The sequence below is a fragment of the Lygodium microphyllum genome, chromosome 24 (assembly GCF_053477565.2).
Source record: "Lygodium microphyllum isolate KBCC chromosome 24, Lygodium_microphyllum_v1.1.10, whole genome shotgun sequence".
Taxonomy (NCBI): domain Eukaryota; kingdom Viridiplantae; phylum Streptophyta; class Polypodiopsida; order Schizaeales; family Lygodiaceae; genus Lygodium; species Lygodium microphyllum.
The window spans coordinates 79,234,856-79,306,944 of NC_141158.1; the positions used below are offsets into that span (position 1 = coordinate 79,234,856).

The 72,089-nt window shown below is 43.2% G+C and overlaps 1 protein-coding gene across 2 annotated transcripts; it reads right to left on the reverse strand.

The window, feature by feature from the left end:
• Positions 1-4,495: 4,495 nt before the first annotated feature.
• Positions 4,496-58,308, reverse strand: LOC148015275 (uncharacterized). Of its 2 annotated transcripts, none has more exons than XM_087664930.1 (12): positions 56,598-58,308; positions 37,350-37,487; positions 37,079-37,256; positions 36,277-36,446; positions 36,004-36,178; positions 35,630-35,691; positions 35,446-35,530; positions 6,263-6,320; positions 5,926-6,044; positions 5,762-5,842; positions 5,560-5,630; positions 4,496-5,486 (listed from the first exon to the last, which is right to left on the reverse strand). In XM_087664930.1, exons 1-12 carry the CDS (start codon positions 57,191-57,193, stop codon positions 5,369-5,371), a joined length of 1,851 nt encoding a protein of 616 aa, XP_087521056.1. In that variant the 5' UTR covers positions 57,194-58,308; the 3' UTR covers positions 4,496-5,368. The 2 variants fall into 2 exon arrangements, with proteins under 2 accessions (XP_087521056.1, XP_087521057.1); XM_087664931.1 differs by having other exon boundaries at positions 5,941-6,044; positions 56,598-58,307.
• Positions 58,309-72,089: the final 13,781 nt, after the last annotated feature.

A 72,089-nucleotide genomic window follows, 5' to 3' on the forward strand; every position in this document is an offset into this window, starting at 1 on the left:
CTTTGTGCCTTTCATTGCGCAATTCATGACACTATGGCCTTATGTGGCCTTTCTTCCCACAATGATAACAAGTCATATTTGCATTTCTCCCACAAGACTTAGTGTGAGTTGCCGCGCAACTTGGACCGAGATTTCTACGAATCCCATCCATGGCCATGACCACAGTAATTCTTTGCATTTCCATCATGTCGGCCTCTAACTGTTAAAGCATGAGACACACGAGGGGCATCCAAATTCTTACTATTTATCTCTTCCTGCAAAAGAGAGCTCTCAATATTAGATAGCTTCAAAGTAGTGGTAGAAACACATAAGGAAATGCGAAATACATCCCAAGACTCATTAAAAGTTTCAAGCAAGAACAACGGAGTGACATCCCCTTTGAAATCAATGCCCTGTGAAACCAAGTTCTTAAGAATAGCATGAAACTGGCTCAGATGAGCTGACATGGTCACATTCTCTTTCATGTGGAGATCCATACGTTGTTTCAACCAATACATTTGACTTGCAGAACTTTGCTTGTCATCGAGGTTCTTAATCTTATCCCAAAGCTGCCAAGCACTCTATGCTTCCTCAACCACATTGTAATGCACATTTTCAGTGAGAGACAAGATGAGGATGGACTTGCATAACTCATCATGCTCCATTCATTCGTCATTAGTCATAGTTTCAAGCTACTCTCCACTCAACCTTAGTGTCTTTATCTGCGATTTCTGTACCAATACCTACCAAACTTGGCTCTCCCAATAGGCATAATTCGTACCATCAAGCTTAGTGATGTTGAAGATAGCACTGTCAATGGAAAAAGATGCCATACTGCAAACTGAAACAGTGTAGACAGTTTAAAACTGCTTGCTGTAAACTACATAAAATGACCAAAAAACCATGAAAATCAAGGCAAAATGAAGAGAAACGAGTATTTAATTATGTTTTCTACCAAGTACCATCAAAAGTACATCAAATCAGGATGACTCGGCATGAAAAATACATCACAGTCCGGAGATATATGATTGCTATAATAATTTGCAACAATGTACAATGAGAGCTAACAGTAGGCAAAAAACAATATTCCAAGTCAACCACTGATTGTCAATGAAAAACCAGCATCAAGTGGGCATAAACAAGCATAACAGTCAAACTGACATGAGCCAACACCCAAGCATGTTAGACAAAGTCCATCAGTAAAGTTGATACACCCCCCAATCAATAAAGCAAAATGTACATACCACTGCCAAGACCTGACACAAGTCGATGTCTGCTCAATGAATACAAAGCCAAATCAACCCAAGTACATCTACACGGACCAAGGTATATCAATCATACATCATCCACCAAGAGATCCCGGTCTCAAATATCCAAAAGCTCAATATGCATAACCCGCACTACTCAATGTCTAATAAGCGTACAAAGATGCTCCCACTGGCACAAAAGCCGTAAGTGTCAAGCAAATAAGCTCAAACAAAGCATGTAAAAGCACCAGTGATGGAGTATCCAAGATCATACATCAGTAAGACATCCAAAGCATATGAGCGGTCAAGTATCCAATGATAGCATCCAATGTCATAAAGACAATCCCAATCAATCTGTGACGAGCTGAAGCAAGACCAAAGTAAGCTCCAAAATATCCAAAGTCAAGCCCAAACGAAGCTCCACTAGCATTCAAGTCTAAACAATGTAACTAGCATGTGTAGGTGACATAAGCATCAAGCATGCACCAATGGGTCATACATAGACCGTAGGTATAACCTCTGTCACAAAGCATGCCAGTGTAGACCAATGTCAAGTAAATGCCAACCAATACAGAGCTCAAACAAGGCTCAAAATACATTCTGAAACCATCCAAAGCATTTTCCAATCTTCATTTGCACCCTAATAGTCATATGAAACACCCGAGAAGCACCCGTGACCAATAGACAAAGCATAAAATGACTAAATAAGCTTTAGCCATGGAGTGTACATCAATGATTTACTGTATAAAACTGAGTATTTCACGCCACTAAATCAACTCCAAATGATGAACAATCAATAGGCATACATTCCCCTAACATCCGAGGACCCTAACCGAGCATCAAATGTCAATGCCAACCAAGCTATAGCATCAAATGTCAATGTAAGACTGTTTATAACAGCCTGTGGAGTGTTTTATGATAATCCCAAAACAGTGCTAAATCAAACCCAAATAAATACCAATGCTCAATGCTTCAATGCCAAGGTCCAAGTATGCTTCTAGGCATCAAATGAGACCTATCCAAGTGTCCAATGGTTGGAGTAGCTAGAAAATATCAATGTCAAGCTGAGAAAGATACTCCTGCAAGTTACGCGATGGCACAAACTGATATGGGGCCTGTGGAAGGGCTGGGCAAGGTCAAGGCAAGGTTGGGGGGGTAGTCAAGGACCCCCAAAAGCTCTCTCTTGAAGGGCAAAGTCACCGATAGAGTATATGCATCACAAGCAAGAGGACATGGTTGCCCTACTTCACAAAACCTATGGACTGAAGTAAAATAACAAAAGAGAGATCCAATATCTCTGAAGGAATACCCTGAGGGTGCCCAAATGGGCTGGGTAGATGCTCGAGAAGCCAAGTGATTAGAGCTCGAAGGAGTCAAATATGGCTCCCAAAAGTGAGAACCAATGGTATAAGGATTCAAATGAATGCTGATGGAGTCACAAACCACGCTTGAGTACTCAAGCAACCATGCTTTGATACCAATTGAAAGGTGAGAAGGATCGAAGCTTGCATGAGAGAGCTATGGCAAGAAAGCAAGAGTTAGCGAGAGAGAGACTCACAATGTGGAAACTCCAACAATCGCAATGTGTAACCGACCTTCCCTTTACTCATCTGTCAATAAAAGAATAAAGAATAAAGTAACCATGACGAGCACCTGCCGTCTGTAGTGTGTAGACACGGATTTTGTCAATGTAGTAATACATTGGCAGCTAGACGAAGGTGCCTTTACCCCCAACGTCTTGTGCATAATCTCATGAGCACGTAACTATATGTCATTCATTAAGCAAAGATAGTTACAAAGTTCAAAGATAACTATCAAAAGTGGAAAGCAACTACATATTATTCTCAACATTTGACGAAAATGTCCATGATATCATCTAGAGTATCCATATCAAAGTCACAAAATCTAGCTCCCAATTTGTCATCTTCTAGTTGATCTAGTTAGAATCAACTCGAATACCTACACAAACTAATAGCACATATACAACCACATATGTCAATTCCATAGTATCACCACCACACACTGGTTGAAATGGAAGGAGGCTCTTTTTTCTTGTGCATGCTTATTGTCAAAAAGACTCTTATTTCCCTTAAGCCTCTTGCACATCAATTGACAAATTCCAACCCAAATCGATTTGGAACAACTGGTCCCACAAGGATCATTATATTGCAATGACCACTAAATGCTAATGGAGCATTAGAAGGGTACACTGTAAAAGACATATTTCAAAATGAGCACAACCATCCAATAGAGACTACTCTCTATCACAAGGGATTACCACCTCCAAAGTGCAAACTCTTGTGCGTTGTAAAAAAGGTATTAGAACATCATGAGATCATTATTCTCACATTAACTCATCATTCATTCATTCAATTAGATTAACAATTCATGCAACTTCCCTAAGACCAAGGACAAAAGTGAACCCTTCCAAGGTCAAGATATCCTCGTAGCAACCCCCACTACCACCTCAATTGACCATCACTCTTACAAGAGTCAAGACCACAAACAAACAAATATACATGAGTTGATTTCTTTAGCTCTTTCAAATATAAGTCGTCTTCAAACACATGCTTCGCCAATCTAGAGTGGTACTTGTACACATCAACGAGTTTATATGGTGTTCCTACATTCTTGAATCACATCTTCCCAAAGGCATGTTTATCCAATCTAGGATGATACTAGGAGCAGTGTCTCCATGTTTGAATGTCTCATTCATTTTTCCTCAAAGTGATGGACATGCCTGCCTTCCAAAGGCCCCTTGTGAGGATCCTCTTCTTCACAACCTTCAGTGTGTCAAGTTTTAAGTAATAAACTGCATTCATACATCACAACTTCCCAAGCACGGGAAATACATGCATCCTCTTTCTTCTATAGTAACCAATTCCATCCTTGGAGTGTGACTTTCTCACCCACATCCAGAATCTCTCTCCTGTTACTAGAAATTATGTCGATTGCTAATAAGTATTTCTATGCTCCATATTTCTAGTGTAAATTAGGTGCAAGTTCCAATACATTGCCAGCTGAAACCCTCTCACAAAATGACATGTAGAAGACCAACAAACGGCTATAGCTCACAATTTTGCGAGAAGATACACGCCTCTCCTAACCACGGACATGGTACTTTTCAATGAGCCCCGAAAAAGGTGTCAAAACATGATGAAGTGTAAATGCAGTAACAGGTTCAAAGGAATGATGATTCACTACATTGTATCCATTAAGCAAGAGGGAAATGTTATTTGAAACTTGAGAAATCTCAATCAGAACTCGTGTAAAAAGCCACTGATGTATTGCAGAAACCTTGTTGTATACAGTATGACACAGCAATCATCCACTAGTACTATGTTTACTGGGTAATAGAAACAGCTTGATTAGCTGCAAGTTGGCCCAGATAGCTTGCAAGCATAGACAAGAGCATGTGGGGTATAAAAATTGCTCATAGAATGTTGGGGATATAAAAATTGCTCTGAACTATGTGGAACTAGAGCACATCCCCATGCCCATGAGCATATAGAGGGCACAATGAGACATGATGTTGCATCCATGTCCACATTTTAATTGGAGCTTCCAAGTCTTTCGGTGCCCATGATAGTACCGGAGAGTAAAAAGGCTGTCAATGGGCATTTTTACAAGTGATGTCTGTAGGATTGCAGACATGCTTACTTATAGTGCACACATGTCTCTCCACTAGTACAGCCTCATTACAAGAAAAGAACCTGAATAGGTCACAGACAAAATTAGGAGCACATCTCCAAGAGCTCCAGAAGAAAACTCAACTGTTGGCATGAGTGGTACCATCAGCCAGAGAGGCTTGCACAGTTCATTGTGTCCAGCAGGTTCAAATCCTTACATCTGTGTAACATCCCATACAATTTTTGTAAAGCATTGATGCAGTGATGTGTGAGGGACAAGGATTAAATGTTAGGCTCAAGGAATCAAGCAGGGCCCTTGCTTAGACCAAGTTTGGACCAGTTGAATCCATAATGATTTGATGCTGTAAAAGCACCACAGATATTATGAATTCCTCATTACAGCTCTCAATCACTACCATGATTCAAGCAACTTGTTGCAAGTCAACCCCCACCAGTGCCCGCTTGCCACTAGGCCTTATGAGAAACCTTCTTGTGCAAGTGAGGTTCAACTAGTCATTGACCAGAGCTTTGGTGTTTCATGTGATCTTCTTTATGATCTGACAAGCATTTTTGTAAGGAGCGATACTGCAAACGAACACTCTCGCCATTATCCAGTGTCCTCAGCAAGTACCTGAGGCAGAAACACAGCAGTTAGATTGTACGATCATCTCTTTGAAGCTAAGGCTAAAGAAAGCATTGCTCACCAGCCATTAAGACACTTGGATGTAACAACTGCTTCCCTTCCTACAAACTTTTCAGGTGTTCGCTTGTTTCCCTGCAAGGACCAGACAAAGTATGAACAGCCATTAAGAAGCCATTTATAGTCAAAATTTGCACATGAATCTGGCCATATAACTATCTGTGGATAGGAAGCCTGAATATGAACAAGTTGATCGAGTGCTCTACCTTGATAAGAACCTTCTCACTGACATTGAATGGATATTGTACACCTCTCGGATGTCGACTGCCATTATAATTAGTAACGACCTGATTAATTTGGAAAATTCCATCAGCTCAATAATCCACATCCCCAATGTTCATTACATGCTGATGCCGAATGTTTAACATACTTTTAATCTCTTTACCCTGTCATTCTGATCCGTCATTTCTTTCCGACGCTTTCGAGATGCTATTTGCAACTGCCTCCTACAATCTTCACGATTAAATGCAGCTGCTGCTGCCCTTAATGCTGATGACAGAAAGTTTTCCAAACAGCATTCATCAGCTTCAAAGAAGATTTGCCACAACCTGGAGACTTCTTCACAAGCAATACATAATTCTTCATGGAATGAAAACCAGATTTTCCTAAAATAAACCAGACTACAAGAAACTACAACTATACAGCTTTATTCGGATCTCCTGACTTCCACTTTTATTCTCTTTTAAATGAAAGGAAAACAGACGTACAATAGTTAGGAACCATGCGGCCAATGTCGACTGGTGCACCACATGTGGTACATGTATGCTGCATGAACAATCCATAGTTACTCTCCCTGACACCCTCTCTATCTTCCTCCCTGCCTCTCTCTCTTTCCCCCCCCCCCTTCCCCCAAACCAAGATATAGAACCAAAAAATAAGACAAGACAATCTAAATCTTTCATCTAGGTGACTCCTATTTATTAGAGTTCTTATAGAAGCTAGAAATATGATGATGTTATACATTGACATGCCACTATCATCATTGATCCAACATAGCTAGGACTTGTCTTTTATCCCATATCTAGTTCGACCAAAAATAAATTGCCCAACAAATAATGTTTAGACAATAGTTTCAATCATAAACATCATACATTCTGAGCAATGGTTTTCAAAAAACATGCCCTTATTTTATTTTCGAGTATTGTGCCAGTGCATTCTCTACAAAAGCATTTGCTTCTACACACAATCTATTTTAAAATAATGAGCCTGCTCTCAGAATTAGAAAGGTTGCCTCTTCAACACCTATCCATCCCCTAAAAAGAGATTTTCTTATTTGTGAGGTCATAAGATGTGAGTGCAGATCAGCAGTGATATAAATGCTGATAGACAAGGTATAGCAGTTTTACTCTTGTACTTCAAAAAAGTCAATGAAAAGGTCAAGCAGGGCTTTTTTAGAGGGATTGTGGCCCCTCTAGACTTCTCAGTCATCACTTTATTGATCAGCCAGTAGCAACGGAAGACAAGGGAGGACTTCTGTCTGTGGAGATTGGTTGGACAATGCTGTCCCCTTGCCCTGCAGTATGTTGGGAATAAAGGCCCTTGTGCCTTTTAATGTGCTCGGGTGTGAACACACCCTTAGCACTTGTACTTTCATATATATATATATATGTATATATATATATATATAAACCTAAAGTGGTACACTCCTCATTGTACCTAAACAAATCGTGCACACCCTCTGCTCTGCTCTCTCTCACTCTCTGTCTCTCTCTACTGCTAACAGCCACTGACTGTCTCAATCTTCGCACTCTCCGTCACTACAAACTGGTATCAGAGCGGGTACAAAGTGCACGCTTCCCGATGTAAAAGGCAGCTCGCGTACAGCTGCTGGGCGTTTTGTCCGTCGGCAAACACGAGAGTGGAAACAGTCACTTCAAACTGGCCAGCAAGTGACAGGTCAAGCCAGGCAGGCAGGATCACGGCAAGATCATGGCAGGTCCAGCAGGTGACAGGTCCAGCGTGGACTACTGGGAAGCAACAGGCAGCACCAGGCGCGACGGCCAGCAGCAGGGCTCACAGACGGGACCAGCCAACGAGATGGTGGGACCAGCGGGCAACTAGCGGGCGAGCAGGCTGCACTGACAAACAACCAAGCGGCGACCACGCAACTGTCAACATGCAACAGGACGGGCAGGCAACCAGGCGCAACCTACACGATGGGTCAATGGACCCGTCCTCCAACATTTTTTTTCCTCTTCAAAATCTTTTTTTTAAACTCCCCTACCGAGGATTCACGCCTGGAGGCACAGCTTCAAATTTTCGTACAATCTAAGCCCAAAAATTTGGGGCTTTTACTATATTGGTGAAATTCTATTCAACTAAGTCAGATTGGCTGACATTGGTGTACATTTGGACCCGAGAAATTTGGGCCTTTTGCAGAATCTTTGGAATTTTGCTAATTTTGCCCGCTTTATGCTTTCAGGAACATGTATTAATGCAATTGGGACAAATTGGTCAGTGAAATTTGGGGGTTTTGCTGAAATTGCTCTATTTTGGCAAAATTGGCCTATTCTATGCATGTCAAAGACAGTGCAGATGTATGGTTAATGCTTTGAGCACAAAAATTTTGTGGCTTTTGACCGTGCGTGTCAAATTTTATGCCCGTGGATGTACAACAGAAATTGCAGCTAAAATTTGGGATTTCTCATGTAATGTGATGTATTTGCCCTTGGAACAGCTGTAATCAGTTGTGGAATGTTGTAGCACATGGTTTGATGCTTCTGAAAATTTACTTACAGATCTGAAATTTCTGCTTCTACGTGGTCATTTATTGCTGGTTGGTACTTGTTTGTAACTTGGTCACTTGTGTGACAGTTTGGGCCTGCATTTGCTAAATTTTTTGGCCACATTTGGGCTGAAAATCATGGCTGGCAACAGTGACAGCAGTAATCTCATGCACATAAAGAAGCTTGAAGGAGCACATAAATTTGCAGTTTGGCAAAAACAGTGCTACAATATTGTGTTGCAAAAGAAACAGGCAAAGCCGATTAAGACAAAAGGGGCAAAACCCGCAAATATGGAACAGGACGATTGGGATGAGTTAAATGAGCTTGCACACTCAACCATTGAGCTATCGATTTCTGATGCCTTGTTGTTTAACATTGAAGGTTTGGATTCTGCATATGCTATTTGGACTCCACTGAAAGAATTGTATGCACAAAAGAGTGCTACAAGCAAAGTGTAATGGCTGAAAAAGCTTATGGATTTGCATATGAAAGAGGGTACAGCAATCTCTACTCAGTTGAGTGAGTTTAACTCCATTTTCAGCCAGCTGGTTGCCTTGAAGTTCTTGATTGATGAAGAATTTAAGGCTACGTTCTTGCTTTGCACTCTTCCAGAGAGTTGGAATACATTCAGGACTGCTATGAGCAATTCTAATGCCATTATTTTGTATGCTAATGTAGAGAGTACTCTACTCATGAAAGAAATGAATCGGCAAAACAATGCATCTAGTAAGTCTTTTAGTGCTTTGCATACTAGGGGAAAATCACAACAGAAAGGCAAATTTGATAGCAAGGGACGTAGTATCACACGGCAAAGACGTTGAATGCCATCATTGTGGCAAGAAGGGTCACTTTAAATGTGACTGTTACAAGTGGAAGAAAGAGAAAGGAAAGGGCAAGAAGACAAATGATAGTAAGGAAGAGAAAAAAGAGGGTCGACCTAAGAAGGGCAGTGTTAAAATTGAAGAGGTGAATGTAATCACTCATGACAGTGACAGTGGAAATGACGTACTCTTTGTCTCTTCACACTTTGGTGCACATGCTTTACTTGCAGATATAGATAATGACATGCATACTTGGATTCTCAATTCAGGTGCTTCCTTTCATGTTACCCCTCATCGTGAGTGGTTCTTCACCTATACAGAGGGTAGACATGGTGTTGTCCATCTTGGGGTCAACTATACATGTGACATTGCAAGTATTGGCAATGTGTAGTTGCAGTTTCAACATGGCTCTGTCTTCACACTTCAACATGTACGGCATGTACCTCAGCTCAAGAAAATCTTGATTAGCACAAGGCAACTAGATAATGATGGATTTCATACCACCTTTAGTGATAGGAAATGGAAGATCTGTAAGGGATCTAGAGTGATTGCCATCCTCTCCATGTATCTAGTGTGAGTGATCATGTTGTTGCCGTGACCGAGCAACCAAGTGTTTCTTTGTGGCATGGCCAGTTGGGACCCACCCTAGAATGGAGTTGCAGAGTATATGAATCAGACCATACAGCATAAGGTCCATACGATGCTGTCTCATGCTACATTACCCCATGGTTTTTGGACAGAGGCTGTTATGATAGTCGTACACTTAATTAATCGGTCACCAAACAGGTCTTGGGAGGGGAGAGGGGGACCTAGCATGGTTGGGAAAGCCACCTTCATATGCTCACCTGAAAGTGTTTGGCTGCGAGGCTTTTGTGCACATTCGTAAAGAAAAATGCAGCAGACTTGAGCCAAAGTCTTGTAAATGCATTTTCCTAGGATATGGTGACAAGGATGAAATGGAGTATAGATTATGGGATCTCGAGAAAAGGAAAGTAGTATGCAGCAATGATGTTATCTTCTGGGAAGATCACATGCACAAATAGCCCAAAAGAACGGAGGAAATCCATAGGGTTGTATTCTGGGAAGAAATACCTTTTGGACAACAAAATATGCCCGCTGTACAGCAACAAATACCTGCTATAAATGAGCCTGTAAATGTAGAAAATAATGCTGAAAATGATCGGACAGCTATTGCCCATGATATTGAGTCACTACATGTGTAGGAACAGCCAGGACAACAACCTGTTAATGTTGATTTGCAAGCTGAAATACCAAGACAGCATGCTGAAAATGAAAATTTATACGAACAACCAGCAAACAATCATCATTGGGTTAGGAGATCGTCTAGGGCTACTAGACAACCCGATAGATTCATTCCTGATGCAAATAATGTGGCTGATTATGTCATGTTGACAGACTGTGGCAAGCCGTCTTGCTTCAAGGATGCAATGGACAGATAGGACAGCAAGAAATGGTATAAAGCCATCTTGTCGGAAATGGAATCTCTTGAGAAAAATGGCACTTGGGACTTGGTGCAATTGCCTAAAGAGTAGGAAACCCTTCCATGCAAATGGGTCCGTGCTAGCATGACAACACTCTGACTATCACAATGGACAACAGGTAACTCTGAGATGCCAAGCTCTCCCACAAGACGTGAAAGCCATAAAGTCTCCTTGCATGCCTTAGTGGCAGCCACATACTCTGCCTCTGTAGTAGACAATGCAACACACTTTTGTAGCCTGGAGATCCAAGAGACTGCTCCTCTTGTGAAAGTAAACACATACCCAGAAGTGGACTTCGTGAAGTCCGCATGACCAGCACAGTCTGCATCCGTAAAGCCAACAACAGATGCCTTCTGCTTTCCAAAGCAGATGCACAACTCCTTTGTGCCTTTGAGGTATCTCATAATACCTTTCATTGCATCCCAATGCTTCTTGCCAAGGGTTGCCATGTATCCGCTAACCACTCCCACTGCAAAGGCAATGTCACGACGTGTAGCAACCATAGCATACATCAAACTGCCAACAGCTGAAGCATATAGTATCTTGGCCATTTCAACCTTCTCATCATCAAATGTAGGGTTGTCCTCTGCACTCAGTTTCACATATGGAGACAATGAAACCCCAATTGTTTTCCCCCCTCCATATTGGAACGCTGCAAAACTTTGGAGATATACTCTTGCTGAGATAGATAGAGTAAGCCTTTCGATCTATCTCTGAGTATTCGCATACCAAGAATGTGATTTGTATCACTAAGATCCTTCATGTCAAAGCTGCCATGAAGACTTTGCTTCAATGAATCCAAGGCATGAGTATCCCTGCCAGCAATCAGCGTGTCATCAACATACAAAACCAAGATAATCACGCTGCCATTTGCTGCCTTCGTGGTGTACAAACAGTGATCCACTTGACTTCTATGAACACCTTAAGACTGCATAATGTATCAAACTTATGATATCATTCTCTTGGTGCTTGTTTCAGCCCATACAGACTCCTTTTGAGTTTATATATCATCTTTTCTTTCCCTTTTTCCACAAACCCTTCAGGCTACTACATATATATGTCTTTATGCAGATCACCATGTAAGAATGCAGTCTTTACATCCATCTGTATGAGCTCCATATCCTCAACTGCAATCAAGCCCAAAATGGTTCTCAATATAGTCATCTTGACTATATGAGAGAAAATCTCATAAAAGTCAATTCCATACTCTTGCTTGTACCACTTTGCAACCAATCTTGCTTTGTACTTTGGGGAGGAACCTGAAGTGACCTTCATCTTATAAACCCATTTGCATGGAAGTATTTTCTACCCCTTAGGCAACTACACCAAGTCCCAAGTGCCATTTTTCTCAAGAGATTCCATCTCTAACAACATGGCTTTATACAATTTCTTGTTGTCCTATCTGTCCATTGCTTCCTTGAAGCAAGACAATTCACCACAGTCTATCAACATGACATAATCAGCCACATTGTTTGCACCAGGAACAAATCTGTCAAGTTTTCTAGTAGCCCTAGATGATCTCCTAACCCAATGGTCATTGTTTGCTGACTGTTTCTGCAAATTTCCATTTTCAGCATGCTGTCCTGGCATTTCAGCCTGCAAATCAACATTAACAGCTTGTTGTCCTGGCTGTTCCTGCACATGTAGTGGCTCATTATTGTGGGCAATAGCTAGCTGATCATTTCCAGCATCATTTTCTGCATTTACAGGTTAATTTACAGCAGGTATTTGCTGTTGTACAGTGGGCACATTTTGCTGCCCAAAAGGTATTTCTTCCCGGAATACAACCCTACGGACCTCCTCAGTCTTTTCAGGTTGTTTGTGCATGCAATCTTCCCAGAAGATAACGTCATTGCTGCGTACTACTTTTCTTTTCTCGGGATCCCATAATCTATACCCCATTTCACCCTCGTCGCCATATCCTAGGAAAATGCATTTACAAGACTTTGGCTTAAGTTTGCTGCGTTTTTCTTTACGAATGTGCACAAAAGCCTCGCATCCAAACACTTTTAGATGGGCATATGAAGGTGGCTTGCCCGACCATGCTTCTTGCGGAACTCCCCCGCCCAAAGACCTGTTTGGTGACCGATTAATTAAGTGAACGGTTGTCATAACAGCCTCTGCCCAAAAACCATGGGGTAATGCAGCACGAGACAACATCGTACAGACCTTGTCCTATATGGTCCGATTTATACACTCTGCAATTCTGTTTTGGGACGGATTATGAGGGGCAATGAGCTCCCTCTTTATCCCTTTGCTGTCACAAAATGCCTTAAAGGCCTTGGACATATATTCCCCACCATTATCAGAGCGAAGATACTTAAGTGTCTTATCTATCTGATTTTCAGCCAATGCCAAGGAATTTTTTAACTTGTCAAGCACTTCATCCTTGCTACGAATAGGGTAAACCCATACCTTCCATGTAGCATCATTGACAAAGGTGACAAAATATTTCATTCCCCCTAAAGATAATCCTGGCATTTGACATACATCCGAATGTACTAACTCTAGAGAAGAAAATTTCAAAGAAAGAGACTTTTTATGACACGTCTGTGCATGTTTGCTATAAATACAATGATCACAATGCTCAAAATCAATATAACGAAGACAAGGCAAGTAACCCAAACGAGAAAGCACTTTCATTCCTGTTTGACTCATGTGTCCCAACCGGCCATGCCACAAAGAAACGCTTGGCTGCTCGGCCACAGCAACAACATGGTTACGCACACTAGATACATGAAGTGGATACAAAGTATCACTCTTGCAAGTTTTGGCAATAACCCTAGATCCCTTACAGATCTTCCATTTTCCATCACCAAAGGTGATATAAAAACCATCATCATCTAGCTACCATGTGCTAATCAAGCTCTTCTTGAGCTGAGGTACATGCCGTACATGTTGAAGTGTAAAGATAGAGCCATGTTGAGACTGTAACTGCACACTGCCAATACTTAAAATGTCACATGCATAGTTGTCCCCAAGATGGACAACACCATGTCGACCTCCTGTATAGGCAGAGAACCACTCACGATGAGGGGTGACATGAAAGGAAGCACCTGAATCGAGAATCCAAGTATGCATGTCATCATCCGTATCTACAAGTAAAGCATGTGCATCAAAGTGTGAAGAGACAAAGAGTACATCACTCCCACTATCACTGTCATGAGTGACTACATTCACCTCTTCAATTTTTACACTGCTCTTCCTAGGCTAACTGTCATTCTTCTCTTCCTTGCTATCATATGTCTTCTTGCCTTTTCCTTTCTTTTTCTTCCATTTGTAGCAATCACGTTTAAAGCGACCCTTCTTGCCACAATGATCACATTCAACATCTTTGCCACCTGATTTATTGCATCCCTTGCTATCACATTTGCCCTTTTGTTGTGATCTGCCACTAGTATGCAAAGCACTTGAAGACTTGCTAGATGCATTGTTCTGCCAATTCATCTCTTCCATAAGTAGAGCACTCTCTACATCAACATACAAAAGGATCACATTAGAATTGATCATAGCAGTCTTGAATGTATCCCAACTCTCTGGAAGAGTGCAAAGCAAGAAAGTAGCCTTGAATTCCTCATTAATCATGAACTTCAAGGCAACCAACTGGCTGAAAATGGAGTTAAACTCACTCAAGTGAGTAGACATTGCTGTACTCTCTTTCATAAGCAAATCCATAAGCTTTTTCAGACAATACACTTTGCTTGCAGCACTCTTTTGTGCATACAGTTCTTCAAGTCTAGTCCATATAGCATATACAGAATCCAAACCTTCAATGTTGAACAGCAAGGCATCAGAAATCGATAGCTCTATGGTTGAGCATGCAAGCTCATTTAACTCATCCCAATCGTCTTGTTCCATGTCCGCGGGCTTTGCCCCTTTGATTTTGATCGGCTTTGCCTGCTTCTTTTACAACAGGATATTGTAGCACTGCTTTTGCCAAACTGCAAAGTTATGTGCACCTTCAAGCTTCTTTATGTGCATCAGATTACTACTGTCATTGCTGTCAGCCATGATTTTCAGCACAAATGTGACCAAAAAACAGCAAATGCAGGCCCAAAACTGTCACCCAAGTGACCAAGATACAAACAAGTACCAATCACCAATAAATGACCATGCAAAAGCACATATTTCAGATCTGCAATTAAATATTCAGAAGCACCAAACCATGTGCTACAGCATTCCACAACTGATTACAGCTGTTCCAAGGGCATATACATCACATTACATGAGAAATCCCAAATTTTAGCTGCAATTTCTGTTGTACATGTATCCATGGGCATGAAATTTGACACAAACGGTCAAAAGCCCCAAAATTTTTGTGCTCAAAGCATCAAACACACATCTGCAATTTCGTTGTCATGCATACAACAGGCCAGTTTTGCCAAAATAGAGCAATTTCAGCAAAACCCCCAAATTTTACCAAGTGTTGATGTCCAAATTGTGTGGAATTCAACCTGCATGTACATAAAATGCCCAAATGCTGCACAAATTTTGCCCAAACTGCAAAAGCCCCAAATTGCACAGGGTCCAATGCGCATCAATGTCGAGAAATTGGGTAAATTTCAGCCCAATTTGTGCATGTACATAAAAAGCCCTAAATGTCAAGGACAAAATGTCACAAATTCCTGCAATTTCTAAGACAATTTTGCTTGTCATGCATCAAATTCCCCAAATCTAAGAAAAGCCCCAAATTTCTGGGCCAAGATTGCACAAAAATTGGAAGCTGTGCCTCCACGCATGAATGCCTGTTAGTGGGCAAAAGGAATTTCAAGAAGAAATTGATTTTGTAAGAAAATTATGACGGGTCCGTTGACCCGCCAGGCGGGTCGCGTGACTAACAGCCCATTGGCGACCGTCCCTTGGTCGCCCGTCACGCATCGTGTCATCCGCTACCAATCACAGGTCATCGCTAGTCGCCCGCCAATCGCGCAGTCCTCATTTGCAGGCAGCATGCTATCCGCTGCCCGTTGCACGCCCGGTGCCCCACTGGTCCTATCGCACACTCTCCTTGCTAGAACCTGGCCCTGTCACCTGTGACAAAACGCTGCCTGCTCGCGAACTGGAACTATCACCTTGGCAGTTGCCTCCTCACCCAGCTCACGCTTGACATCTTGAGAAGCGAGCAAAACCTCGCTCTGATACCAGTTTGTAGTGACGGGTTGGGCACGGAGATCGAGACTGAAGATCGTTACGTGTAGTGAGAGACAGAGAGAGTGAGATAGAGCAGAGTCGAGAGTGAGCCCGTTTTTAGGTACAATGACGAGAGAGTACCTTTAGGTTTTTAGATAGATATATATGTGTAAGTACAAATGCTAAAGGTGTGTTCACACCCGAGCACATTTAAAGGCATGAGGCCTTTATTCCCAACATTCAAATGTGCACCAATGTCAATAAATTTAGCTCAACTGAGCAAAAATTCACTGATACATGAAAAGCCCCAAATTTTCAGAACCAATGTGCACTACGTTTCAAATCTCAATGTTATGCATAAACTACATCGAAACTAGGAAAAGCCCCAGATTTCAGCCATGAAATTTCTGAAAAAACTTGACTATGCTTCCACACATGAACTAGCCTTGTGTAGATGTGCCAAGTCACCCAAAAAAAATGTCAAACAGACTGTCAACTGGCAGTCAAGCACTGTCAGGATCTGCCGCCAGCTGTTATGAGCTGTCGCCTGATCCACGCTGGTCAAAACTGACTCCCACCAGCTGTCATGAACTATTGCCTGCAACCTCGGAATTCTCGTCTGCAACCTGGGAACTGTCACCTGCACACACCTGATCAAAACGGGCTGAAAAGATTGTCACCTACACAAATTTAGGGTTTCTGACCTGTCATCTGTCTATCTAACACACGCACATGCCTGAAGCTGACGTTTCTTCACACGGACAGGTTGAATCTGACACACACAGACTTCAGGAAGTGCGACCGCGGCTCTGATACCCATTTGAAGGGATAAGTGTGCAATGGGAGTAGGAGTTAGCAGTGGAGTAGCAATGTTGGGTGTGAGAGAGTGAATCCCAAGATGAGTGTACCAAATGTTACGGTACACAAAGAATAAAATGTACTTACATATTAGGGTACAACTAAGGGTGTGTTCACACCCATATAACTTTACACGGAGACGAAAGGACTTTACACCCAACATAGAAAATGATGACAGCACTAAAGACGGTGCTGGAGCCTGCAGCCAGCAGTCCTTGCAATCGATGGAGAAGAATGGCCAAGTTAGAGTGTGCACCTGCAAGAGGAATAAGAGAATGATCTTCCCAAGTAGAGGACTGGCTATATATAGCCAATAGGCCCTAAAACTGGCCAACCAGCAGCCTAGAGGCTCTAAAATTGGCTGACCGAAAGGTAAAAACTGGCCAACCAGTCCCCTCTGAAGCACAAAATGTTGCCGCCCTATGAAAGATAGACTGCCCTACTCGGATCGCACACATACTGACTACTCACCACTGCGAAGACTCAGAACTTGCTGCATGCACAATATGAACACACTTAAACCAACTAAAAACGAAATGTATGCTCTAAATAGAGCTGCCTCCTCCATCAAAGCACATGACATACATCTGAGAGCTCCTAATGTCCCCCTCCAGCTCAAACTGAGGCTCACAAGCAAGAGATGATAGTGCATGACAAACATGACCACTAACAGATTTATCTCAAATCCTAGACGTGACTGAAGTCCAAACAAGATGCAAATCCAAGGGTGACAAGAAGAGTGCCAATGCTGATGAAGTCCGTCTATGTAGACCACTGATGAAGAAGCTCCTCATGTTCCTAGGAATCCCCTTTGAAACACTAGGGGCCAAGGAATCCACAACCACATTACCACTATCGTCCCCCTATAAAAGGGATGGGGGGGTATGAGGGAACCACCAAAGGAGATGATGGAGGATGGGAAGGACCCTATGGAATAGAGAGTGCACAATACAAAACGGGTGCAGCAATAGACAACTACCTCGGAGGACTTTGCATAAGAGAAGGGGAATGGAGCCTATAAAGCCCTCTCTCCCACCATCCTTTAGCTAAAATAGCTTCTGAAGAAGAATGCTCAATAAAGACAGCCTGGTCACTAAAGACAATTTGAGTACCAAGACTAGTAAGGTCGTAAATTGAGAGGAGTGAAAAGCCCCCGTCTCAAACATGTAGGACTTCCAAAATGAAGCCTGATAAACGAGCTAGAGATAACAACAAAGTGCCAACACCACTAATAGGCACCACACAAATGTCACCAAAATTAATAAGACCCTCAAATTGACGATCCAATAGCAAATCTCCTCGTGGAATCATATAACTCGAAGCACCGTTAATAAGCCAAGGTCTCTCGAAAGATGAAGTATCCACTGAAGAAGACAACTCCAACACATGGATATGAAGAAACATAGACTCATCGGTAATAGTTGGTATAGAGGTAGAGGAAGGCTCAAATGATTTAGCTCTATCCTTTGCTCCTGAACGAAGGTGACGATACGTCTACCAACATTTCTCCTTGGGATGTGTCCCCTTCCCACAGTGTGAGGATCTTAGCTTCTCTAAATTTGTGTCAAAGCCTAAAGAACTCTCCTATTTCTCCTTCTTGGGCTTGACCTTTGATTTCTCCTTCTTCTTCCCCCCTCTCCTACCTACTCATAATCTCCTCCTATTGGACTGCATTGACTCTATAGGGTGGCTAATTAGGTGGGCTACTTCCAAGGATAAGATCTTTGCCATAATCTTTTGGCCTTTCAAGTGGTAGCTGCCCTAGAAGTAACTAAGAGAAGCAATCAACGTACATTTTTAAAAATGACATGAGATCCTTCTCTAACTTAGACATGTTTTCAACATTCTCACTATCATCTTTATCCTTAGTAAAAAACCAAGTACGTTAAAAGATGATTTTTCATTACTTAAGAAATTGCAACTACAAATACGACAGGGACAGGTTCACCTTTCAACTTTACATCAAGTGTGAGTATCTTTCCCTTGTGCTAAATAGCCACTTGTGATTTGTGCACACTTTAAACAATGTTAACAAAATGCGAAAAGAGGTGCAAACCTTTGCAGCTTGTCATGTGTCATCTAACATGCAAGAGTGTTCTATCTCTTCTATTCAGTGAATATTTTGCTTATTTTGCTGTTTTATTTCATGTGTGCACAAGTTATTTTATAATCACCACTCTTTAGATTGTTTCCAAAGGCCACTTTCAAGATAAGTAACGACATATCTCTACACTTGTAGTATACAGAACCACAAACCATTGGAGATATTGTGCCTAAAAAGTGCAAAAGCAAGAGAAAAACCATCCACCAACATTCATCAAATAAATACTTTGTAGTTGAAGGGAGTTTTGTTGAGCTAATCGACCATCACCGTTGATTTCCACCATTTCATACTTTTACAAAAACTCCAAATGGGACTACCCTTGTGTGTCAATCAATCTTGATACCTAATAAGCAAATGATGAACTAAATTAACCAACGTATGCTCCAGGTGCAACCGTCCCTTAATTCTTCAATCTTGGCAAGGACTATCCAAAAGAAGTCTAGGAAATGACTAACAATCATGCAAAGATGATGAAATAGTTTCCCATACAACATGATAACCTTTGGAAAAATGTAATATTCTTCAGACCAACCAAAAATACATCAAAGTTTGTTGTGTAGACAAAATGACATTAGTAATAAAAATCAATCCAAGTCATGCCATTCGATTTAGCTTAGGTCTAGCTTGTCACTTCCCGTCCCATGAAATAACTACAGACAACTAGCAAATCAGCCTGCATAGAGTTGGCTTACAAATGATCATCACTTGGATGCCAATCAAATTTCTAAAGCACCATTTTCCATGAGTGAATCAAGTGATCAACTAAAACAAAAGATTTGACATTGACAGGCTTGTCGATATTGAGTACATGCCACTAGGAGCTCTATATTTTGGTATTTCTATGTGTGATGGCCCTATGTTCAAGAAAGAATCACGCAATGGACATTGGAGACCCAAGACTACTGACACATAGCTTCAAACACTAACCATTTGAGTGACACCATGTCAGTTTCCACATCCAAGATTGCACCATGCCCCATTCTTTTTGGTGTACAAATATGACTTTGACCAAGGTAACAATGGCAAATATTATGAAATCATGGGCCGTACCATTGTCTAAGCCACTTTAAGATGCTCATGAAAAGGCCACACTTTCAACTTTCAATTAAAAATTTGTTAGCCATACATGTAGAGATCCAATCCAGGAATTGCTTAGACAATGCATTCACACACAAAGGACAGCCAAGTGCCTTGTAATACTTCCTTTAGTTACTACCTCTTGTTACCACCCCAAAGCTTGCAAGTCTCGTTCCATACAACTGATGAGGGTAGATTTGGTGATATTAATATGCAGCCCCAAAGCTTGTACAAACAAATCCCATATGTCTAAAGCTTTGCAAAGGTTATCCCAATCAGCCTTCAAGATCATAAAGGTATCATCAGCCAAGACTTTGACCAACAAAATGTTGGTGTGAAGGAAGGGATAAGCCTACCAGCTCCCCATTCACAGCCAAGTGCAATAACATTGTCAAGATAGTGTGCATTGCAAGAGCCAAAAACAAAGGGCTCAAAGGGCAGCCCTATCTAACAAATCAAGGAAAAACAAACAGCTTTGTAACACCACCATTAGGCATGATTCTCTCTTCATTGAAGACAAATTGTGCAATCAACAGTATTGTATTCAGTATTCACATCAGGTACTTGGTGTTGTCATTTATTTGAGAAAGACTACAGCCTTCAACCACTTAATTCAATCTTCGTTTGTCTCTTATAATGTCGGGTAAAATATATTCATTTGTATGTTAAATTCTAGCACATCTTCTCCTCTTCATTTCTTCAAATCAGCAAGAACGACATGTTCAATTCTTCAAACTAGCATTCCAAGTAGGCAGCAAGCTATTATCTTTGTTATTGAGCACTTCTCTATTTCAGGATTATATACTCTCTCTCTCTCTCTTTTTTTCGTAAATATACTCTCTCTTTTTTTCGTAAAAGGTAATTGTATTAATTACGAAAAAAATACAAGATTACTTGATTACAAGATACATGATGACACTAAGCCATCATGTGAAGAGGTTCTCTCACTCTTTCTCTCTCTCTTTTTCTGATTACAAGAGACACGAGGGCCCTAGGCCAACGTGTGGGGAATCCCCGTAGTAATGCACTAAAAAGGTTACACCAATCATGGCAACGACCCAGAGGCAATTGCCATATGCCAAGGATGCAAATCCTCCCGAGGGAGCAAGTCGGAGTGTCGGATGAGATCTAGCTGCCAATGCAAGAGCCCTTTAAGCCTAGCAATGTGTCGCGGTACATTAGAGGCCGAATCAAAGAGGAAAGCATTGCGCGTGGTCCAAATGTGCCAGCATCCCCAGTATCTGAAAAAGTGAAATAAGATCTTCACATGCAACTGTAACGGTGTGGGATACTTCGGGCGCACAAAAACCCAGTCGAAAGGAGTTAGTGAGGACCCCACCACCGCGCGCCAAATGTGCGACAAGAGTGACCAGATATTCTTGGCGAGCGGGCAAGAAAGAAAACGATGTCGGGCCGATTCCGCCGGTGTGGTACAGAAGAAACAATTGCCATTCGAGATGCGACGCTTGGCAAGGGCCGAGGCAAGAGGAAGACCACCAATCATCACCCACCAAAGAAAGACCTTGCATTTGAAAGGTGTCTTATTCAGCCAGCCCTCCATCAGCGTTGTCTGCCACCATGACAGCGATTTCCGCAGTCCCCAAACAGTATTAGCTTTCTCACCCAACCATTGGTGATCTTGAATGAGAAGATGATACACCTGATTAGTAGAGGCCTTTTCCAAACTCAACCGGCCTGCAAGGTCCCAGTCCTGCCAAGGGCGATCCACAGCCAGGGCAGGAAAGGGTTGCCTACCCTGAAGCTCCGACGAAAGCTTTTGCCATAAATCACGGTATCCGCGCGGGATCTTGAAGAGTCGCCTAGCAGTCCGAAACGATACGAGGACATTGCGAGTGGCAAGGGTAGCATCCGCAACCGACGTCACACCTAAACGGGCCATGTGGTTAAATCTTGGTCTGAGCTGATGTTTATCTTCCCATGAAAGAAGTCTCGATATTGCTAACAATTCCAGCTGAAAGGAGTTAGTCTGCAAGCGGTCCCCTACTGGGTGCCAACGGGCCTTTTGTAGCACCACTTTCCAAGAGCCGACCAAGTGCAGTAACAAAGAGGAAGAGGGACTGGAAAAACAAGAGTCAGCATTAAGGACATGCCACCAGGAGGCCCGAAGCCGTGTGTTACCATGGCGGAGCCCGCTGTCCTCAAGAAAATAACGGGCTATGATGGTCCACGGGTGATGATCCACACACATGGCACGAAAAAGGGACCAACGGAGAGCTAGCATATGAGTTTCTGCATCCAAAATAGCTCCACCATCCATGCGCTTAGGGGTACATGTATGTGACCATGAAATCCACGAAATGCTTGCCTGCAGTGAATCCTTCTTCCATAGCATGAAACGGATGGGATGAGAGCCTTCAAAGTAGTAGGCGTCCATGGCAACAAAGGCAGGAAATACGTTAGCATTGGTAGCATGATTGTCAAGGCCACTTTGAGGCAAACATGGAATGGCCACGCTTGCGACTTCCAATACATAAACTTCGCCGCCAGTTTTTGTGAAATCCACTCCAGCAGGTCTTTTGGCCGTACATCCACCCCCAATGGGTATCCAAGATGCCTGACAATGGAGCCACGGGAAACCACCTGGCCTTGCCAGCCTAATGACTGTAAATCAGGCTCCGTACAACTGAGAATGGCTGACTTAAAGGCATTGATGCGAAGCCCAGAGGCCTGACCAAAGAGTGTCCAAACATCTAAGGCCCTTCGAATGTTGTCCCTGTCCGCCTGCAAAATCATAAAGGTGTCATCAGCCAAAGATTGGCTAACGAAGTGCTGACCCAAAGGGAGAGAGAGGCCTGCCAGCTGAGCAGAGGCTGCCATGGAGGATAACATTGAAAGGACTGGGTGAGTCGCCAGGGCAAAGAAGAGAGGGCTCAAAGGACAACCCTGTCTGACCGAGCGTGCAAGGACAAATGGCTCTGTAACCCCACCATTGAGCATAACTCTGGAGGAAGCCGCAGCACTAATGGTGTAGATCAATCGGGACATCCGGGTACCAAAGCCCATAGCAGACATGAGATCTGCAATGAAAGACCAATCCACATAATCAAACGCCTTTTCCAAGTCCAATTGAATCAATACCAATTCCTGACCGGAGTGCCGCGCATAGTCAATAGCCATTTGCACATTTAAGATATTATGCAGAATGTTGCGGCCCTTAATGAAGCCATATTGGAGAGGATGCACAATAGCTGGAAGGTGCTTGTGTAGCCGATTCCCCAGCACTTTGGAGTAGATTTTATACATGGAGCCCATCAAAGAGATTGGTCTCCAGTGTTGCAGCTTTGACGGCGAAGGGACCTTTGGAATTAGTTTGATAAGGCCTTCTTTCCATGAGGAGGGCATGGCCCCTGTTTCCCAAACCTGCTGAAACATGACCACCAATGGCTTCACCAACTGCGTGGCCGAGGTCTGAAAGAATTCATTAGTGAGACCATCCCAGCCAGGACTTTTATCCTTCGGCAGGTGCAACAAAACATCCATAACCTCCTCCTCGCAAATATCGGCCTCCAAAGTGGCTTGCATATCAACTGGAACCTGCTGGCGGACCAGATGATAGAAGACCGAGGGGCATGCGTAACCTCGCTAGAAGGCGAGGGAGAAGAACCAAGAAGTTCCATAAAATAATTTCTGCACATAGTGACAATGGTCTGCGGATCAGTGACCATGCGACCTTCCGAATCCTGGAGTCTGGTCATATTTTCGCGAGCCGGAGACACATGCAAGGCGCGAAAGAACTTATGAGACTGGCAGACACTATCTTGCAATGTGTCAGTCAAGTTATGCAGCTTGGCCTGCTGATAAGATTTCAACTGAAACACTTGAATAAGATGGGCCAAACGCCTCTCCAGTAACAGCAGAAAATCATCATCTCGGGAATCCAGGAGCAAGGAACGGACCAAAGCCAGTAAGTCCTCTGCTGCATGTCGACGTCGGCGACAAAGCGAGGCATGATGGATCCCGTACTGCCGAGCAACCCGCTGCACATTAGAGAGCAGCCGTGCAAATGAAGGCAAGCCCTCAGAGGCGAAGTCCAATAAGAACCTCTCAATCAACTGCTGCATGTAGCCCTGGAAAATTGAATGCTTCAAATAAGAGGAGTTGAAACGTAAAGGGAGCCTATCCAGCAATTGCACAAAAGGTGCAATAGATTGTGCCCGCATCTCAAGCTGGAGGGGGAAATGGTCCGACAACGCATATTGCTGCAAGACCTTCATTTCCAGCATCTCGGGAAGAAAATCATCCCCCTGCATGATATACATTCTGTCCAGCCGCGACCAGGTAGTTGCATATTGTGCGGAATGAAAAGTAAACCCCGAAAAAGAAGGGTGAAGCCACGACCAAAGATCTTGCTTGAGTACGTGCAAAGCAAAGGAACTCCACACCCGGCTTTCCGGCGTATCCATTACCGAATGCCCTGAAGTGGACTGAGAAGAGTCAACACAAATATTGAAATCACCCATCAAAAACCCCCTTCGGCCGAGTGACATGGAGCCCTGCAAAGTGGACCAAAGATCCCGTCGGGATGCGGGATCATTCAGAGCATAGAGGCCCAACAACCATAAAATCTCTCCTTCAAATAAGACTTTGATTACCAGAAAGCGGCCCTGCACATCATTTTTAACAAGGACAGGCTGATATTTCTCATGGACAATCATCAACACGCCCGAATAGTGCGTAGCATGGGTCCCTGCATAAAACAGACGGAATCCATGACAATCCACAACTTTTCCTGCTTCACCGTGACTTTTGTGCTCAACTGCACACAATACATCCCATTGGTTCTCATGCAAGACGGTCCACATGGCATGTTGCTTATGGCGAGAGCAAATGCCTCGCACATTCCACGTGGATATCTTCATGTATCCTCAAAGAAGAAAGTCAGGAACGAGGCGCCTGCTGCCTCGATTTCACCTTTTCCGCGAGAGCATCCAGGACACCCTCATCCAGAAAATCAGCCAATACTGCAAACGAATTCTGGCGACCTGCTTTAGAGGTAGAAGGGAAATCCACTGCCTTGGGAGAGGGGCGGGGATAACGCCGATCCTAGGGTGTAATAACATTACCTTTGGCATCAAACGCCAGCTTAGCAGGTGGGCCTTTGGGGCCGTCGGTATAGACTCTCCTTGGAGACTGATTACGGGGGCAGACGGGACCGTAGGACGCGCAGCCTGCTGTGAAGTGACCAGTTCTTTCCTGCACGTATACGTGCGCATTGAATCCTGGGAAGCAGTAGGCCCAGGATCCGCCAGGCCTGCATCCAACTTTTTACCTTTTTTGGGACGTGCCTCAATCCAGTCAGTGCGACGGGCATCCATACTCAGGACCTATTGTTTGCCTTTATCCATGACATGAGGAGACTGAAGGGCTTCCTGAGGCGTGGCATCAAGCACCATGTCATCCTTGGGCAGCACAACCTGCGCATCCTCTGAAGACGGTTGCCTTTCAGGGCATTCGGCCATGAAATGCCGCAAAGGATGCATGCCTGAACAATTGAGGCGAAGCCACACGGGCCTTTTCCTGGCCGTGTCCCATAGCATGCATAAACGGTTTCGGTTCATCGCCCTGAGGCTTGGGGGAACCAGCACTGTTCCCACAACCGCCATCGCATCCTTCAACATGGGCCAATAGACCGCCGGACAATTTTCCACCTCCACCCACACCGGGCATTCTCGTTGAAGCAGACGCTGGAAGTCGGCCATGGGGCGCCATGGCACAACATGGACCAAGCAACGATCAAAGAATAGTGGCAACTTGGACACGAGCTCAGCTCGATGCGTTTCCGATTTCAACAGCACCTCATAAAAGCCGCGAGGTCCAAGGAAGATCTCCTCAACACACTCCCCTTGCAATAAATGGTGTATCCACTGGCGAATATGCGAAAGCACTGGGATCCTACCAGTGAAGAAAAGTATAACTGCACGGTCATAAAACACCGAGAAGGATCGCAAGACTGATTTGGGGTCCACTGTGGCTTCCAGCACATCATCCGTTGCCGCATCAAAAAAAGATTCATTATTATGCTGGACATAATCGCCAAGTAGAGTATTGGCAAAGTCCAGCAAATGCTCCCAGTCAATTTCCTGCGAATCCACAGAATCAGAGGCCACTTGCGCATAGGAACGTTCCGGAGGACCCATTGGCTCATCAGAAGTATGCTTGGAGCGTTTGCTGGCAGGCGGCAGTTCAGAACCCGGAGGCAACTCCTCCGTGCATGGCACCATATCCTCCGGCTCCTCTGCATCTGAATCAGGGCCAAGGGCTGCCACCGTCCGGTCGAGCAAATCCATATCCAGGCCAGCCATACTACTGTCTTCGCGTTCGCGCCCGCTCTCTCTCTCTCTCTCTCTCTCTCTCTCTCTCTCTCTCTCTCTCTCTCTCTCTCTCTCTCTCTGTGCAAGTCCCGCAGACTTGGCGGCCTCAGCCGTGGCCTATCCCGAGGGAGCTCTCTCTCTGTGTACAGAGCAACGAGCACACTGGACGGGACACTGCCTCTCTGACGTCTGTGGGGCTTAGGGTTGACCGCAACTAGGCGCCTCTGCAAAAGGGAGCAAAACGACCAGGCGCACCCACGAACAGAAGAGAGGTTGAAGGCAGAGGGGCGTCTTCTATAGGCTGTTGTGCTTCAGGTTCTCTGCGCAAATCCAGAATCCGAAAGAAGAATAGGACACCACGAACAGACCCTGCGCAGGTCGGATGGGGAGCCACGATCCACAAGTCAGACGACCTTCGAAGCCTGCCAACAGTGGCAAGGACACAGGCGGGCTCCCTGTGCAGAAGACGCAGGTACCCTTCTATGCTATGATGGTGCTGAGAACGACCGCTGCAAGGGTAGAGAGCCTACGCCCAACAGGCAGCGCAGCGTAGGCAGAAGACGAAGCAAGGCGCACGCTGACAATGGGCTGAGGGCCAAGGACGAACAATCCGAAAGAGGTAGGGCACAAAAACCCTACGACAGGTCCCGTCTCGCCATCGCTGGTCTCGTTCCTCTCAGCAACTCTCCTCTCTCTCTCTCTCTCTCTCTCTCTCTCTCTCTCTCTCTCTCTCTCTCTCTCTCTCTCTCTCTCTCTCTCTCTCTCTCTCTCTCTCTCTCTCTCTCTCTCTCTCTCTCTCTCTCTCTCTCTCCATTTATTGGCTATTATTATTGGCTGATCAATCACAATGACACATAACAATAATGATCTCTTTTAATGCTTGGGGCAGACAATAAGCTCAATGGCACAAATTATCCCATATGAGCCTATAAGATGAGGCATCTCCTCATCACCAAGGATCTATAGAATATTGTATGTTGCATTAAGTAATGGATTGTGTCTGACACTCTACCCCTACCCTCTGACTCTACATCAAGAAGTGGCACTCATGATGTCTTCTACTTCAATAACTCCACTTGGAAAATGAGTTCATTCTCTTTGAGCTCACATGTTCTTTTGTTCAATTCTTTGTGTTTACAACAGCTCCATATGTTTGCTTCCATTGCTCCACACCATTCTGACATGATTGATATCAAAGTCCAAGCATCTTGGTTCTAGTGTTGGTAGTTGTTTCTAACTATTGTTTCAGGTCTAATCCCTCTTTCTGACTGCTCCAAACCTTACCTTTTGTTGCTATCCTGATCCAGCTGGTCTGGACACCTGATTTGACAACTGGGGCTGGAGTATACAGCTATTGGGCAACCTGTTTTCTTCATGTTTTTGGTGCTGGACCCTGCATTTTAACTACTCCAGCCTGCATTTTATTCACCCCAACCTTTGTTTTTCATCTACAACTTGTTAGAGTGCAGCGATGCGGAAGCGTAGGACAAAGACTAAGAGAGAGTAAACACAGAGAGAAGAGAGAGAGAGTGAGAAGGAGACAGTGTAAACGCAGAAAATCTGCAGTGTAATATGCTGTATAAGAGTGCAGAAATACACAAGGGGGCAGAGGAAAAATCTGCGTATGTCTCCGACTTGATGACCTCAATATCCGTCAGCCCGAGCACAGATTGTCTCAGCCAACAGATCTCAAGATCAGAATCTGAATAAAGAATGCTGGAGTGTGCCACGAACTGGCTATAAATAGCCAAAAATAGGAAATCCCCAGCACCAAGTCGGCTGCATTAAATGCAGTCGACTGCAGTAAATCTGGCCGACTGTACCAGTGCCACGTGGCATCCTGCCGTACTGCTGACGTGGAACCTGTTGTACTCTGCTGTCCACCAACTGTCCAGGGAATGACTGTCTAACACCCCCTCTCAAATCCTGGATGGGTCAAAAGACTGAGGAATCTGGAATGCTGCCGAAGAAGAGCGTGGGGAAGCGCCTTCATAAACAAATCTGCAGGATTATCCTCTGTTTTGCAGTACACCACATCAATGGTCCCATCCAGAAGCTTCTTCCGAATGAAGTGATACTGGATCTCAATGTGCTTCGTCCGGGCATGGAATACTGGATTCCGTACCAAGGCAATGCAACTCTCATTGTCGCACCGCAGAAGAGTAGGACGAGTCTGGGGACAACCAAGCTCCTCCAACAATCTCCGACGCCACACTACCTCACATGTGGTGGAAGACGCAGCCCAATGCTCCACCTTAGTAGAAGAAAGGGCTACCGTGGGCTGCTTCTTGCTACTCCAAGAGATAACACCTGTACCCAAGATAAAACAGTAGCCTGTAGTAGACCATCGGTGGTTCACATCTCCAACCCAATCCGAGTCACTCCAACCTGCAAGAACCAAATCGGAAGCATCTATACCTGCGGGATAAGAAATCCCTAAGTCAGAGGTCCCCCTCAAATACCGAAGAATCCTCAGGGCAGCCAGCCAATGAACCTATTTGGGTTCGGTCATGAACCCTGCCAAAAGACCCACAGCAAAACAAAGATCAACACGAGTGTTGAGAAGCCAAATCAAGGATCCAATAAACTGACAGTAGCGTGAAGCATCCATCACAGGAGAATCTAAGTCTGAAGTGGCCTTCCAATGCTCTGTAAGGGGTAACATGACAAGAGGCTAAAGAATCCAACAGTCAATCAAAGACATAGGCATGATAATTGAGCACATAAGATGTCGGAAAACTAGATGATAGGAGGACATGCTCAACTATATCATCATGGGTAACTGCATGTACCTCACCACTAGAAAGAGTAGTAACACTTGCTGCATCGCTGACTCTCTACTCATGTCAAGTCCGTCTCTATCTCTATTGCTCTCTAATCCAGATTAGTAATGGGCCAACAAGTCTCCATCTCAAAAGTCACCAAGAGCTCCTGAATGTACCTCTGCTGAGAGATGAAAATCCCCCTCTGAGACTGATAAATCTCGTGACCCAAGAAGAAATGAAGAAGCCCCAAATCCGTCATCTCGAATGCCTGATGTAAAGCTGCCTTGGTCTCTCAGACCTTCTGTACATAATCCCCTATCAAAATCAAATCTTCAACATATAACACGAACAACACACGACCAACCTCAGAAGTGTGCACATAAAGCTGCGGATCGGCCTTGGAGCGCCGATATCCCAACTTCGACTGAAGAAACAAGTCAATCTTCTCATTCCATGCACACGGAGCCTGCTTAAGGCCATACAAGGTCTTCTTCAACCTGTAAATTTTCCCATCCGAGGATCCAAAGCCAGGAGGCTGCTCAACATAGATCTCCTCCTACAAGTCACCATTCAAAAAGGCTGACTTCACATCCAACTGATAAACAGGTCATCTCCTATGGCCAGCCAAGGCAAGAACAGCCCGAATAGTCGCCATACGAGCAATGGGGACAAAAGTATTATGGAAATCAATGACTGGGCGCTGAGCAAAACCTTTAGCAACAAGGCGATCCTTGTGCTTGTCCAAAGAACCATCGCTAAGGTACTTGGTCTTGAAGACCCACTTGACACCAATCACCTTCTTGTGAGAGGGACGAGGCACAAGAGACCAAGTGTCATTCCTCTCAATAGCCTCCAACTTGACTTCCATGGCCTTCTGCCAATGATCAGACTGCAAAGTGTCCTTCACTGAAGTGGGCTCTCGATCCTACATAACACGGGTCAGCAAACAATAGTTGGAGCAAACAAGCTCCGAAGAATGTGTCTGATTCCTCCATGACCTCTGTGGTCCATCCTGCGGTTCCCACTCCTCAGGAGCCCCCTAGATCCCTGAATCTCGGAGGGTGTCACGGGCCCAACGAGGAGGAGGACGAACCTCTCCCTATCGCTCTCCATCTGCTGAAGACTCGGGAACATCCACTAGCGGAAGCTCCTCAGGGGTGGCCGGTGGAAGAGAAGACTTTGAATCCGAAGAAGAATCTCCATCAAGAGGCTCTGGCTCCAAAGAAACTGTCTCGGGAGCCCAACTCTCCCCTGGATCTCCAAGGACGGGGTGCTCCTTACCCCCCTCTGTGGCCGGTACTTCCATGAACTGCACATCTCGGCTCGTGTAGATATCCCGCTTAACGGGATCAAACAAACGATAACCTTGGGATTGGAAGCTACAGCCAACAAAAACTTGTCGTCGGGAAGCCGCCTCAAACTTATCACGCTGCGGCTTCGGAATGTGTACATAAGCGTCACACCTAAAGATCCTGAAATAAGAGACATCAGGCTTAGTCCCGAAGTAAGCCTCAAAAGGTGTCATCCTGTCAACGGCCGAAGTGAGAGATCGATTAAGGATGTGAACTGTGGTAACCATTGTCTCAGCCCACAGAAACTAAGGTGTCTGGCGATGCGTGCCATCTCGATCACACTTCGATTCTTCCGCTCCAAAATGCCATTCTCTTGGGGAGTGTTGGTGTTACCAAACTCTTGGTGAATGCCCCTATCTGCACAAAAACAAGCAAACTCATTAGACATAAATTCACCTCCCTTGTCTGAACGCAAGGTCTTCAGTCATCAGCCAGAACGATTCTCCTCAAAAAGAAGCCAATCCTTGAAATGAGAGAAAGCCTCCAACTTCAAAGTCAAGAAATAGACCCAAGTCATCCTGTTGTAAGTCATCTACGATCAACATGAAGTACAAGCTCCCCTTCAAGGACTCGGTCCTCATCGGGCCACAAAGATCCATAGATACAAGCTCCATGGGTGAAGTAGACCGCCTAGAAGCTTTGTTGGGAATCACATCCCGATGCAGTTTCCCACGAATGCAGGAGACACATGGCTGATGGCTCACCACTATGTCCGGCAAGCCTTGGACAAATGACCCTCGCGACGCCTTCCGAAGGTACTCGTAGTTCAAGTGGCCAAACTGAGCATGCCATAGCTCGGACTGTGTTTGAGAAGTAAGAAGAAGAGAAGTAAGAGCTGAAGAAGACTTCAATTTGTAGACTCCATTCTCCTCATACCCTACAGAGAGAACCTTCCTCGATCCACAATCAAGGACTCGAACAGTATCACTGTCAAACTCCACCAAGAGACCAAGAGCACAAATCTTATGAACCGAAAGTAAATGATACCCCAATCCTAGCACATGCAACACCTTAGAGGTGTGGGTACCACCACGTCCATCTAGAATAAGCTGAATCTCACCCCGCGCAGTAATAGACACAGAAGAGTTATCTCCAATGAGAATTTGCCCACGCGAAGGTTGCAAATGGGCAATACCAACAGAAGGAGTCATATGCCGTGAGACACCACTGTCCACAATCCACTCTCGAGCCTGGGGAGCTATCATTGCAGCATCAGAAGTTGTCGGTGTAGAGTCCTCAATGATTGCTAAGTGAAGAAAAGCAGCTGATGAGGGTGCAGCCACCGCTCCAGAGTCCTTCATGTCCTTCTTCTTGGTATCCTTCTTGTCTTTGTCAAGGCAATCCTTCTTCCAGTGTCCGGTCTTACCACAAATATGGCAAGTTGATTCCTTCTTCTTGTCCTTCTTGTATTTGTTGTCCTCCTCCTTCTTTTGGTCATTCCCCTTCTTCTGAGCGGCTTGGCCAACCAATGCCTCCAATTTGGAAGCATTCTGTCCCTTCAATTGTTCCTCCTGGTCCAAGACCATAGGAACCAACTCTTCCCACCGAAGAGTCGACTCTCGCCCTGAAGCAATAAGAGTGGAATAAAAAGTACCAAATCGTAGAGGCAACTGGGATAGTAAAGTGATCGCCATGTCTTCGGAGGAAATAAGCTTCCCCGCATTTTCAACCTGCATCTGAAGCTGCGGAAGCTTGTTGATGTGTTCCCGAAGCGACGAAGACTTGTTCACGGCTAAAGTCTGCATTTGCACCTCCAAAGGAACCCTCTTTATCAGGGTCATCTAGTTGTACATCTGGTCGAGCTCTAGCCATATCTCACGAGCCACCATCAAGTGCTCGATGTGAGTTATCACGACTGTGGTGCAAGACAGAAACAGAAAAGATCGAATCCTAGCATTCAGTTTGTCCCAATGAGATTGGGCCTTGGTCAACTCCGCACGAGCATTGGAAGAGAGTTTGGACTCATCCCTCACCAAGGGCCTGTTAATCTCCTCCATCACCAATTCCGCCAAATCATAAGACTCTAAAATGGCCAACATCATCACTCGCCAGATGCGATAATTGTCACCATCAAGCTTTTGATCCGTTGGAAGAGCCGGTAGGACAGGCACATTCCTATCCAAGATCGCCTGGAACTCCAAACCAATCTTTGTAGACATGTTAACCTGCAATACCTGCACAAACACAAAAGCAACCCCCTCTGACTGTAAAAACGCAGCCTTCCAGGACTGATTCCTCCACTACCCAAACCTTCTTCACCCGCCAAAGGTGATGAAAAGGTAAAATCTGCAACGGAAGGCCTCAAACGCAGCCTTTCTCACCTTCGAACAGCAATAACCTGCAGTAAATTCACCGATTAGACTCCTTTCCCACACGCCCACGCTCGCTCCAGCCTTGATCCGATGCGCATCCCTCCCGCTCGCCCTCGAACCTGGAAACATAGCCTTATGTCGCGATGAAATCTTCTCTTCAGATAGGTTCAGCCCTTTGCCCTTGGTCAGTCCATCTTCACCACTCTGATACCATGTCAGAGTGCAACGATGCGCAAGCGTAGGACAAAGACAGAGAGACTGAACATAGAGAGAAGAGAGAGAGAGAGAGAGAGAGAGAAAAGGAGACAATGTAAACGTAGAAAATCTGCGGTGTAGTATGATGTATAAGAGTGCAGAAATACACAAGGGGGCATAGGAAATATCTGTGTATGTCTCCGACTTGATGACCTCGATCTCCATCAGCCCGAGCACAGTTTGTCTCAGCCAACAGATCTCAAGATCAGAAACTGAATAATGAATGCTGGAGTGTGCCACGAATTGGCTATAAATAGCCAAAAATAGGAAATCCCCAGCACCAGGTCGGCTGCATTAAATACAGCCGACTGCAGTAAATCTGGCCGACTTTGCAGTAAATCTGGCCGACTGTACCAGTGCCACGTGGCATCCTGCTGTACTGACGTGTCCTTCCGTACTGCTGACGTGGAACCTGCTGTACTCTGCTGTCCACCAACTGTCCAGGAAATGACTGTCTAACACAACTGATGTTTTCATCTTCTCTTACAGTGGCAAATGGCTGCATTTTCATCCTCTGTGTTTTCAGCCTGATCTACACAATCAAGGAAGGTTCACACGTATCAGTTATCGTGCCTTTGTTCACTACACTCATTTCACATCTTGTTCCTCTCTCATTTGAACTGTTCTCTCTTGCTTGAATTGTTGAACTCTTGATTTTGGGCCTATTAACCAAAAGTAACCCAAGTATTCTCTCTAAAACCCTACTTATCTTCTCTACATATCATCTCAATGGCTCCTCCATGTTACAATACTAATGACAAGCTTAAAGGCACTACTACCTAACTTGAACCGTGCATGAAAGCCTAGTTTGCGCACAAGCAACTCTGGTATATTGTTTCAGGATCTGCCTTGTGTCCCCGAAAAACATATACCATTCCATCAAATTGGGGCAAAGACAATCATGAGGAAGCAGTCCCTGACTGGGACGACGACAATGCCAAAGCACACTCACCAAAGGTTTGCGAGAAGCTCCAGCTTATGTACAAGGCTCCGTCAAAAATAAGAGCTGTTACTCTCTATGGTCAGGTCAACTACAGAATATTCTGTCGGAGGCATCTCTTATGATTCAATCATTCATTCTCCAAGTGATCCAAATTCAAGATCAACTTTGCAACATGCAGTCTGCAATTCCCGAATCCCATCTTGTGGAGATTGTTCCCTACAAACCACCTCCGGAGTTTGATGGTGTTGCAAATGCCTTACAAGCTTAGATATCGAATTCACCTATCAATTTCCAACACACACATCAATGCTACTTGAGCATGAGTCAACCTTACATTTACAAGGGATGTTTCTATCTCCTTCCAGAGACACTCATTCGAGTGTCTTGGGTGCTTCAAAGAGGAGTGACACAAAGAAGTCATTCATATACAGATGTGGTGGACCCTAAGCATGGCTTTCTACATGCACCAATGATGTTTAGTAAATTCAAATCCTTGAGCTGGTTTGCCTTTCAAGTTCATGATGGGAGGATGGGAGGTCTTTGCTTCTAGTTTGTTCCCACATGAGGAGACACTTTAGCGGTCTAGCCGAAGGTGGGGAATCCATGGTCATGGTAGTGCTTTTCGCCAAGCTGGTTCATAATAGGCATCGAGATTCAGTTATTCCTACTCTCTATGGTTAGGGATTGGTATAACCAACATCGACATCAATGTCTTTCTGAGGCACCTTAGTGGTGGCTTAATCACCCACCATACTCATGGTTCTATCTAACATTTGTTGTATGTACTATGGTGTGCCTTTCATCATTGTATTACTTTATCGGACTTATCACCCATAATCTGAGAGAGGGTGTTAGCAGTGTACATATCCTGCATGTACCTACTCATAGGCTGAGTGCACTTCATTTCCACATATTTAAAGCTGCCTCTCCTCCATCTTACAATCATTTGATACAAGCACATTGCATCCTCTTGGAGGAAGGGAGACCAAAATGAATCTGCCGGTTTCCCACAGCCAGTGCCTCTGAACACACTCTTGTGCCTTGGCATATAAATTCCGTTTCCCGAGTTCATTCTCTTTGAGTTCATGTGTTCTTCTTTTTCTGTTCAGTTCTTCATGTTTACAGCAGCTCTATCTTTTTGTAAAATAATCTATAGGACCTCTTCTCTCTCAAAACAATAAACACAGATATCCCACCATATGCACCTCTGTCCACAACTTACTAGGCCTGCCAACTTGGCACCCAACCCCATTGGATTTGCCAAATAATTAATAGACTCAATTCCTAATTAGAAGGTATTAATCCTTTTGTTAATCATGACTAGCTGTCACAAACACAGCAGAATCAAATAAGAAATGTGTGTTTCCTATGCAAGAACGATATGTCAAACTCCCATCCTCAAGTGAGAGAATACAGAATTTCTCTGCTTGTTGTAAGATTTTACTTCAAGAACTAAAAGCATTAAGAAACACAGTATGGTCTCATGCTGTGCACAGCTATTGTTAAGTATTATGTACAAACACTATGGGATTTCTCCAAATGCTTTACAAAGTCAATCTTGTCATAAGAATGCTATTTCAAACACTAGAATAATTTTACTAATACTGCAAAAATTAAACTAAATTATAGCTATGTCTTGCTGGAATGACCAAAGAGCAGCTTGGGAACATAGCCAAAACAAATATATACTCTTAAGAGTTTAAGAAATTTTACCGTCTCCGTTACCCTCGATAGAGTCCCACCCCCAAAAGAGTGTCCACATCCAAGAGAAGTGAATGCATCTTCCAAGACCTTGCCTCTGCACCCATCAACAAATAGGCAATAATCTTTGATGTGGACAAAACAACAGAAATCTCTAACTCTCCAGTTCTTGTGAAAAGCATCCAGTACTGCTTACGTCAAAGGGTCAGTTAGTATGCTTTGAAGTGAAGGTTCAGACACATGTCGCCCCTTTGTCTCCTGCATCCCAGTCCAAAAAAGCAACAGGCTGAAATTTCAACAGATGCAAGCTTCTCCAATCTAATCAGAACTTGTGTCTCACTTCAGAAATGCTCAATTTAATGCTAGTACAAAACAAAACAAACTCATTGAAGAAAGACATCAAATGAAACAGATTCCACATGTAACAATCCTTTGAGGAATGAGGGACTCACAACAGTGTGCCCTGATGTAGACCCTATGACCTTCTACAATGAATTTTCTATCTATCTTAAACCTTCTCAATGATTAACAAAACCAGTCATTCCTTGTTCACACTACAGTGCCACTCACCATCAAATTTTCTGCATTGTTTCCCGGTAGAGAATTAGCACCACTTAAAGCTTCCATGAATTTGGAAACCAGGATAGGGCCAAAATCTTCAATCACAACATGGCCAGCATCTGCCATAACTGAACCATCCAAGGTCGCATTACCTCGTGGCATGAGTCTAAAAGTTAAGGAAGTTCTGCAAGCATCAACAAAATCAATTGTCAAAGGCATACAATTTAATATCTAGATATAAAGGTCTCACATTTTCCAATCTCCTCAGTTGCCAAAACTCACCTTCCACTAGATCCTGGAACAGCTCCTGAAGAGAGTGGAACAATCCTGTATTGGCAGGCTCGCCGAAGTCCTGCAGTTACATGCTGGAGTGCTTTACCTGTCACTAGAAGCAGCTCTCCAGCTCTTAGCCCTATATCTGCAAGGTACCAACGACCATTCATATCACAGACCTGCAAAAACAAAAGACAACAACAGAGATTACAAATGCTGCCAAAGCAGACCAGTGACCTTCTTTAAGCCTGCATTATAACTGTCACTACTTCTATCTTTACTTGTGTCTCTGTAATAATCAGACTCCTCCCAAGCATCACATGAGAGGAAGCATAAGAAAACCACATGCAACTCAACCTGCGTGTTATGCACTCACATGCAGTTATCTTGTATTCACCTACCAACAAGTAACAAGAAGACCCAAAATCACTGTAAGAATGAAATACTCGATCTTTTCAACTTTAATGCATGTTAGCAACAAGCATGTATAATTATCTAAGGAAGTGGCATAAAACAAAGTCTGCACTGCAGCTAATGCTCCATTCAAGATGTCCCAAAACATATTTCAAAACTCACTTTAAATGGGCAAAAATATTCAACTACAAAATTATAAACGCACATGAATGCAGGCAGAGGCCAAACTTCATAGAGGAGAAATTGGGGTTCTTCCTCCTTCAATACAACAGCTGAGTACAAGCAAATCAAAAAACTCAAGAAACTTAAGAAGCTTTTAAAAGCAGGTCAACACGCAATGCACCAACACATGAAGCTTTCAGCAAATAAACTGTGAAGCTTCAAGAATATAACCAACCTGCAGTCCAGGACAGTCCGATGCAATTAGTGTTAGAAGTCCCTTTTCACACTCTTGAGAAAGTCCTTCTGGGCCTGGAGAACTCTTAACACCATTATGAAACTGGGTCGCCACTAAGACTGATGATGAGGCATCATCCTCAGGCAACGGACAATCATCCAAAAGAGAATAAAAAGCACTGCACATAGTCAACGACCATCCAAACTGTCAAGCTCTGAAGAAATTTCACCAAACATCAAACTATCAATATCTAAAAAATCTTGTCACTTACTCGCTTCGTAAATGCAATTGCCGAGAAATGGCTCCCAATGCAATCCGCGAAGCTTTCCCCAAACACCGAAAAACATCAGACATACAAGGAGGTGGATGCTCTACATCTTCCCCCATCACATCTTCTCCCACCGAAGTCCTATACAATCAAAATGATTGACTCTCTCTCTCTCTCTCTCTCTCTCTCTCTCTCTCTCTCTCTCTCTCATCCTCATCAGCTATGTATTGTTTATTATCCATATACTTAGTCATAGCATTAGATAACAGCTATTTTTGGGACTTGGAAAATTCCCTGACTCTCAGATGTAAGATTTTAGACTCATAGGCCAATTTGACATTTTGTAGACATTAATATCACACACACACACACACTCACTCTCTCTCTCTCTCTCTCTCTCTCTCTCTCTCTCTCTCTCTCATTTCGACCCCTTCCCTTGACATGAAAGCTCACCCAAAGTAGGTAATCATGGATCGAGCTCGAGAGCTGTGATGCAACAAGCAACCCCCATCCCTGAGGCCCTCAACTACAACTAAGCTGGCAGGATCCATGCCTTCATTACCTGCTACAAGAGCCAGCCAGCATGCGACTTTGACTTAAATACCCTATTGTCTGTTGTAATCAGGGATTTACCACCCTATCCGAGGAGGAAGGCTGGATTCAAAATGCTTCAAATTTGTCACAAGAAAAAGCTTTGGTGAAGATGTTTGCCACATTACTAGTGGTAGGACAATAGACAAGGCTGATATCACATGTATGTAGCGTGTCTCTTACAAAGTGATTGTGGATCTCTGTGTGTTTCGTGCATGTATGAAACATTGGATTCCATGCCACTGCAATGGCACTTTGACTGTCAGTGAAAAAAGGAGTAGGCTTCGTGACAGATACATCTAAATCAGCTAACAAGCATCTTAGTCATACGCATTCAACTGTGGTAGTGAAAGCTGCCTTGTAGTCAACTTCACATGATGATGTGGCAATAGTGGATTGTTTCTTGCTAAGCCAAGAGATGCAGGATGAGCCAAGAAAGAAACAATTACCACTAGTAGAGTGATGTAATCATAATCACCAGCCCAATTTGAATCATTGTAAGCATGTAGTTGCAGTGGTCCCCTCTTGGCATAAAGCAATCCAGGAGTCCTAGTGCCATGTTAAACAGCAATAAGCATTGCTTTCAATTTCCTTTCATTTCTGTCATGTATCATGATTCATATAATGAAGGCATCATTCATGAACATGCATGCAAGGTTTTGGGTCTCACGGGTCAGTCTCAACCTTTTTTAAGGATGTTAATATAGTACAACCTGAACACACCTATGATGCAGCTCAGCCATGCTCAGCTGAAACCAAGTCATCAGAATGGACATCACCAAGACACACAAGCAACACCATTTGGCATGAAGATACCATCTTATTCATCTAATGATGGCTTCCTTATTAGGCCAGAATACCTTGATATACATGTGTTCTTTAGGATGAGATTGTTAGAAATCATGTCATTCCATGTCTCTCTCTATATGACATATGATCCCATCTCACAATATGTCTATACAAGGCGAGGTGTGGTTCATGGAGTTTTCAGCTTCAGCATGGGGTGAGGGGCACCCTATCCTTGGAGATCCATGTGATAGTTGGGCACCTAATCCAATTAGAGTGGAACCTATTCCTCTTAAGGCTCCATCTACAGGAGATTGCTTCTCCACATGCTCACCCACTTGTGGATGTTCCAGAGACTTCAGCAAAGGCAGAGTGGCGAGAGGAGTATATGCCTCCTTGCTCAGCTCGTGAGACACTCCGTGATGTAAGGATTGGGGGGCTTCCCGAGGAGTGGCAACCACAAGATGGCCTGCAGAGATCTTACAGAAAAACCAAGCACATTCCATAGAGCTTGTTTGTACTAACCATGGTTTGATGGCTCGTGCCATGAAGGCTAGGGAGCCGACATCAGTAAAGAAGGCATTGCAGTCTAATCATTGGCAAAAGGCCATGAAGCAAGAGATGGAGTCTATTGAACAAAATGCCACTTGGTAACTTGAGTCTTAGCCTCTTCATCACAAGAAGGTGATTGGAGTCAAGTGGATCTTTAAGACCGTGTACCTTAGTGATGGCACACTCAACAAGTACAAGGTACAATTGATTGCCAAAGTTTTGCGCAGAGGCCAAGTGTTGACTTCCATGATACTATTGCATCCACAGCTCGTATGGCCACCTTTTGGACAGGATTAGCTCTTGCCACCCATAGAAGATGGCTGGTTTACCAATTGGATGTCAACTCTACGTTCTTGAACGACGACTTAAAGGAGGATGTCTATGTAGAGCAACCTCCTAGCCTTTCTCCCTCAAATGGTAAGGCATACAAATTAAAGAAGGAACTCTATGGCCTCAAAAAGGCTCCTCATGCTTGGAATGAGAAGAGAGACTCGTTCCTTCAAAGGCAAGTTAGGTTATTGGAGATCCACATTCGATCCAAATTTGTACATCCATAAGTTAGCTAGAGGGCACCCAATGTTTGTGATCTATGTGGACAATCTCATCTTGACACGTAACCATGCCTAGATGGTCAAGCAAACTAAGGAAGCACTCCATGAGAAGTTTGAGATAACAAGTTTGGGGCTTCTCCATCTCTTCCTAGGTCGTGAGATGTGGCCAATCGAGAAGGAGATCTCTCTCTCCCAGTAGCAATATGTGCAAGAGCTCTTGACTATTTTTGAGATGCTCCTGATTACTTTTGAGATGCAAGAGTGTTGGACCATTCCTACTCCCATGGATCCGAAGAGAAAGGCTACAGCTCCATTGGCAGATGCTTCCCGATGTAGACAGTTGGGTCGTTGATATGGCATTTGAATACTTGGATCCATTTGAGGTTCCCAATTGGTTTGCTAGCAAGATTTATGAGTGAACCTAAGAACGTTCATTAACAAGCTGCGCTGAGGATATTGCGGCTCCTTTGGGGGGGAGGGTACTCCTAACCTTGGCCTATTTTGTCTAATAGATACGGATGATTCAGCTTTGGTGTTACAAGGCTAGACAGGGGACTCAGACTGGGCTAGAGATGTTGACCACCAAAGGTCAATAACAAGTTACTGCTTCAACTTGGGTACAGGTGCTATCTCACAGAGTAGCAAGAAATAGCCCACAATTGCTCTATCATCTACAAAGACAGAGTATAAAGTAGCTTGTACTACCGATTGTGAAACCACTTGGCTTCAAAGGTTGTTCAAGAAGCTTGGCTAAAACATCTACCTAGGATCCAATCTGCACACGAGACATGACACAAGCCACATTCATGAATACAAGGAACTAGGCATCATACTCACCTCCCAGCCATAAAGCCAAACAAGCTAACCCCCAAGCCTGGAAGCCAGCAGCAGTTTAAGTCACAATCATGTCCCCAAGAGTTGGTGTCTCATACCACCAACCAACACCATCCTTGTATATGGATGTGTTAACCATCGAGCCAAGAGCTCAAGAGTGATGATCACACAATGAATGTGCACAATAGGGCCTTAAGTCCTATGAATAGGACTCAACTGCCGTAACCCCAAAGTGTCCTTAGTACATACGCACTAAGTCACTTCATAACCACTATGACCAATGCTACTAGTACCCATTGAAATGTCCAAGGATGTAACACTTCCCCCTTATACAAGCCACATTCATGAATACAAGGAACTAGGCATCATACTCACCCCCCAACCATAAAGCCAAACAAGCTAAACCCCAAGCCTGGAAGCTAGCAGCAGTTTAAGTCACAATCATGTCCCCAAGAGTTGGTGTCTCATACCACCAACCAACACCATCCTTGTATACGGATGTGTTAACCATCAAGCCAAGAGCTCAAGAGTGATGATCGCACAATGAATATGCACAATAGGGCCTTAAGTCCTATGAATAGGACTCAACTGCCCTAACCCCAAAGTGTCCTTAGTACATACGCACTAAGTCACTTCATAACCACTATGACCAATGCTACTAGTACCCATCGAAATGTCCAAGGATGTAACACTTCCCCTTATAAATGATTGTTGTCCTCAACATTATCCTTACGATCGAAGTAGGAAAAACAACTCTTCAATGAACTTACCAACTTTCAAGTAGCTTTCACCTAGGGGCAGTTTTTGCACTTGGCCCAAATACTCGAGATAAATAGTCTAATAGGATCATTTAGTCCTAAGGTCAAGAACTGATTCGGGTTCGAGTAGAATATATCAAGCAGTATCCTCAAGCCACGAGACCTCCTCAATCAGAACAATCTGTTCACCTTGTCCCAATCATTCTTTCAAATGACTAACGTGGAATACAGGGTGAACTTGGATTTCCAACGATAAATCCAACTCATAGGATACACTACTTATCTTCTTGGTAATCTAAAAAGGTCCACAATGCTAACTACCGCCCATCCAAATGTCCAAGGATGTAACATTAGCTATATAAAACCAATAGCTACTTCACAGGGACGTGAAATTTTAGAGATGCTTTGCTTTTGTTAGTGATATTTGATTGATTTAATAATCAAATGTGCAATGTTGTAAGGCACATGTGATGCACATGGCAATTATTTCATGGTAACACGCCAGGGACCCTGGGAAAGCAGCAGGTGCCAAACCCAAAAAGTTGTGATAAGTTATGCCAGTAGGGTTTTGGATGTTAGTTGGTGTTAGCTTGACACTAGGACAATTAATTGGCCAGTAAATGTCAGTGGCGATGCTAGGGATTAGGCACTAATTAATTAATTTGTGCATGTCCAGGGGTCAATTACAACTAGGAACTAATTGGGGTTGCAAATGGCCTAGCCAATTAAATTGTAGATGGGCATATCTACTTTTGAGCAAGGTCGAAAGGACTGAAATTAATTTTCCAAATTAATTAATTTTGACAATTAATCAAATGGCTGAAAATTGCTAGAAAATGGGATTAATTAAGTGCTTGATCAAGGAATTACCACCCTATCTAAGAAGGAAGCCACATGAATGAGCTCTTAGAAAAAGGGCTCATTCAGCCTAACTCTTCACCATTTTGTTCTCCAATGTTTTTGGTGAAGAAAAAGGATGGTTCACAACGTATGTCATTGACTATCATGCTTTGAATAAAAATTTAAATCACGATAAAGAATAAATTTCCAATCCCTCACATTGATGATGTCACGAATAAATTGCATGGAGCAACCATATTCAGCTATATAGATTTGAAAAGTGGGGATCATCAAATACACATTAGACCACAGGATGTGCCTAAGCACAGTTTTTTCATACGGCAATCATACGTCAAACGCAAACAAGTATGAAAGTATGATTCATGCCTAGTATGAAAGTATGATTGGAGTATGATTCATGCCTTCAAGCTGAATCATTCGTTGCCCTAATTTTAATATTAAAAATTAGTAAAAATGTAAATAATCTAGTATTAGGCTAACATGTTGACTAAGAACTAAAATTTCATTGTTTCAACAACTTTAGATTCTTTAAAAGAGACACTGCAATCTACCAATAAGCCAATGAATAATTAAGATTAAAGACAACAACTCACAAACTCACAACATTGATCTACCAAAAAGATTTCAGATTTTGATTTCCAATCATTTGAGCCAAATACAATTGAAGCATTGATGGCTATGGCCTACAAGTGAAAGTAATCCAAAAAGGGATAGATAGATAAAAGTTTATAAAAGACTACCATAAAAGGCAATGGATGGATCATGGCATAATAGGAGTCCAGACTCTAGACAGTAGTAGAAGGCTAAAGCAAACCATATGGAAAAAAGATTACACATGACGATCATGGGCAATATGCACCCTCCTCATCCTCATCATTCTCCTCTTCATCTTCCTCATCATCATTATCATGATCATCCTCTCCTTGCTTAACAAGAGAAGCATTGCTTACTGTAACTTTGGCATTATCCAACTCTTCTTCTTGCAATTCTCGAATTGCAAGAATCCTATCATCATCCTTTTCCTTAGAATCCTATCATCATCCTTTTCCTTATTAAGCATTTCCAAAGTAACCTCATTTCTTTCCCACCTCTTTCTTCAAGATGAAGGTTATATGGATATAAACAAGTTTCTCCATATGCTTTGGAAGTAACTTGTTTCTGCTCTTTGTATGCTTTGCTACATCATGAGGAGTGTACCTCTCAATCACATTCATCCAACCTTTATACATTTCACTATCACCACTTGGATTCTTTGATCTCCATATTGAATGCAAAACATTAACAGTTGCATATAAAGGTGAGTGCAACATATCCCATCTATCAACACAAAGATCCTCAACCTTCTCCAATTTACTAGCATCTACACCCTCAATGTCATGTGTCTTCTCAATCATACGATCTATCAACTCATACACAAGCCCCATTATTATACCTTCCCTATCTACAAGGCAAAGGATCTTTAAGATAGGTGCACATATCTTCAAAAAAATCCTTGCATCTTGCCAAAAAGTGAACCCCAAAATTATACTGGCCACTTGCACTACAGCTACAAGTAGTGCCGCTTCATATAATGTTCAACTGCCAAGCTTAAAGAAGCAAAAAGTGGGCAAATCATAGGGAGCTTTGGAGAAGTCTTGGAATATGGAAGTAAGGCACAATGTTGATGTTGCCCTTCGCAAGTTTTTTTATACTGAGGACATTTCTCATTGAAAAGTGAGGAGTACATATTTTTTAGACATGGTGAAAGCAATAAGGGAAGTTGGGCTAAGCTATAAGTCCCCCTCTCCACATGCTTTGCACAAAGAAACTTAATGATAAAGACAAATGCACTGATAGAGCATTGCTTGACATTCGAGATAAGTGGCAGGAATATGGATGCACTGTTTTATGTGATGGATAGTTAACACTCGTCATAGATCCATTATTAATGTCATGATATTTTCCATACATGGTTTTGTGTTGATGAAGACAGCAGACACAAGTGAACAATATAAGTTAGAAGAGTACAACTATGAGATTTCAAAAGATGTAATCTTGGATGTTGGGCCAAAAAATGTAATGCAAGCGTATATGGATAATGCAGCAAATTGTGTGCGAGCTGGACAATTGATAGAGGCACAATGGCCTAACATTTTCTATACTAGGTGTGCTTGTCATTGCTTAAATATCCTTTTTTAGGATAATGGTCGATTGTCTTAGGTTACTTCTATATTTGCTTATGCCAAAAAATTTGTCATTTTCATAACTCAAAAATATACAATTTTGGCTTTATATCGCAAAGTTAGCACAAAGGAGTTGGTAAAGCCACAATAGGGACACCTACAATGCTTGTCTCCTCATGTGAACTCTCTCCCAAATCAACCATAGACTCATCAATAGCCACGAAAGAATCAACAAATCCTGCTTCTAAATGCAAATGTCAACATGTCTCCTTCATATGTGAAGGTGGCTGTGATGGTTTATCTACACCAAAACCTTTAAGCCCAAGAAAGTGGGGTCTTATGTGAGACAAGCCTCCATCCCAAGTATGCTGACACCACTTGCATTTGCAAGTAAGTTGCCCCCTTCAACATTGCTTAACAATTGTTACAAATTCACCCTCCTCTTTTTTCTTTCTTCCCATTTGTGTTAGCCGGATGCATAAGAATGGGGATGAAGCTTTATCACATGAAGACATAATAACTAATAAATATTGCTGAAATGTCAGTTTCAGTTGTAGAAATCTGAAATTTCACAGATTTTTAAGCCAACACCAAAGGGCAAACGAGTTCAATGGCTATCTCAACTTGTTAATATCTAAAATTTCAGATACTTTAGACTTCTAATAAGAAATTTCAAAAATTCTCGACCCAATATTAAAGGGCAAAAGCAGTCAAGGGCTGTCTCAGCCTAGTAATGTCTGAAATTTCTGAAAATTTGATATATTCAGACTTTGAACAAGAAATTTCAGAGATTCAAAGACCAATACTAAAGGGCAAAAGAGTATTTCTGAATAATTTGAGAGTTCACTGGCTGTTAATAATCGAAATTTCAGACTTTTATTCAAGAAATTTGCAGGCTGCAACAAGTCGCTGGTGGTTCAGTGTGATGCACGTGTAGGATGGCCGACTTGTGGCTTATGAGAGCGGTCTTCTCCGCGATGCAAAAACGAATTTGCATGTCTATGACAAAGAGCTCTTGGTTGTAATTCATGCACTGTCTACATGGAAACATTAGTTGTTAGGGGCTGATTTTACAGTGCAACAAACACATCATCAAACATTGAGGTACTTTCTAACACATGCAAAGTCGTCAAAGAAGCATATGAGATGGGCAAATTTTCTCTCTACATTTCATTTTCAAATTATACACATTGATGGTAAAAAGAATGTTGTGGCTGATGTATTGTCACGTAAGCCTCATATTTTAGCCGTGAGTATGGTTTATCACATTGAGTTGGATGCCATGAAGAATCAATCATTGTTGATTCAAACTTTGCCAATGTGTATGATCAGCTTTGCTATAGCTAGAGGCATGAGCACTTTGTGCTTAGAGATGGTTTTTTGATGATGTATGAATGACTGTGTATCACAATGCAATTCAAGCCAAGAGTGATCACTGAGAGTCATGCTCATCCTTATGCAGAGCATAAAGGGATTGATGCCACAATCAAAGCAATGGAGCATTTCTTTTATTAGCCAACTTTGAGGCATGATGTAGAGCAATTTGTCAGGTAAAAGATATTGGGTTTGTCGCAGCCCTTGCCTATTTCAGACAAGAGTGCAGGCAACAGCATCCTGGAGGCTCTAGGCAGCAGGCACCAACATTGAATGCTGATCAAGGCAGGCAGCATGCAGATTTAGGGGTTTTCCCACATGGAAACTCTGAAATTTCTCCCTCTTCATCTTGCTTGCAGCTCACCAGTCCATTCTTTAAGTACCTCAACATTTCTCAGCCATTTGAAGAGTTTCTCAGCTAGATCAATCAGATCTCTGTTGTAAACCCTAACTCTCAGTAGAAATTAGGGTTTAACGCCACCTCGGAACTTGTGCCAACAGTTAAGAGACATCATACACTGAAATCAGCAGCCGGAATTCAAGGAATTGCTAGGGATTTCAGATGCCAGCCCATCCCATATGATTTAGGGCAGCATTTGGCCAGTCAAGGGTCCAATTTGTACAAGTCCTAGGTGAAGATCAAGGGGCAAATTGCCTGGAAGACTTGCTGATTGGTCATGAAAGCAAGGGGCTTTTGGATCAGCAGAGGAGATTGAGAAATCTCAATTGTACTCCATCCAATAGCAATACAATTTAAAGAAATACCACAAGGGGTGCCAGTTTTGGGGCCAACAAGGTATCCAATATCCAAGCATGTTATAATAAAGTGTGCATTTCAGTTTATGTTCATTTGTTTATTGTTGTAATGAAGTGATTGATCAGGTTTTACCACCCTCTCCAAGAAGGAAGACTGGTTTCAACACTTTTGTTTGACAAAGAGAGTTGCATAGATTTGGCAAAGAATCTCACTTTCTATGTGAGAACAAAGTACATAGAGATACAATATCACTACAATTGCAAGAATTCTTAGACAAGACCACAGATGTGGAGCATAATGTGGCAAATTTGTTTACCAAAGTACTTCTTCAAGCTATTCTTCATCAACACTCCAAATCCTGAGCCTTATGCCATGTCCAAGATCTGAGAGGGAGTGTTGAGATTTGGTCATTTCTAGGATGGCATAAGTTGTGACAAGATAATTTAGGGGGGAGTCAAAGAGCTCGAGATGGTGATACTTTGACAGCCATTATACTGATTCTTCGTTGGTCTTCAGCATTCATACTCTGCAATCTTCAAACTTCTACTCTCTCTCCTCCTATAAGGACGACCAAATATCATGATAGCCACAAGGCACCCAAAAGTACTAACGAATGCACTGGAAAGAATAAAGATGGGGCTGCCCAAGAATGACACCATCATGGACAGTCTGCAACCCCAAGCGAGCCATCCAATTAAACTTATCTCACTACAAGTCTTTATCAGGCCAGTCCAACAACCCAAGTAGCTAGCACTTCTCCTTGCAACGAATTCTCCTCCTTGTGAAGATCAAGAGGGCGTCAAACTACGAAACGCAAAATCTCTTGCTAGGATGCAATCAAATGAGAAACGAGAAAAGACGGGGATACCTTAATAGGCCTCGTGGAATTCTGCACATGCCACCAAGAAACTTGAATAACCATGCAACCATGTGAGATACCAGTCTTTTCAATGAAAAATTTTGCAATATCTATCCAAGGATGACTCTGCACACATAAAGCCTGCAAAAGTGCCAATCTCAAAGCAACCATATGGAAATTAACATCCAATAAAGCTGCTCCCCCAATCCTTTTAGGAGCAGTCACATGCTACCAAGAAATCCACACCTGGCCAAAACGATTCCCTCTCTTTTTCTACAACATGAAGCAGATCGGCTCAACTAGTTCCAAAAGAGACTTCTTAGCCAAAGAAGGGCGGGCAAAAAAAACGAGACGATACTGATCATGATGCATTGAGTAACTTTAAGTCGCACATGAAGAGACCAACCTTGAGATTCCCAATACATAAACGGATCATGTATATGGGATGATATCCAATCAAGCAAGGTGTGAGGAGCTACATCCACACCAATAGGACAACTGAAGTGTCGGGTAATATCTCCTTTAGAAATCACAGCTCCTTGCCAACCCAAAGCTTGCAAATCACTCTCTCTACAAGAAATCGGTGTAGATTTTTAAGCATTAATATGAAGCCCCGAAGCTAAAGTAAAGAGATTCCATATAGCCATTGCCCAATTCACATTAATCTGATTAGCCTTGAGAAACATAAAGGAATCATCAGCCAATAATTGACCCAAAAGTTGGGCACCTCTGGGAAGACAGAGAAATCGACAATCTCCCCTTGATTAGCCCACTTATCCAACAAAGGGAGAATTGGGTGGGTAACTAAGGCACATAGCAAAGGACTGAGAGGGCAGCCTTGCCGAAAAGAACGAGACAAGGCAATTTCATCAGTGATCCCCCCCATTAAGTACACTACGTGCCACAGCACCCTAACTAATGGTATCAACAAGAGAAGTCGTGAGGACCAAAGCCCATGGTAGACATCAGTTGCCACAAGAAAGAACAACTGACATGATCAAATGCCTTTTCAAGATCAAGCTGAAGTATAACAACCTCTTGGCCAAAGGCTTTGGCATAAACAATCCCCAATTGAAAATTCAAAATGTTATGCATAATATTCCATCAATTAATGAAACCATATTGACATGAATGAACCAAGTGCGGAAATACTTTATGCAATCTATTGGCAATGATTTTAGAAAAGATTTTATACAAAGAACCCATAACAAAAATGGATCTCCATTGTTTCAAGGAAGTCAAAGAAGGAACCTTGGGAACAACCGAATCACTGCAATCTTCCAATCTGAAGGCATCAAACCAAAATTCCAAACTTGCTGACACAAACGAGTTAATGGGTCCTTAAGCTACTCAACATGGGCTAAAAACAGCTCATTAGGAAGCCCATCCTAGCCAAGGCTTTTTCTATGTGGTAAATGGGACAACACATCCTCTACTTCAGCCTCCGAGATATCAACCTCCATCAAATCAACCCATTCAGGCTTAACTTGATTACTGACCAAGTCACAAATGTTTCGACGAGCAAAGAGAACAACATCAAAAAGAATCTCCTGTGGACCCAACAAAGTTTGTGAATGCTGCAATTCAACTCGAAAAGAAGAAGCATGTTGAATACCATACTATCGGGACAACGCACGTGCATTATCCCTAAAAACAGCCCATGCTTCCATACCCCCAAATTGAACCCTCCAGCTAAAAGAAGCAATCAATTGTTGGACACACTCCAAAAACTAATTTTGCAATAAAAAAGATTGATTGAAATGCAAAGACAAACGAGCAAGCAGAGTCTTAAAGGCCTGAACCGGCCTATGAGTCAATTCCAAAACCCAAGGGATAGTGATCTGACGAGACATGTTGTCGCTTCACCCACATATCAATCACTGCAAGAAGAAAAGAATCGCTCTAATAAATGTATATCCAATCAAGTCTGGCCCAAGTATCTAGATGCTAAAGAGAGCGATAAGTATATCCAAACCATGAAGGATGCATCCAAGACCACATGTCTTGTTTCAAAGAAATGGCTATCAATGCATCCCAAGCCAAACACTCAGGAACATCCATGATCGAGTGAGGTGAAGTCGCCTGATCCACAGATACACATGCATTAAAACCACCCATAACAAAACCTTGACAAACCATGGAAAGGTAGTGCAAGTCATCCCAAAGTTGAGGATGTTCCCAAGTAATAGAAGGAGCATACACACCCACCAACCACAAAACCTCACCCTCATATATGATTTCCAACATCAAAAATCTGCCACAAGCATACTAAGAAATCAAGAATGGTTGCAAGGAAGATCTAACAACCAACATAACTCCAAATTTATGTGGAATCTATCCACTAAAAAACATTGTATGATCATTATATACATAAGAAGAACCTACCAAAGCATGTTGTTTGTGCTCCACGGCACAAAAAACATCCCAATTATCAGCAAAAACAATTCTCCACAACCGATACTACTTACTGCCACAAGAGATGCCTTTAACATTCCATAAAGCAAGTCTCATGATAAACAAAAAAAGAGAGAACTACTAAATCGCCGCTTTCCCTTTAACATCCATAGGTTTAGTAGCCTGAAAACTCTCCATCACTACAAATCATGTCCACAAGATCCGCCCTTTGCAAACTAGCAATCAAAGCACATGAAGGGAATTGTTGTTTCTGACAACGGAAAACATCCGAAGGGGGCAAAAGCTTCCCATCAAAGTGCAAAGTAGAATCAATACATGCGAAGATTGAGGTTTCATGTAAAAACCCCTATCTCTGCAATTGAAAAGTCTAAGTAATAGGATGAGGAGATGGGTGAGCAAGAGTCAAACGAGATTCTTGTCAAGCATTGCATCTAACCACAGTGACCCTGGAATCATCCTGAGGAGACAAATCCCAACCAGCTGAATGCAAACGCTCAATACCAACCTGGGAAACATCCTTATTTCCATTATCATATCCATGCAAGGCAAGAGGCACAAGAGGAGTAATATCTTACTACTGAGTTAAAGGCAAGGGATCACGCACTTGCATATCCATGTTGGGGTCCAAAGAACGCTACAAAACCTCAAGGCTACTATCACATTGAGAGATAAAATGGCCCAATTGGCCACATCGAAAGCAGTATCCAGTAAATGTCCCCTATTTCAGCTCAAAAACCAACGTCTGCAACCCAAGGACCCCAAAACGAATTTTAGTAGGCCGAGGTTTCCCAATGTCCCAAAGCATATGTAAACGCCCCGAACAACGTAGTATGCTTAACAATTATGATATTCGCTTGTTTTCGAGATTTAATATAAAAGAGAATGAACATTTAAAGCTGAAAATGAAAATTACTCACAAAATTACAGCCATGGAAATGTAAAAGTAATGGAGACAAGATTGAGGGTTGAAGATGGGCAAACCCCCCTCCCCCCTCCCGAAGGAATGTATTTCTGCTCAACCCAAGTCCCTTAGGGAAGAGCTCAATTACAATCAACCTGAGAGTAAGGAGAAGTAATTCTCACTCTCACAAGATCATGCAAAGATGTACAAACACACATGCATTATCTATTATGCAATGATAAGAACTAATTTCTTTACAGTATGAGAAAAGAAAGAGGGAAAATCAGCCTTTCTTCATCGTTGATCAGCAGTACATAGATAGGGCTTGCTTCTTGTTGCTAAAATGGAAGAAAGAGCTCGAGAAGGAGGTGCTGTAATGAATTTACAGGCTTCTTGTCCTGTAAAACAGCAGTGATAGAAGAGGGAATATGGAGGAATTTGATAATGGAAAAGTAGGGGATGATGATGGGGATGGATGGGGCCAGTTTTTGGCTATCTGTGGGTGCTGTACATGAGTTTACAGCAAAGAAAAATGATACTGAATAAAGAAAAACGAGCTCTTATTTATAAAAGAGAGAAGAGCTAGTACAAAAGGGGAAAGTGGAGTAGTACAAGACAAGTGTCCAACCACATGTCATGAGATGTGACAAGTGGTGGGACTCTTGGAAACTTGTGTGATAAGTGTCTTGACACTTGTCTCTTCTCTATGGCCTTCCTTTTTGGGCTGAATACTGTCAAGAACAGAAACAACCAAATTTAGTAAGCACAGTCAGAATACAGAATTTACTATTTTTAGAATGACATCCCTATTTTTTAGGACTAGCAAATTTAGGCTAATTCGAGGATTTAGTAAGCACAGTCAGAATACAGAATTTACTATTTTTAGAATGACATCCCTATTTTTTAGGACTAGCAAATTTAGGCTAATTCGAGGCTCCTAAAATTTAGGGACCTCCTAAAATTTAGGGACCCCCCCCAATATGGATGTCATATGAAAGCTTTTTCCGTGTACATCGCAAAAACGGTATCAGAATCTTCATGTGACTTTCCTATGCAAAGAAATGTGCATTGTACAAGCATTTCATGATCATGTCATCTTGTTGATTGTAACTGTCTGTTCTGGCGGATCTAGCCCACACTTCAAGGCATCAATCCTTTCTGTATGCGAGTCTAACCCTGACATGCGTGAGTTCTGGTCACAGGCGCCCAATCGGCTATATAGGTGGAAGTGTGAACTATCTTTTCTCTAACCCACCGCGTGGGTCCACCATAACCTGTGACCACTCATCAGTGGCCAGCTCCAATGCACTTTTCTTTATATCTAATTAGTGCAAAGGAAACAAATTTAATAAGTCATTATATAGACAAATTAATGAAAAAGGATACAAATTCTGTTTCTATAGAGTTGTGACAGCATATAAGCCCTGTTCTGTTTACGGGAGGCCAAATGGGGCTCCACCAATACCTCGCCAAGGGATCTCAAACCAAAGAAAGAACTCTCCAAAGATGTGCAAGAAAATTAACTACCTCTGCCTAGATTGGGCATGCCTACCTAAGAATCTCCTAAAACTCGACCATAGGTCTCCATGGGACCATGTGGACCAGCTAAATGTCACCAGGTGGTGATACTTCTTGCAGTTGCTTTCCTTATTTACTTATATAAATACTTTATTTTTCTTTTCTTTAGTTGTTGCTTTTTATCCTCAGAGTTTTCTTGGACTAAGCCAAGATCTTTGCATAGCCCGAAGAGGCAACCACTGGGACAAATTGGACTACTGGTTTGTCTGAGCCTTGAAACCGGTTCCGTATTGAATGGGCAATGAAGAATAGAATGCCAATGGTTTGTGATTGTGTGCTTAGCCACTTGAGATGGGGCAAGACAATGAGCCTACCCAAGATAGAAGATACACATGTGAAAATACTCACGGAATAAAAGTCACCATAACTGAGCCACATTACACTTTTTGATGTGGTTACAATGATAAAAGTTGCTCAAAACAACTTGAGGAATATAGCGGTCACCATCCCTAAAATTTAGGGAGTTACTATTTTTGGACCCCAAAATCTGTTCGTGTCATTATCTTTGTTTTTGCACGAGGATTAATTCTCTGGTCTGTGCCGATGTCAAATTTTGCACCAATCATGGAGAATTTTGGACCGGAAGGTTTAAACGAGAAAATTGTTACGTATATGCCATGTGTCACAATTTGGGCACACATTCCCGAGAGAGAGAGAGAGAGAGAGAGAGAGAGAGAGAGAGAGAGCAATAAAAAAAACGTAATAGGAAGAAGGGGCAGATTTGAGCGTGAAGTTTTTTAGGGGTTGAGGGCAGATTACTGCAAGTACATCAGCTATAGAGAGTACTTCATCTCTAACTCATGTACAGAGGAACTAAAGAAAGTGATGACCATGCTACGGGAATAGGGATTTTCAGCTCTGATTTAGTGCTGTTTGTGGGACTGTTTTACTGCTGGAATGATACTGGGATCAAAGGGTTTTGCACGAGAATGGAATAAGGCTGAGAACAGGTCAAGAAACAAGTGAAAAACAGTAAATACAAAGTTCTGCAGATTGCAATTTCACACTTGAAATATTGAGTTATGCTCACAAAAGTGTTTTCCTACTTGGGATGTTGTTCTGGATATGTGGTTCTTTTCTTATGCAATTGAAATTTACTCAGAAAGGGATGTTGTTCTGGATATGTTGTATTGTCCTTATGCAGCTGAAATTTACTCAAAAAAGATAAAAGCCAACTGTTCACAGGTTTTTGTACTTTTGAACATTTCTTTTTTTTTGGTAACCTTCCATCTTTTAATTGATAAAGAAATACCGAGAGGGGTGCCGGTCTTCGGGGCCAATCTGTGTTGAGCGAGGGAGTTAGGTCTCTATTTGTGTGTGTATGTGAAAAGACCAGGTATCAATTGAAGGGACTACCGCTTTATATGAGTCATAGACCGGTTTCACTAACCATCCAAAAACAAAGGAATACGTTGCATAATGCGAGCACGCACATCCGGAGAACGGAAAAGACCTCAAAAAACCCTTTCAATACATCATAAATCTCTTCCACAAGAGGAGCCTACACTTGCACAAGTACATCATCATGACACACATCATCACAAGCATAGACTGCAGCCAAGTGTAAATCCGAGTAATCAAAGGAGTTCTACCCATAAAATAGAGGATGGCTGCCCTCTCATGAAAGGCACTAAACATCTGATGTAAAACCAGGTCAATTCCTATGATCCCCTTTCGGTAAAAAGCTCGCTTTACCCTCATTAGCATGAACATAATCAGACATAAGATTGTTGGCAGTGGCAAGCATGAATTGAAAAGACTCGTCAACCTGTGAGCAAGAAACACAAACACCTTGCTGAGTCGAATTTGGAGCACACAAAACTAGTTCATCAACTGTCATCTTACAGCAATTTTCCATCTCATCCCCCCTTCCATCAAATTGACCAGAATCCTCAGTCAAAGAATCACCATCCGACTCAACCAACTCTTTCTCATCCCCATGCCTAATATGTTGGTCAAGAAAAGCTACATAAATACCACTTGACGCCTACATATTAGCCATAATAAAAGCCCAACCTTTGTGAATGCTGCACAGAATAGCAGACGTGACAAGCACTATCCAAGGTAATAATTGCATATCTGCACCGGATTTTGGAGCTCGAATCTGAAGGTCAAACTGTGAGTAACACCTTGTTTGTACACACGCCCTAGGTCAGAAACAGGTCAATTTCACTATACACAGCAAAAGAAGAGCAGAGAGCCATCACTGTACACAGAAGCGTTGCGACTCTCTCCATGTTCACGTCTTTCTTTCAATCTAGTTATACACTTCCCTATTCATTGCACTCTCGCAAGTAGAGACAGACTTTCATTCTGTCTTAGGCAAAGTCCTTTCAGGGGTTGCTCGGGGAGGGGGGGGGGCACCATTAATTTAGGGTTTCCATTAAGCCATGATTAAGTCTCTTTAAACCACCCCAAAAGGCACATCAATGCTGAATTAATTAAATTAAATGGCTTATTTTTGGCAATACGTCAAATGCACTCCCAATCCTCTATAAAGTACACAGGTGCCTATGTGAGTGCACCCCCCACTCCTCTATAAATAGGAGCCTATGTGAGTTTATCCCTATCCCACTAATCATTATTCCAGCCAGCTACCATCAGCCATCAGCTTGCTCACAACTATCTACGCCCCTCCACCAGGAGATACATCAGTTCGTGGTGCTGCCCCAGCTATTTGCACAGTCTACCAGCAAAGCAACCTGATTTGGAGTGCTTCCCACACCTTCATCACTAGAAACCTCACCCAGGTGCCCCACACTTGTACCCACCCAAGCAACCTGTTCCAAATCAGTACGGCTGTGTTTTCAGCATTTTCCTCTGCTGTCAGCTTTCAGGAGTCACTCAGCCGCCATATGACATCAGATACCTTGCATTTTGCTGCTGATTCAAACAATCCGCCATCTGGCAACCATCCCACAGCTGTCACTGTCAGTTTCCAGCCTGCATTTTGCTGCCAGCTCATTTCTGACACTGCTGCACACTGCAATTTTCAGCCTAGCAGGTCACCCTGCTGTCATCGATCCCTTTGCTGCTGTTACAATCAGTTGATGTCATCATTTGATCAATTAGACCTGCATTTTCAGCAGTCTGGCCTGACTCTCAACTGTGGCCACTCCTCCAACATCATCAGAGATTGCCTGCTTCTTTTCAAGATCCATTTGAGGTACGACACACTCTTGAAGCTGTCATCAATGTCTCCAACCCTTCCAGCTCACCTCATCCCCAGCCGATCCATGATCCGAGACACAAAGGTTTGAGACCCATTCTATCATATCAGCATAGTTTGATTACTCAATTCTCTCATTCTTCACATTGACTTCTCTTCACCTTGAGTTCTACCACTTTCACCATGTTTGTCATCCACTTTTGAGTTTTCTATCTCTATCAAGCATTTTTTACATATGTAATTAAGCCATCAATCAGCAATTAGCATGCTCCATCTTGTGACAAAAGAGAGAAATAGAACAGAGAAATATTTGAAGTGTGTTTCTAGATATTGAACAAAAGAGAATGAAGCAAATACAAGGTACGAGGTTCCTATTTACATAGTCCAAGGTACACACCAACTAGCTTGCCTTATTAAATGAACCTTAAGGTTACACACATCGTGCAACCCTCTCTCTAGAAAGTGTATCTACACTTACAGGGGGAAATAGTCCCATTGATAGAGAAGGAAATCTACACTGCAGCTTTCTAACTTGACAGCATATGCACGCAAAGCAAGCAAGTTATGCAAATGGTTTATAACACAACAGCATGCTTTTAATGACACAGTAAGTGCTTAAAATATGACATCTTTAAACACACTGCATCTTATGAGTGCAGGAGACTGCAATGTGCTTAAGCAGGCTCTTGCTGAGCTATGTTCATAGGCCAGCACAAAAATGTGATAAAAGCATATCTACATTTGCTTCAGGCCATTTGCACCTCTTAGAGTCGGCCTATGACTCACAAGCAGCATAATCCATCCCAAAATTTGTACAGCTCTTGGCAAGCTCTTAGAGGTGCCCATATAGTTACCCTGCTAGCTTTCATCTATCTAATATGGCAATTTAGAATAACCGCCATCCTCCCTTCACACTCCTGATTTGTTACTTATTCTCTCTCTTGGAACATTCAACAGAGTGTACTGGAATCTTCAGACATTGAGACACTAAGCAGGCCCCACAATCTATTAGGCACACGCATTCCCCCTTCCCCTTGTTCATCAACCTTACTGCTCTCACTGCTTGAATGTGTTTTCCCAATTAATTAAAGAAACATACTAACCTTCCTGCTCTGTAATGATACATGTCTCGACATACTGTTGAAACATAGCCAGTTGCTTTAGGCCAACCAGATCCAGCCCATGCATGTCCAGAGTTGCCCATCTGTGCCCGTGTCCGAAAATAAAGTTTTGCAGATTCCAGTGCACACCTTACAAGTGCTGCATCTTCTCCATTGAGTTCCATGATGACTGCACCATGCTTGACAAGGCAGCTTGAAAGCCCTTCGACAGCCCTGATGTACATGGCTGATGGAGCCCCATCTTCTGGAAGAATGTCGATAAGCTTAATTCTTGGCAAAGGTCCTGCAGGTTCCGTAGTAGGAGCAAAAGGATAGCTTGCTGCAGAAGCTGGTGGTGCTGATGATAATGGAGTTGGCATAGGAGCAGAGCAACCTCCTGGTGGTACTGATGAAGAGAGGGGAAGGGCAAGGGACAGACCTGATACCCCTGCGGAGAGGTTTTGGGAAGGATGATTGGGTGAAGAAAAATTATGTGGAATGGTCTGAGGCTGCAGGCCAGGGGAGCTCGTAGTCCTCATAGAAGTAGATGGCGAAGGACCGGGCGCCATCGAGGGCATTGGCACACCAATTGCAGCCATCTCTACAGCTTAAACATGTTCAAGAAGACGCCAAAGACAGCGAAATGCGGTACGAGATGGTGGCTCGTCTGCCATGAGGCCTGGCGGGAGGGAGAGGGAGCAGGGGAGGTGGCCATAAACAGGGTAAGATGATGATGAGCTCTGTAGGATGATGAACTCTGCGACCGCCTAATGATCAACTCTGTGACTGCCTGATGATAAACGCGTATCGGATGATGGGGTTTTCTTTTTTTTGTCTTTTTTGTTTTTGTGTCAGTGTATCCAAGACTTTACGCGCAACAGAGAGAGGATCGTAAAGTATTTTTTCGCTGGGAAGCTAGGTTTCGCTGACAGATACCGCCATGCAACAGCAACGACGGTGATGATGGAGAGTCGGACACGATGATCCTGTGGCGAAACGGGCCTCGCTATGATTTTTTTTATTTTCTTAATGCCTTACTTTGAGCTGCAGAGGAGGCGCACCTGCTCTACTTAAAGCGGCCCTTCCATGAGAGAGAGTTTCCTTCTTGCGTCAATTCCAAATCTTAGCACAGTTAGCGATCCTGGAGTTCTTAAATGCCTTGTATATACAGAGACGCGGCCTGCCGATCGCCCCGAGAGAGTGGCCGGAAATGAGAAAGAAGAGCACACACGCCAGTCGACCAGTGAGCCTTGAGGGCTAGGGTTTAGTCAGAAGGGACACGCCGTGAGATGGCGTCCTGCTGTACAATTTTTCACGGGGATCGAGGCAGACACAGACACACACACGCACAGAGAGAGAGAGAGAGAGAGAGAGAGAGAGAGAGAAGAGAGAGAGGTCAGCCAGAGTCTAATGCCTCGAAGACCATGGCGGAATTCTACCCCCGGGGGGAGGGGGGCGGGGGTGGGGGGGAGAAAAAAATGGTTTTTGGATGAGAATCCCGAAAAGCCTTGGGGGAAAAAAGGCAGGAAATTCTCTGTAGAAGAGAAAGGGAGAACGAAAGAGACGAAAAAAATGCAGTTCGAGCTTTCAGAGAGACGAGAATTTTCTGAGGGAGACGGGAACGCAGAGAAAAGGGTGGGTTGGGAGAGCTCTCGGCTATGGCGTTAAAACTGAGAGAGAGTCTGTGTGTGTGTGTGTGTGTGTGTGCGCGCGCGTTTTGGAGAGAGAGAGAGAATATGCATACAATGTCATACAGACACATTGAGAAAGTCTGCATACACGTCATGCCTACACATTGAGTCATGCCACTCATGCATGCCCACATGCTCGCCCCGTGCGGCCCATTCATCCCACCCCCCACCCATACATCCCATGCCCACCACCCATCATGCCTGCTTGTCCCATCCGAAAAACGTACCCCTGAGTCACGTGACAACCCACCCGTACTTGGCCTTTTATTTTCCCAAAAAAAATCAGTATTTTCCATGGAATTTTGCCTTAAAAAATATTTGTCATATGGGTGCTCCCAAGTTCCCCCACACTTCCCTTAGCTCGATGTAACTATTTTCTCTACGATGTAAATATATTTTATCATATGTCTTCTCGCATTATTTAGAAAAAAAAAAGGTCTAACTATGTTGCATGTAATATGTTTTAATGCATAAAAATTAGAAAAATAGATTGACAACCAATTTTTATCGCATAGTCAAGATGCCATAGTTTGCTTAGCATCTCTTCTAAAAAAGAGTGCTAGGAGACCCCTCTCACACAAATGATGCCTTCGTTACATGATTTCCTTTTTACACATTCACACAGCAAACTTGGCCATCTTTTACAAACTTTTTAAAGCAAACAAATTGAAATTTGAGACTATATATTTAACAATATCGAGTTCATACATTGGGTCCCAAGGAAGTCTAGTTGCCACTTAGAAGCAATGTCTTAGACTACATAACCAAGCACAAAAGAGTGGTGACTTGGGTGACTCGATGGGTTGTTTAAGCTTTCTAGATATTTTGGATACTAAATGCTCGAACTAGGCATACTTTGGGAGTATTCCACACCATTTTGGGTACCGATCAACACTAGCAAAAAAGTTTTCCACGTGTACTTCCCATAACGCTTGTTGTGTCAAAGATCTAATGTTATGAAACCTAAGCTTGGTTGACTGGATGCAATCATTCATGAAGCCAAAAATGTAGGCTTTCACTAATACATTTCTATCTCCATTGATCCACATCTTGGAAAGGACCTCTTGCCAAATTCTACAACATAGCCATCCCAAAAAATGTGAGACACGGTCTCCTTTTCACCACACCAATAGTTGTCATCTATGAGACGTTTTCTATTAAGCTAATCCCTTGTGTGGAAGGCACCTACCATGACCCTCCATAAGATGATTTTTTCCTTCAAGGAAAGATACAATGACCAATTAGATGCTAAGAAGGATCCCCATTCTTCTACAGATATTTCCACAATCCAACATTGCCTTGTGCTCTTCCTAGTACAATGCAACTAGAACTCCAAATAAACTTAATGACTAGGGTGTGTGTTTTTTCCTTTGTATTCTAAGAAGGAAACCAAGAGAGCTTTTGGACCTTCCAAGGGTAGCACCTAAATTTTTGCAAAGTGATAGGCTACTACCTCCCAACCCACTTTGCAGGAATTAGAGAGATCCTAAATACAACTAGGCTCTAAAAAGCCTAGAACAATTCCTGAGACACAATACCAATTGGGTTGACTTTGTGTAGCCCTAATTTGGCTAGATGAATGTCTCTTCCCCCCAATAGAAAATATTTTCGTCTAGTTTGTTGTCTTTGTTCCATCAATAGTTCCTTAGGATGGTGGACTACAAGGTCAATAGATCTGAAATGATCCCAAAATATCTTACCTCCATAATTGTTTATGTTGAGAGTAAGTCTTCGCCTTTAAGCTACCAAATTCTACATGAAGCTTTGTTCTTCCTCACTAGAAGGTCCATGAGCATCAAGGACCATGGCATGTAAATCTAATTGACCCAGACATCCCTATAATTTTCCCTTTTTCATGTGTTCCTATGAGATCAGAGTAAGATACATGTTCTTGTTCACCTTCGCCCAAGGTAATCTCCCCAAAGCAAAATCCCATGCTATTACTAATGTACTATTCCTAGATATAAGTGGTAAGTAGAAACTAAGAGTAGGATTAATGAAGAGGCTAAGGATCTTTATGGGGAGTGGCCAAGTCATACAATTCTAGCTACTTAGTTTGCTATGTAGCTTCTCTAGAACCCAACCATATCTAAGTGGTTCTTTTGTTTTAATTGCTAGTTGGAAGCCTAAATATCAAAAGCATCCCCCTGTTAATGACTCTACCCTTCTGTCCCAAGCTAGTAAGTGTTTCCTCAATTATATTGATGAGTGCGGACTTTCTCAGGTTGAAGTTGAAACATGTGTCTTTTCTATAAGTACACAATAGCTTCAATGCATACTATAAGTTGCCAAATGATGCTTTCAAGATCATTAGCAAGTCATGTACAAACCCTTGACCAATCAACTACTTGCCTTTATGCTAGATGTTGGGGGTTAACGACTACTTGTGCCTAGCCGCCTATATTTATATTGTACTTAGTGTCTACACACATGTACACTATAGGTGGTGGTCGTGCCCATCCTATCATATTTATTCTTTATTCTTTCCTATGGAATAATAAAGGGAAGGCAAGTTACACATGACTATTGGAATTCCCATATATGAGTCTTACTCTCTTGAGTTCAAACCTCCATAGCTATTTCTCTCTTGCTTCTACTTGTGCTTCTCTCTCACTCTCACTCCTACTCACCCTTTCAATTGGTATCAGAGCAAGCATTCGAGGAGCTTCAACCAGTCTTCTTTAGCTCAAGAAAGAGAGCTTCAACCAAGCTTCCATGGCAACTGTTCCTTCAACCAACTAAGATACACATCAACTTTCTCACCTTCCCAGCTTGTTTCCCAACTTGCAGGAGGACCTCCACTCAATGCCAAAGCACCCCAAGGCATCAGGCACAACAAGAGTTTGACCAAAAGCAATCCCCACAATTTTTGGCGCAAATTTAGGGGCTACCCTGCTACTCCTACACCTAATTAGTTGTGCTGCAGCCTTTGCCTCCTACTTCTTACCTAGCCTTTGGGGGTTCATTCCAACATCTTAGACTCCTTTTTGGGCATCATTCTAAGTAGAGAAGATTTGTCATTGCTTCATTATTATGGATAGACCTATTTTCCATAGTTTGGGCTAGAAAATTCTTGAATGTTTATGCTTCTCTAATGCTTATGAAGCATCAAAGATTCAAGGCTAGGATGATGTATCAATGCTTGGAAAAGCTCCGCACATTGATTAAAGCTTGCTTTGATCAGCCCATTGGAAGGTTTATTGCTATCATAAACAATGGATAGCAAGTTTATCTATTGAATACCAATGAAATACATGCTTTTATGCCACTTGGGAATGCTCTTGGATTGTATGCATGCTTACCACTACCGGTTATGTTGAATATGCCCTTGCTTGAGTGTTTGAGCTTTGAATTCAAGCTCCTTTACATTCATACTTGGCAGATGTTGCATTGGTTAGTGCTTAACCACTTATAAGCTTTGATACTTATGTCTTTTGTATGCTCTTAGATATCTTACTTGGCATTATTGGGCTTTCGGATGTTATGGTGTATATGTATTGAGCTTGCTTTGCTCTTTAACACTCATGTTTGCTTCCCATGGCATTATTTTTAGCTTTGTATTATTGAGTTTGGCCCTTGGAGCCTGTGGGATCCCCCTGTATGCTAATTGGTTTATGCAAAGCTTTGTCCTTGCAATCATTGATCACTACGGGTTGATCTTTATTGATATTTGGTTCTCTAGTATTTCCTTCAATCAAATAGATTGTGAGTCCTGGATACATACTTCATTATATTAATGAGCTTCATTGTCCATTAATTTTGTGAGTTGGTTGCAATTTAGTAGATCTCACAATTGTTTGGAGATCTGTTATGCATAGTTAGCTTAAGTACATTGGTTATTCCATGATTAAGATGCATTTGTATTTGACACTTTTTTATTCTCTCATAGTATTTGGTATTTGGAGTTGCGTGCTCTTTTTTGGACATTGCTAGTTGCATTGTAAGTTGTGTTGCTATCCACACTTCCTTGGCAGTGGAAATACTCCATTTTGGACATTTTTCTACATTTGTCTCATTATTTACTGCAATTTTATGGGCATCATTGTTGAAATTCTATGCTTTGAGATACTTTACTAAGAGCAAACACTTGTATGAAGCACTCTAGTGCTTTTATTTTATGGACAATGACACCTTGGGTTGTTCTCCCCTAGTTACATTCGTTTTTTAGGTTGATTTACTACTATTACAGCAGCCCATTCTCTCTTTACTTTACAATCATAATGACAAGTGCTTCTAATGCCTCTAGGGATAGCATCATCTTTAATATCAATAAGTTGGATAGCAATAACTTTAATTATTGGAAGACCTAGATATGGCAAGTTTTCGTGTAGAAGAAGCAAGTTAGACCATTGAAATGCAAAGGTATAAAGCACGAAAATATGCATGCTAAGGCTTGGGATGATCTTGATTAGCTATGCAAGTCCACTGTCATTGTGTCTTTGTCTAACCATGTATACTTTAATGTAATAGAGATTGAGGGTGGTGCATGTTAGTTATGGAAGAAAATATGTGATCATTATGATAAGTAAAGCTCTACTTCACAATTATACTAGCTAAAGAAACTAGTGGACCATGGACCTTTGTATGAAGGAAGGTGTATGTATGTCTACTCATTTGAATGAGTTTATTAACCCTTAGACGAACAAGGTGGAAAAGTGAAAAATCCACAAAATCTAAAGCTGAAGACAAGGCCAAGGCAAATGTGGAATGGAAGACAAAGGGGCGTCAAGAAAAAGTGCAAGTCAGTACTTTTGTAAAAGAGCGCAAGGCACACCATGATTTATTTTAAGAGCGTTGGGCTCTCACCTACCATGCAAATTGTAAATGTAGATGGGCATTAGTAACGAATCTAGGAAGATAGGAGAACAATGGAAAAAAGGGCCTAGGCTATGGCCGGGCCATGTAAAAACAGGATGACCTCCCAAGGGAAAGAGGGCTTTGTATATAAAGTTCAAAAAGGGAATGAGAGCTCATTCTTTGGTATGTGGCAAAGTGGACTCTTTTTCTTCTCTTCTTCTCTTATTCTCTTCTCTTCTCTTGCTTGCTTGTGAGTGCTTGAGGGAGGAAGTGTGAGTGTGTGAGGATGAGGGATCTTGGAAGTGAAGCCCTCCTTCATCTCCTCTCTTCTTCTTCTCTTCTCTTCTCTCGTCTTGTTCATGGTTATGGAGGATGGAGCTTGGAGGTGGAGGTTTGAGGATGCTTGAGCTTGCATCACGAATCATGGGGCTATCGGAGTGCTTGAGGGAGGAAGCAACTCACTCGAACATCAAGGTAAGCTCACTACACTTGTAGAGATGGATAGCGTGTCGACTATGTGAGAGGTAGCCATTAATGCTCGCATGAAATGCTTGAACAATAAGCGGTTCGTGGGTCTTGGCGGTTGAGCGTGTGCTCGCCTCTACATTTTGGTTTCGTTTTGCTGGGACCAACGGATTCAAGCTTGAGCACTTGCGTGCTTCAAATCGAGCATTGAAGTAAGGGTTTCATCCATGAACTGGAGCTTGAGGTAGATAGGAGATTTAGGCATGTTAATCGTAAAAAACAAGTAAGTATTTTTGGGTTTGGATGTGTAGATGAGTAGGCTAAAGAAGCATGAATGCTATCGTGTGATTTTTGCTTACATTAAGTAGGATAGGATCAAAATAGCGTGAGCACTCAGTAGGGTTTTTGTTACTGTATAATAGGCTAAAACAGGGAAAAGAATGGCAAAAAATGAAATCTTGGGTTAAATGCTGGTAAGAGGAGCAAGATTAAGGTGAATGCAGACTTGGACAGAGCAATAAGAGGCCAAGAGTGGCAAGGGAGACCTCATTTTGCATTTAAGAGATTAAGGAGAGCTTGAGAGAGAGGGAGAGGGAGAGACTTGTTGACCAGAGGAGATTATGGCATTCGATTTTGGAGCTTTTCCTTGGATCCAAGTATGCAAAACCTTTCCTTGCTTGGCGTAGATGTGATCTAGAGAGCTTTCAGGCAGTCGTGGACCAAGCTTGAAGAAATCAACCAAAATTGTCGTGTGCACCCTATCGCTTTGTAGTTGAACTGTTGTGTCTTGGTCCAACTCTCAGAATCGGATAGTCGGACCGTCCAACTGCAAGAGTTGGACCATACCTTTTTGGTCTGATCGAACCAATTGTCCAGTCCGACCACCCATCAATCGGACCATGTGGTCTAATCGGGCCAAAACTCATGTCCAATTGGACACCCATTCTAGTCGAACACGCACGGTCGATGGACCAGCAGTTAGACCATCTTAGGAATCGGACCAAGCTGCCTGATTAGACCACTCATCGGAGTCAGACTAGCCCAGTTAGGACCGTTTGACTCTGAGAGTCGGACCACCCAGAATCAGACAGTCCAATTTTCTAGGAATCTGACCAACAAACTAGAAAAGAAAACACAAACCTAGGATCAGTTCCACAGCTCAGAGCCAGCCGGGATTGAAACCAAAACACCTATGGAAATCCACCTTGGCTTGCCAAAGCCAATAACTAGAGGAAACCATAACTATATGGCCTAGAGCTAAACTCTAGGAGCCCGGTCACATAGCCGACTAGACTATAACCTAGTCTTGATAAAGCATAGAGGGAGCATCATAGACCTCGGACAATCCTTAGGAGCAACCATAGACCGCACTTAGAGCCATATTAGGTCGTAGACAAGAAGGAGGGATAGCTAGAATTGCATAATCATTTTGTAGGTGCACCCCATGGGCACAATGATTTCTTTGACATAAGTGCACTGGAAAAGGACAGAAAGCCTAATTTTGCACCATGCTTTGAGTGTACATAAGTCGAGGACTGTCTTCGACAATAAGGAATACAATCAAAGTTAATAACCTGAAGGAACCCACTAATAAGAGGAGACTCCATAACATAGTCGGGTGCCATGGAGCCCAGTTGATGGGACCTTTGGAGATGGCGGTGGGGCTGAAAGGACAACAAGATCAAGGGCAAAGCGCTACCAGAGCTGATAGGACTGATTTGACAACCTCGTGGAGTGGAAAGTAGGAACGATGTCAAGACCAGATGCAGACCAAGGAGATGACCAGTTGGACTTGGGTGAATTCCCAGTCATGGTCTAGGACATGGTCAATGAGTACGACATACTAACCAGGATGGTGGTCCACGGTAGGCCAGTGAAGGAGGTAGTGGCAAGCCTGGAGGAAGAGAGGAAAGCGGTTAGGAGAGCATTGCAGGGCATAGCTTCTTACAACTGCGAGCGGAGAACTAGGAAGTTGCAATAAGACATAGATGTGCACGAGGCTCGTGCTAGCCTTAGTTGGCAAAAGCAAGGCAGGACCAACCGTGGAGAGAGAGAAAGTGCTAGAGGCAAACCTCACGCTAAGCGAGCTTGTGACCAAGCATCTCATCAACAACACGAATGCTAAATAGAGTGCGACAGCACTAGCGACCTCTCTACTCTTAGGACTAGGAATTACTCAAGTGGCGAAGAGCCAATAAAAAATCCCCATGGTAGCTAAGCAGCTGGACAAGTACTAGCCTAGTAGTGACCCATACAATTTCGTAGAGAATTCAAGCAAGTTTGTGAGGCCAATGGTCTCATGGACCTTGCATAACACTTCCAAGCTTTCTAACTTTGCTTAGGCAATAAGGGTAGGACATGGTACACCAGCTTAGACGTGGCAGAGTGTGCAAACTTTGCCGCCTAAAAGATCTCTTCATTAGGAGATTTTTGGAAGCAGGATACTATGACAACCTCATAGTTCGGATTGATGAATGTTAGTCAAAAGGATAAGGAGGACTTAAGAGACAACGTCACTCATGTGTGCAGCCTCTTCAAGAGAATCCCCACGAATGAGTGACCAAATGAAAGAGCAGTTTCCACCGTGTTCATGAACAGAATTCGCAGTGAGGAGCTATACAAGGCTTTGGTAGGTAACTCTAGCTTGTAGCGAGACGTGTTGGATAGGGTCTTCGACGAAGAAATTAGGGTGGATGACCAACTAAGAGAGAGAAGCTCTTGAAGTTCGAACCACGACAACTCTAGTCAGAGGACCTCAAACAGGACCACAACCTCTAGTGAGGGATCAACCCCTAGCATGCAAGACAGGGGGAAGAGTGTAGATCAAGGCCAGGAGCTAGCTGAGGTGAGAATGGAGTTAGCATGATTGCAGGAATTGGTGAGAAAATCAATGCGACCGCACATCCAATGCATGCATTATGGTGGCAACCACCTCCTAGCCAAGTGCTAGGATCTTAGATCTAGGCCTTGCACGAATTGTGGTAGATTCGGTCACAATGCCATGCATTATAGGTTGCCTAGGAGATTCCCCTATGTCCAGCAGTACAACCCACCTTACCTGTGGAACATGCTATGAAATTTGCCTGGAAGAGGAGCCTAGTTGGCACTTCCAACACCAAATGATGCAAAGCCCATCATCCCTAGGATCAACGGCCATACCCAGGCCACCAGGACCTTATGTGACCCATCCACCAAGTGATGCTCTAGTCCATTACATGGAGGAGCCTAACGAAGACGAAGCCTACATAAACCCTTATGTCTCATACGATGAAGAGGGAAATCTAGCCTTGATGGAGTATCGACCAATACCGGGATGGCGTTAGGTAGAGGTAGGGGAAGAAGATTCCCAGGGACCAACCCAAGATCCAATCTCGTGTTGAACTTGCAGTCACCTGGGCCACATCTCATCACGCTATCTAGAGAGAGAATCCTAGAAGCATAGTCCAACCACAACCATCACTTGCCACCCCATCTCTAGGAAGCCACACTCCTACTACAATAGTGAACACCTAGAAACTCGAGCAGCCAAGAATACATAACTTGTGACGGTTGCGGTAAAAAACCCCAACCAACCTATCGACCCAAATAGCCATGTGATACCCTGGAATCATCTAAGTCTGGAGAGCTTGGAACCCCAATGGCTGCGCAAGAAGAGAGCAACACACCATCTGTGCCATTGGAGCCACCTTTAGTACCCCAAAACAGCCTTGGCCACATGGATCAAACTACGGAGCTACCCTTAGAAACACCACTGTCAAGTCCGCTACCCCTCGAACCCTTAGTGTCTAGCTCAATTCCACCCCAACCACTAGTAGGCCTTAGGTCTTCTTACAAGCAACGCTCATTTCTATCGATCGCCAAGGACCTTACTAAGAATACAGGAGATGACTTGGTGACTTGCATCAAGCTCTTGAATAATACCTTTATCACATTCGCTAGGAGCTATGAAAGACTTGACCTCGGCTTTTTGCTTGATGAACCCCCTGCCGCCCCCGCTAAGGTTCGTTTCTTATCCTAAACTTGGGAAGAATACGAGTTTATGACTATAACATCCCCCAAAGTCTCCAAGGAGTTGATCGACAATGGTGAAATCTCAAAGGAGCATGCATTCATCAAATGACTAATAACATCATACCGCAAGCGCCAAAGGCCTGCATCAACCGTTGAGCATGAGGAACTCACTCATCTCATTGACTCTAACTCCTCGTTCCTACAAAAATGGTGTAACCTACATCTCCAATGGGAGAAAGGAGGTTGCCAAATAATGACTAATTCTGAGCAGCAACGTGCCATCAAAACAACCGAGTATGACCTGACTTACGTAGCACCAACCTCTTTCAGGGTCTTGGCCACCATCACTCAAAACAAACACCTAGACCACCAGGTCTTGGCCCATCCTTACATTGATCGCATCCTTATGGAAGAGGAGCTACATGTGGCTAGCCACATCAATTCGGGTGATTTTCTAACCTATGTCCTAACTTACATTACCCAAGTATGCATTAGTCCTTGTAATCTCGATCGTCATGCCCACTTGGAATACAACCCTGATTTCTACGATTGGCTTATGCCAAAGTAGATAGCACCATACTGTGCTCAAATGTCTAATCCTCGGAAGGATTCAGGTGAAGTAAGGTGAAATCAAGGAAAAGTGTCATAAAATCCTAGAAATGATTAGAACAGCTCAAATGAAATTTCTCTTTTTATGCTTAAAGCATGTTCTTCTTTCCATAAAAGCATGATCAATTTCTGTTTATCTTCCAATAAGAAAATATCTTAAGAATACTAATGGTGAACCATGATATATGACATGACCCTAAAATGGTAGGGCAAGATAAAGGTAGCAAGCTTCCGTTCATAGAGGAAGAGCAAGCTAAGTATGGCTTGATGGTAGAAACAAGGGGCTACAGCCAGCTCATATTCAAGTACACCATAAACCTAGAAGACACTATCATGGAAGAGTCACCCATAAAACAACTCGTGGACTAGTGCAGCCTACAGAAGTACAAAAAGTGCGCAGAATTTCTGAGGAGCTTCAATGCCGAAAGGAACAGTGACATGGTGACAATCAGGAAAGGGGAAGAAGCCCACCAAGTGGAGGTGGAATTGAGCCTTGCAGTGGTGGAGAAGGCCCTAGGCTTAACTAACAGAACCGAGTGACGTCCAAAGAGGGACGTGTATAGCATGCTAGGGATGAATAAGGCTGTCGTACGCATAGTGGATGGGATAAGCTTAGCGGATATCCCAAATCCTGAGATCAAGTTGCATCCAAAGATGGTCCATGCTCTCTTTTCTAGTCAAAGGTACAATGCCCTTATGAACAAAATCAGGGTGCTACTGTTGGAGAGCATCGCAGTAGGATCACCAGATGAAATAGATTGGAACACCTCCGTGCAAAAAAACTATTGAAAGCTCAGTGAAAGCTTTGACCACCGGTAGAGTAGTGGCAGGAGGGGAATCCTGACCTCCATAGCACATTTAGCTCGAAAGAAGTCCTCCTCCAAGGCATCTGCCATATGATTTGGTGTAATCCTAACGGCCATCATCCAGGAGGCCTTAAAGGACACAGAGGAAGGTGGAGAGGGAGTAGGGGAAACCCCTGACCGATTGCCTCACCACGAATAGGTGTAGTCAAGTGAAAGGACTATAAGTAATAAGGAAGAGCAGAAGACGTAGTTCGGTCAAGGAGAGCCGAAGGGAACCCCATCAAAGCTACAAAAGGAGACAAAAGAAACAATGACAAGGGAGGAATGGGCTGAGTTGAGGAAGGCCCAAAAAGACTCCAAGAGGGCTGAGGATGAGAGAAAGAGAAGAGATGAGAAAGAGGCAGAAGAGCTGAGGAGAAAAGAGGATGAAGACATGGCAAAGGCCATATGCAGGTTTGTAGAGGAGACCCACGGCCCTAAAGAAATGGCCACCTTGAGCCCACGGCACAAAGGTGAACCAAGCAGCAGTGCTGAAGTAGCCCCAATTGTTGCGAGGAAGGGCAAGGCCCCATTGCATCCCCTCCCTTTGACTCTCACACCTCCAACCACCACCACCACCTCCACCACGCAAGAGCCAGCGCCTGCCATGGACACCACTCAGATCATGTCCATGATGGAATTCTTGGTCACGAAAGTACAAGAAATGGAGCTAGGGGCAGGGGCCAAAAGGTTGGCTGCGGTGGATGCCGAGTCTAGGCAAGACCCAAAGCGGCAAAGGTTGGAAGCATCCACCACCACAACACCGCCAACGATGCCCCCGACTGCGGACTATGATGCCTATGTTGTTGAACTCCTAGCCTAGCTAGAGAAGGCTAAGGAAGAGAAGAAGGCCACGGCTGTGGAGAAAGAAGTTGCCACGGCCCTACGACTAGAGATGACACGGCAAGCCACTGAGCATCAGAAAGAAATTTGAAACCTGAAAGAGCAACTCAATGCCAAAGAAAAGGAGGCACAAGAGAACAAAGATTGCCTGAGGCAAAGACTAGAGAATGAAGCCCAAGATCTGGAGCGGGACCACAAGTTGCTTATCCAACAATACTTTGAGCTCCAGCAACGAATGGCACGGGTAAAAGCTAAGCATGGAGAACTACGGGAGAGCGCGCAAGAAGGAGACCAGGCATCAAGAGAATGACGCCAAGAACAAGAAGATGCCTTGGTATTCCAGATGTGGTCGGTAATGGAAGAGCAAGGAAGGCTGGAGAGAGAAATAGAAGCTATTTTGAAAATGAAGGATGAGGCCATAGACAAAGCCACAAGAAGCTTGCAAGACGACATGGAGAACGCCCGGCAGGAGGTGGAGGCACTAATGGCCATGGCCATGACCGAAAGTGTTGGGGTAAAGGTACCTTTGCCTAGCCACCCGTGTATTACTACACTTTACTACACTAACAGTATTCGCCACTGCACACTGCAGGTGGCAGGCACCCATCATAGTCACTTATTCTTTATTCTTTTAGTGACAGTTTGAATAAAGGAAGGCCTGGCCACACATTGTGGTTGTTGGAGTTCCCACTTTCAATTTCACTCTCACTCTTGCTCTTGCTCTCCATCCGCCATAGCTCTCACCTCTAAGCTTCTTCCTCCTGGGTTCCACTTTCCTTTCAATTGGTACCAGAGCAAAGGCATTGGAGCTTGCCCGGCATTCTCTTCAACCCGAATTTGAAGAGCTTCAACCCGGAGCTTCAATGGCAACCATGGCACCTTCATTTGCAGGTATGTTTTGATCTCCCGCCTCCTCCCCGAGCTTCTGGCCTTCCATTGGCACCTTCTAGGACTGCATCAGAGCCCCCTCGACATTGCCAAGTGCTCCCGAGAACTATTGAAGACCCCCTAGCCCCCAAGAATAGCCAATGCAAAATGCAGTGCATTTTTAGGGGGCTGGGCTAATCTGCTCCTGGCACTTCCCACTTCTTCCTCGGCTTCTCGGCACTCTTAGCAACCCTCCCGATCATTGTTGGACTCCCCGGCATTAGTTCTTGGCTCCCGATGATCGATTCGAGTGCTTCTCCCTTTAGCCATTGCTATATACACAGTCCCAGGATTGTCAAAACAGGGCAGCACTTGACATTTACTGTTTGATGCTTCTTAGCATTGCCCGTTTGATGCTTGGATGTTATGGGATGCTATGTCTATGCTTTGGGACTGATTTGGAATAGATTTGGGCACCGATTGAGTTTCATTTAACTGTAAATATGCTGATGTAATAAAGTGGGCTAAAGCTCGTTTACTTGGTGTATGCATTGGTTCTTGGATCCGGGGTGCTTACTAGAGGATTGATGATCATACCGATGTATTTGGAGATTGTCAGATGCTTCTTTTGGGTTCTGAAATGCTATTGAGCTTGAAATAGGCTCCGCCTTGGTCATCATTCACTAGCATTTGGCTTTAGTTGGCATGCTTTGGACCGGTTTATGCCTATTGTCACTGCTTGACATTTAGGCTTCTTGCATTTATGCTTTGGTCAGATATGGATGCCACTTGGTTTGCCCATGCTTGATAGTTACTTGGATCTTCGTCTTCAGATGTATTTGAGCATTTTGGATCTATTAGGCATTACATTTGGTTTTCAGTTACATGCTCTTTGAATGCTTTCAGGCTTATGCTTTATGGGTCTGAGATAGCTTGGGATTTATGCTTCGGATGTTCCCTATTGGGATTTGGCATGTTTGATGCTATGTACTCCATGCATTACAGCGTTTGTTGCTCTCTTTGCATTTGACTTTACTTCCAGTGGGAGCCTCTTGGTATATTCGGATGTACACAGAGTCTTACTTACACTTAAGCTTGAGCTTGTGGGACAGTTATATGCATTTTCTCTCTTGAGAGCTTTATGTCTGCAATTAGTTTGTAGTGGGCTCATTTGATACACCTATTGGGGTAGGCACCTATCTCTGTCACAGGTTTGTCAGTTTTGTATGCATCTTGGATGGTTATGCATTGAGCTTCTTGCTCTATTAGTTGTGCTTGTGCTTGGTCTCTTCTCTTACCCGGAGACCCATTACATGTATGACTTCTAGACCTTCTTGCCTCTTAATACTCACTGTTGGATGTATCTT

Coding starts and splice junctions, on each gene's coding strand:
- LOC148015275 (XM_087664930.1), bottom strand. CDS start 57,193: ATGGCTGCAATTGGTGTGCCAATGCCCTCGATGGCGCCCGGTCCTTCG. Junction 37,488..56,597: donor TATCATTACAGAGCAGGAAG/GTTAGTATGTTT, acceptor TTGATTGTATAG/GACTTCGGTGGGAGAAGATG. Junction 35,531..35,629: donor ATACTAACTGACCCTTTGAC/GTAAGCAGTACT, acceptor TGATGGGTGCAG/AGGCAAGGTCTTGGAAGATG.